The 59,397-nt window shown below is 46.5% G+C and overlaps 3 protein-coding genes and 1 long non-coding RNA gene across 4 annotated transcripts; 3 read left to right on the plus strand and 1 right to left on the minus strand.

Annotated features, from left to right (window-relative positions):
* Window positions 1-19,084: 19,084 nt before the first annotated feature.
* Window positions 19,085-28,947, minus strand: LOC144127996 (uncharacterized). Its single transcript, XM_077661044.1, has 3 exons — window positions 28,939-28,947; window positions 23,630-23,848; window positions 19,085-19,940 (listed from the first exon to the last, which is right to left on the minus strand). Exons 1-3 carry the CDS (start codon window positions 28,945-28,947, stop codon window positions 19,314-19,316), a joined length of 855 nt encoding a protein of 284 aa, XP_077517170.1. The 3' UTR covers window positions 19,085-19,313.
* Window positions 28,948-30,553: 1,606 nt separating this feature from the next.
* On the plus strand, window positions 30,554-31,950 carry LOC144106093 (uncharacterized). Its single transcript, XR_013308917.1, has 3 exons — window positions 30,554-30,839; window positions 31,030-31,117; window positions 31,755-31,950. It is a non-coding gene; the product is annotated as an uncharacterized LOC144106093 (long non-coding RNA).
* A 4,822-nt stretch (window positions 31,951-36,772) lies between these two features.
* Window positions 36,773-37,805, plus strand: LOC144106104 (uncharacterized). Its single transcript, XM_077638891.1, has one exon. It carries the CDS (start codon window positions 36,878-36,880, stop codon window positions 37,529-37,531), a length of 654 nt encoding a protein of 217 aa, XP_077495017.1. The 5' UTR covers window positions 36,773-36,877; the 3' UTR covers window positions 37,532-37,805.
* Window positions 37,806-41,704: 3,899 nt separating this feature from the next.
* On the plus strand, window positions 41,705-50,949 carry LOC144128006 (uncharacterized). Its single transcript, XM_077661055.1, has 4 exons — window positions 41,705-41,713; window positions 46,412-46,630; window positions 47,149-47,433; window positions 50,323-50,949. The coding sequence occupies exons 1-4, from the start codon at window positions 41,705-41,707 to the stop codon at window positions 50,947-50,949; spliced, it is 1,140 nt and encodes a 379-aa protein (XP_077517181.1).
* The last annotated feature ends 8,448 nt before the right edge of the window (window positions 50,950-59,397 follow it).

The raw sequence follows: 59,397 nt of genomic DNA on the forward strand, positions 1-59,397 counted from the left end.
AGTGGCCCCCGTGTAGGCGCTGCAACATTTCTTTTCTAGGGACTTCGGAATGACAACTCTATATCCACGCAACAGTACGCCTTCCACACTTGATAGCTGAGCTTCGAAGGGAGCTAGCTGACCTATAACGCTATGTCCATCTTGTAGGGCTTCAGTGACTCGCCTTAGCTCGTCGTCTTCACTCGTTTCTCTTGCCATCCGCTTGGCTGTTGTGTCGCTGACGAGAGTGGAGAGGCCGGCCGTTGCATGCGTGGCCACATTTTCTAGTTCGCTTTCAGGTGGCACATCGCTATCGCATCGGATTCTTGAGAGAGCATCGGCCAGAGCAAGGTCTCTCCCTAGGACGTACAGCAGAGAAATGTTGAACGGCATGAGGCAAATAAAGAAACGCTGCAGGCGAGGAGGCATGTCTGACAGGTTCTTCTGGGCAATGGCTATCAGTGGTCGATGGTCCGTTTCCACTATTACGTCGACATTAAGACATTAGGTGTTATCTTTAAGCAGAATATGTCATGGGATGTCCACGTGGACAGCATGCTAATTAAGCTAGCACAAGTAATTGGGCTAGTATACCGCAATCGCAATTTACTACCACCAATAATCTTACTGTTACTTTATAATACCTTATTCTCCTCCCGACTCAATTATTGTCACTTAGTTTGGTCTACGACAACTTACGGAAATTTGCAGAAGCTTCACAAGTTCCAGAAAAGGTTTGTAAGAGTAATAGAAAATCTGCCGTTTTATTCACATACGTATCATCTATTTCCCAAATACAACATAATTCCTGTTACCAAACTGTTTGATTATATCCTTTGCAAGGCAATTAAGAATGAAAACGCTAGCAACAGTTCATTTCTACATCGTCTAGCCAGGTTACAACCAAACACTACTACACGCCAGACACGTCACACGGAGCTCTGGAAAGTAAGGACGTTTCGCACAACATACGGCCTACAAACAATACAGAATTAACTACCCCGGTTACTAAATGATTTAAATCATAAACATATCCAACTTGAAAAGGTGACGTTCAAAACACTCCGCCGGTATTTCAACATGTACTAGGACACTTCGCTTGCCATTCCTGTTTACTCTGTCACGTTGTTGTTTACCCTGACTGTACCGCTTGTCTGTATTCACTTTGTTCTGAATTTTATTTGAAGCAAAATGTGCTTAATTTATCTGTTACTTTCGCTAAACTCATTGCCATCGCACATGAATGTTTCATTGCTTTTGTAAGTGCTTTCTAACTTCATTCTACCACATTTTCTGTATAATTTTATGTAGTTCTTGTGAGTGATTGTAATTGCAGGTGTTTTCGTGTTTTGTTCTATTTTGTTTTTGGATGAGACATGCCGTTTCATTGCGCCTATGATGCTGTCAAGTGTATAGGGGGGGCCTCCGGCTTTGTCAAGCTGTCGCTTGTGACAGCTTTTACTACGGGTCTCCCGCGCCATGTATTCATTAGGCGCAAATAAAGACATTATTATTATTATTATTATTATTATTATTATTATTATTATTATTATTATTATTATTATTATTATTATTATTATTATTATTATTATTATTATTATTATTATTATTATTAAAATCGCGAAACCGTTCACATGCGAAGTTGCCTTGAAGTACAAATCCATCCTCTGCCTGAATTGCTTCCACTTTTCCGCCGGCGCTTCGGAGAGCAGTTGGCGATTAGGGGGCGGTAGTACTTCCATTGCGCTGGCTCAGTTGAAGCGGGGAATGGGCGTGATAAGAACTTCTGACACCATGTGTCGTTCAAGATAGCATGCGACGCAGACGACCGCTGAGCTCGAGGTGCAGAGTAACAGTGCGTTTATTGGGCGCTTGCGCTCTTATATCAGCCACCCGGCTGACCGGCTTCCACAGCATGGTTACCAGTCTTGAGGACCCTGGTTACCAGATCCGATACAGTTACCACCACCACTGCCCGATTTGCTGGTGTTTGTGTTGAAACCGAAGGCATGCCCATAAATCACGGGAAGCGAAGTACTAAACCATACCTTGTAATTTGAGAACGGTACATGTCTGGCACTTGCCTACCTCTACAGCAATCACGATAAGCCTGCCAATGTGTGTGCAAATGCTCTTGCGCCTGCAAATCAGGCGCGATTTTAATAGGGGAGCAGCTAACCAGAATCACTAGCGCCTGCGAGAGCCTTCTCTTTCGTGCCATATGTCGTATGTGCAGCCGCTGACAAAGCAATGAATTGAAGGGGATTGCTTCCAGCTCATGCAGAGAGGCTATTGTAGCATCACCGAAATTCGTAGGCGTTGTAGAGAACCTTTCTGATTTTTAGTAAATCTAGAACACTGTTAATGAATAGCGAGCCTCTAAATTAGACCCACAGGCCCACCCTTAGGCTCTATGCATCTGACAAAGGTTGAACCTGGGCATTGTCGTTTCTTTCGCTTTCCCAACTTTCTCATTGTACAGCACAACGAAAAACAAGTTGTATTGCTCTGTTCTGCAGGAAATGGTGCTACGTGGTAGCACGCACTGCCACGTGGTATGAAATGGGCATGCTGTGCTCGTCAGTAAACTCTATAGCGCGTTGCATACATGATGAAACACGGTATTACAGCGACCCAGTAAATGTGAAATGGCATTTAGAGGAGCTGACATGTCAGTGCTTTGACCAAAGCGATGACACAACGTACCTGTGCTCTCTGCTGCCCCAAAATTCGCGAGCGCCGGGAATTGCACGCTCGGGATCGGCACCGAATGGCGTCGCCGACCAAGTCTGTAACTTCGCAGTGTAGGACGGCCTGGACATGAGAGCGGCAGTGAACAGCATGCGTCTTTGTTGAAGTTGTTCTATTTATTCACTGCAATAGCGATAAAAAAAATGTATAACACTGAGCTCGACCATTAGGTAGGAAAACACCGTTCCCCGAAGCAGAAAAAAAAAATTCAAACCACTGGCAGAAATGTGCCGCGAACATAATAATTAAGACTTTGAAGACGGCAAAGTAAATTTCCTTATCGCCAGTGATAACAGAGGCTATTAAACTTTATTAAATAAATCAATGAAACAGCGCACTCTCTGATTTTTTAACCTATAAGGTGTAATCACTTATCCGATTTGTGCCTGAGTGGCCCACATTACCACAGAGCAAAGGACAGTAATACTTGCACGTTTCAACAAACATCCAAAAACAAATGCCCTCTTTGCATTATTTCATTATTGAATTAAGAGTGCATAAGCGTCTAAACACATACAAGTTAGGGTGTTTGCTACGCGCCTTTTGAAGCATAAGAGAATCGTACACCAAAACTGCAAGATTTTGCTCCTGCTCTCAAAGAAGCTTAGCAGACGCCGCATTGGCTCAGTGGTTATGGCGCTCGGATGCTGACCCGAAAGAGGAGGGTTCGATTCCAGCAGCGGCGGTTGAATTTCGATGGAGGTGAAATTCTAGAGGCCCGTGTACTGTGCGACGTCAGTGCACGTTAAAGATCCCAAGGTGGTCGAAATTTCCAGAGCCCTTCACTACGGCGTTCCTCATAGCCTGAGTCGTTTTGGGACGTTCAACCCCCATAAACCAAGTAAAAAAAAAACAGCTTTCAAGAGTGCGTTTTCATGTATGCTGGCTTGCCATGCTCTATATCGTGTCTGAAAAATTGTGCAAGAAAGTACGAACTACTAATAAAGTAACTTCCGAATAACAGCCTGAGGGGAGAGCTGGTGCGTGACGAAATGAACGGCGGCGCAAACAAGGACACTAACTAGAAAGAGACACCACATGCGCACACTACCAACTGTTTATTGCGCGAAAAGGTGGCATATTTAAACATTCAGCTTAAGCATGTGATATCGCATTATCGCTCCGAACCCAGCACGTGGGAAAAAAGCACTGACATCAGGAAAACGAACAACCCCTGCAGATTCTGGGCAGGAGTCCCGATCAGGTGGCAACTGAAATTATTGAGGCTTTTATGATTAAAAAGAAGGGAAGCATTTGTGTTAGCGACTCTTCGATATCCCTCCGTACAAATCAAGTTTCATTTCTGGATAGTTTTTTGTGACATCATGTTCAGTGCGACTCTTCAGCCCTCCTTTTCTAGCGGCCGTCTGTGGAGTTTTTTTTTAGAATCTTTGTTACTGTCTACACCTCAATACGGATTTGATCAAGGCAGATCCACTGAAACAGCTTTTATAACACAAAAAGAAATAATTCTCGAAGCATTTGAAAATAAAGAGATATGCATAGGAATTTTTGTTGGCTTTTCACAGGCTTTTGACCACCTTATTCACCACAAACTACTAAAGAAACTTGAACTCTATGGCATACGTGGCACACCACTCCTCCTCATCGAATCATATCTTCAACATCGTTTTCATTGTGTGCACATAGTAAATGAACTCTCTTCTCTTCAGAAAATTTTTACCGGCGTCCCACAGGGAAGTATATTGGGACCTTTACTTTTTATTCTTTACATTAATGACATTGTTAATATAAGTAATAAGCCTCAATATGTAATTTACGCAGATGACACTAGCATGTTCTTTAAAGGTAATAGTCTCGAATTTCTAGTCCCAACCATTAACAGCGCGTTGGATGCCCTCAAACACTGCAGCGAAGCAAACTCCCTGGTACTAAACGCGAAAAAGACAAAAGCAGTTGTTTTCCAAGCGAGAAATAGGGCGATCATGGCAGAGCATCAGTTTCCCATTGGGAATTCTATTATAGATATTGTAGATACGGCCAAAACACGGAGTATTTTTCAGTAAGAGCATGGTCTGGGACGCTCACGTTAGTATAGTTCTATGTCGCCTCACGAAATGTGTAGGAATGCAAGCAAAATTTCGGTATTTTCTTCCGACGTCTATAAAAATACTAATTTACAACACGCTGTTCCTCCTTCATTTAAATTACTGTTTCTTAGTATGGGGCAATACAACGCAGGCCAACATAAATAAAATATTCATGATCCAAAAGAAAGCAGTCCGGCACATAGCAAACGTCGATTACCGTGCGCACACAGAATTTTTCACGCGCTTTCACATTACACCAGCTCATGACCTATATGAATATCATTTAGCACTGAGATATAAAAGTGTATACGCTACCACCAGTATACGTTCCTAGAACTATCCTGCCTGAAAGCCACTATTCCAACATATGCATTTCGAAATCAGTCATTCTGGTGCGTTCCCTTCTGTCGTACAGAATACGGACGTTCTATGTTACGCTTTGCAGTTCCACATGTATTAAATAAGCTGCTGAGTAGAGGAATATCTGTGGAAAAAAGTAGCCCACGTGACATTCTTTTCGCTTTAGAGCGGTGACTTTCAGTCCCTTTTGATAAATGTGCTGACATACGCAAGCATTTTTTTTTAAATATGTGTACTTGATTCTATCAATCAGTTTGTCATATTATGAAAAGCGTACAAAAGCTTTAGTGTTCTTGTTTTGGGCGTATAAGTTATTTTCTTTGTCTTTTAACAATATATGCTCGCAGCGCCTCTTAACTTTTTTTTTCTACCTCGTCATTGTTAACCAAGCTCTGTTGCTTTCGTTGTATTTTGCCTTGTAGAAGGGGCCCGGACTCCTTCAAGTGAATTTTTATCACTTTTCTGTCAGGGCCTACCTACATCTTCCTGATGTAAATAAAGACGAACTTGAACTTGAACTTATTGAGTTTATCTTTATAGTGTTTGCAGTTTTTCGGTTTCTGACAGCTTTTGCTTCATTTGTTTACTCTGCTTTCGCCAAGATTGTTATTTGTTATTGGTTTTTTAGTGTCTGACCACTTTTGCGTCTCATGTAGGACTCTGCTATAGCTACGATTGTGTGACGCTGTTTTTTCTAAAAGATGGCCCCCTCCTTTAAGTTTTTTAATTCCTTTTATCAGAATCTGTTACTTTTTTTTCTGCAGGGGTTAAATTTTCTTGTTCGTTTTGCTGATGTTGATGTTTTTTTTCCACGTGCTGGGTTTGGAGCGATAACGCGATGTTACATGCTTGAGCTGAATGTTTAAACAAGCCACCTTTCCGCGCGATAAACAGTTGGTAGTGTGAGCATGTGGTGTCTCTTTCTTGTTAGTGTCCTTGTTTGCGCCGCCGGTCATTTCGTACTGATAAAGTGTTTACGCAATTTGTCCTGCATGTCAGTGCCAGCCATATGGCTTACACTGAACGGCACCAGCTAAGACGTCGCTCTTCTTTTATTCGTCGTAAATTAGAGCAACAAATCGGCAGTATTGACTAATGCCATAGCCATACCGTAGCCGGTAGAATCTTCTATCTAGAGCGCAGCCTCGCAAAGAAAAGGTCAACGAAATTAGTCCGCCCCTCTTCCGTGCTCTGCTGCTAATGACTGGGTGCTACTTAGCTGATTTCTTTTTGTTTCTGCACATGTGCAGCAGGCACGTAGAATGGTCAGTGGGAGAGCATGAGAAAGTGTAACTGGGCGTAGGGAGGTAGGGTAGGGAAGTAGACAATAGTTTATCCGGCAGCGAGCGACTGCACACAAGTTCACAACTTGTCATCTTGTCAAAAGCAGCGGTGTCGACTTGCTGAACCAGTTTTGGGCTATCGCTGACGGTTTATTCACGCTAAACTGGCTTGTCTGATATGAAAAGGCATAAGCGTACAGCAGCATAAGGACGTCATTGAAATCCTATCCCCAGAAATGCTATATCACAGTTCTATATCACACTTCACTAATAACGTGTGAAGCAAAATTTTTCTCTTAAAAGATGGCTGCCAACCATAGGGCCGCTACCCCATGCCAAAGAAGTTAGAACTCTCCTGCTAAACTCGTTGTGGGTGTCCCTGTTGTATTGAATTTTCGCGAATTGTGACCCCCCCTTCCAGCCGTACTTCACTTGTGGCACTATTTTTCTTCGTGCTGACTGCACGCCTTAGCTGTGCGAAATCCTAAAGTATAGCTTTACCCGGGCGCCGGTGTTTTGCTTCATCAGATTCCTGAAGTGTGTGCAGGGACGAGTTGCTTCTGCAGGATGTGCGGGAATCCGCTGACGTGGTTGATGACGACTGGAGTCTTTTGTACCACCACCAACTGCGATGTCGACCACACTTTTTTGAGACGCGATGTGGGAATTACGAACACTCTAAAGGTTTTATCTACATCTTGTAATTTACTAAAACCTTGCACCTTAAATGGTGAAGATTTAGTGGTATGCTAAACTTTCTGATGTCTTATGCCTTACATTTGATTTGTTTCTATATAAGGAAATTTTCAAATATAACTGGACGGCAATTAAGAATCCTTGCTATGCCTCTTATATAGGCAAGGAGAAGTCGAAAACCAAATTCCACTGAAGTGAATCACATGTGCAAGTAATCTTAGTTTTAAAGCGAAGCATTCTTGCGTTCATCTTCTTTCCATGGGACCCCCAAACTTCTTAATGTTGACCATTCAAGCTGGACATAGAGCACTCCTGTATGGAGTGCTTGCAAAAATCTCTACTGGAAGACGTTCGTAATACTGAGCTCAAAAAACTGGGTAAAGGGTATCTATTAGAAATGATTAAGGTTTGAGGCTTTCTAGTTTCTTGCAATTTAAAGCGATCTGTAAGTAAGAAGAAAATAATTGAAAGCTCCAGCTGCTTGGGGGAATTTTGCCGCCACACCGTGTTTAGAGAAACCTCTCCAAAACGCTTGTAATGAGATTTTTATAAGAAAACTAATACAGAACGCTATAGGTATATGCCTAAATTGCGAAACTCGGGGCAGCTGTTCAGCATCACCAGTTCAGCATCGCTTTTGCATCCAACGTTCTCGTTGCTATGTGGCCCACCATACACATGCCTGCATCCGGCCGGTTCTTCTTATTACTGTCGAGGATACTCGTATGGCCTACGGAATCCCAGCAACCAAGGCTGCCACACCGCGAGACCACCTTCAGTCCTGATGCGAGGCAGAAAACTGAAGCTGTGAACAACATTGGTACCTCAGCTTAAACAAAGTGATACCCTCTCTAGCGTATAACTTGCCACCAGCACCTTATACCCGCGCGGGGCTGTGCGTGCAGGGACTCGCTCCGTAACTAAGCCGCCGATTCCACACCTAGCGCCAGAAGCGCCATCTCTCGGGCCCGCCATAAATCTGTCTAGCACGGAGAGCACCCACCCGAGGCACCGCGACTGTGTAGCACTCAAATGTGTATCACCTGTAAACTTCTTGCAAGGATATACAGCAGCTCTAAAAATTAACGCATATTTCTTTCGACAGCACAAGCAAGATAGGCTTCTTTTTTTTTTACTGAAAGGAAGCGCCAAAAGCTTATGTTTGTTTTTCTTCCTTCAAATCTTACCTGTGATGACATAGTACAGCTTGTACGAATTAGTAATGCACTTCAAAAAAAAGTTACCGATTTTTTTACGTTGAATTCATTAAGCGGTCTCCGGATAGCGTTCCCCACGCGAAATGTCAGAAGGCTCACACGCACCCCGTCAGGACCAGGCTGAGCAGCAGTGGCACGATGATCGTCAGAGACTCGACAGGGATGGCTTCCTTCGCAGAGTGAACCACCCGGAGGGCTTGGGTGACGCTCTCGAAGCTGCGAAAATCGACTCGCCCGGTGGCTTCGTGGACGTAGTCCAAGGTGGGTGGTAAAGGTGCCGCTACTTGTGCTGCAAAGTAATAGCGCAGTTGCGCTATTCAGAATCTGGCAACAGGTGAGAGTAATTAGGCTTCACTGCTGCTCGCTTTTCTAAACGCCTACAAAGCTCAGTACACTGCTGAAACACTGCTGATGTAGACGGGGAAGTAGAAAAGAAATTGTACCGCGAACCGCGGTGGCTGTGCACTGTGGGGAAACGTTCGCACAACGGGCGTTTTTCTCCTTACCGGTTTTCTGCCTAGATATAATCACCTTGCAGAGGACGTTTCTTCAGAACAGTTTAATTTATGTCGACCCCGTTTATTTTCTTGCGCCGGCTGCGTTCTTATGAAGGAAAAACGCTAAGACGCCCGTGTGCTGTGCGATGTCAGTGCACGTTAAAGATCCCTAGGTTGTCGAAGTTATTCCGGAGCACTCCACTACGGCACCTCTTTCTTCCTTTTTTCTTTCACTCCCTCCTTTATCCCTTTCCTTACGGCGCGGTTCAGGTGTCCAACGATATATGAGACAGATACTACGCCATTTCCTTTCCCCCAAAACCAATTATTATTATTATTACTTTATAGGACCACAGGGCAGATAAATACTTTTTTTTTTCAAAATGCTGAATTATAAGTTAATTGTGCCAAATTTTCTTCTAACTCTAGATATATCAACGAACGCTGCAACATAAAAATTCAAAATCAAAATGTATGCCTCTCGCAATCAAGATTATAAGAACGTTTCGCCCTCTACCACTCTGCTAGGAATGCGATGATTGTTGAGCAAGCCTTCTGCCACATTTTCTAAACTCTGCCGCCATTTAGCAAGATTGTCAAGAAAAGCATATACTACAAAACAATTTTCTGAAGATATAACAGTTGAATATTGGTTGAGTGGTCACAAAATTATTTTTTATATACTTAAAAATTTCATTTGTGCATATCGAGAAATAAAAAAAATTGAAAACACCCATCCTTTCTATACATAGTCTTTTTTTTTTATGCGGCACAAGTGGGTCATAAGCGAGGAAAAACTTGAGGTCTGACGGTCTGCTTTCTCCCTTCCTTACTGAAATAGTGACTTCGTTTTGACTGATGACCTAGGCACGAAAACAAAAAAAAATGTGAAAGTCCGTCTCCATTTGGCGGCAGTTGGGCGCGCGCACTATACACACAAGAAACAACTTAACACTTTGAGATCCCCTAATTTTACCTACCTCGTACATCAAGGTTTACTTCGTAGAAACGGTTCCTGTTTCTGCCGTTATTACACGATTCTGATATAGAACCCCTACTGGCGTTAGAGGTAAACTGTCCAAGAATCTTTCCTATCTATTGCCGCGACGTCTAGAAAGGCCTCATGCAAAGTGTTCGAATGAGTGAATCCTCACGAGGGTCATGATAGGCGGTTAGACGCCGAAGTCCAGGGACGTCTTCGGCTTGCCTATGCCAGATGCCCAGCAGGACGAAAGGCCATGGCTTGTGGTACAAACCAACGAAAATCGCAGCCAGCAGCGTCCCAACGCAAGTAAGCAGCAAAATCATGGCGACCCGTCTTGTGTTTTTCTTCTTCTTCAGCGCTTCTTTTACTTACGTTTTTAGTTTATTTTGCCAATCTAAATGTATTTTTACTAAGCCTCGCACGGCGGCCAAATGCGACTTCTGATATTTTGTTTTATAAGGCCATAATAATATTGGCTACCATCTATGGATACAGTTTACCGCCGTTTAATGCGTTCTATCGGGAGCAAGAGAGAGAGTGAGAAAGAAGAAAGCCAAGGAGCTTAATACTATATGGTCGCGGATATTCAATAATGTGGTAAATGTGTGAATGACTCTAAGTGGGAAGCTAATACAAGTATAATTATGTTACACTCCTTAGCATATCGCATATTGGGAGTGTAGTCTGTTTTGCCTTCCACGTACCAACTAAATACGGAAGTTCTAACATCACGACACAGTGAGAATTCAGGAAGAAAAGACGTGTAGGGCAGTCTGTTGAAAATGTGGCGGTGTGCTCATGAGCGATTCCCTTTGGAGGAAGATCCACTTCATTAACATTGTAAGTGTGCACTATCGACTTATCCAATGAAAGTTGATTGATTTATTTTGCCCTCAGGGCGGAAGACTTCAGAGGGAAGTGGAGAATACAAAAGGTTATTATGAAATCACAAGTACAGAACAAGATCAGAGGACAAGATATCAAATAAAGAATGCAGGTACTGCGCAGAGTGTGTAGTGGGAGCAAAGTGTCATCTTCAGAAGCTTCAGCAATTGTAAAAAAACCAGCGTGTAAAAAGCACACCGCTTACAATATTTACTTGCAAATCATGCAGCGTTGCTCGTTTTGCCTCGCCACCGTTCTAAACACCTCAATAGAGAAAGAAGTCGCATTCTTACGCCTCCGAAGCTTAGCTCTTCATTTTACTCTTGAGATAAACCTGGATGAGTTTTTTCCTCTTTGGATCTGTGCCAAACCCTGGCTAATCCCCCACCATGGGTATGCGCCATTGTATTTGAGACAACAACCACATCGACAAAAACAGCACTTTCAGGAGTACAGGCGAGTCCTACGGAATGGCTGTACGTACTTTGTTCGGCGACTGTGTAAGAATTCGTTCGGACTTGGTTGACATATGACGAACCTCCAGTCGCACTGTCCGTATGGTGACCATTCAGTTCGGGCCGAACAAAACAGAAATAGAAAATGGTAAAACAGCGGGGAAAATGCGGTATTTACAATGAAAACGATGGCTCGGTTTGAAGATTCTCGAATGCCTCAGTGATGCTTCCACCACTCTCTATTCTGCACGGGTTTCCTAGCAAGAACTTCGTCCGAAACAGCAGTAGTCGGTGCGCGCCATTCGCCTCTCCGTTGGCGACGCTCTCGATGCTGGGGCGCCTCCGTCGTCAGTTGTACCTCGGCGGTGGCGTTGAGGCGCTCTCCATTACTTTGCTTCTTTCTGGCTGCTTCAGGTTCGATTATCTTTAGTTATGTAAGCGGTGTAGTTCTCTTTCGGCGAAAAAGCAGTGTGTGTGTATGCGTGCGTGCGTGCGTGCGTGTGTATGTCTGCGTCACCGTCACCGTCGAGGTGTGCAGCTGGTAGCAAGGCTGAGAACTTCGTCAGCATCAAGGCGCAAACGGCGAGGAGGCGCTGGACTATGCCACGTGTGGAGTTCGCTGACCTTTCCGCGAACTCGTTGATCTTGTATTCGCAAGGAAAGCTGCTCCCACGGGGTCGGAAGTCCCCAACAAAGGGGCCCGTCCCATCCCTGCCGCCCCTTTGTGCAGCGGACGTCCTCGTTTACGCCGCGCCGTCACGGGGATGACCCGCCGGGAAAAACGCGAACCAAGTAGAGCTAACGACATGTGGTTGTTAGGGGGTTGACGAGGTTTCGGGGGCGCACGAGATATTAGCCGAGTGACCGGAAGCCCACTATTCCTGTAACGACTGTCTACTTCCCTTAATGACTGTCTTCTCTTTGTTGCTGTCAACAACCTGAGTCATCGCCTCGTCGGCACATGTTTCTAGCGTCTGTGGTGCCGTGGGTGGCGTGGGAACGGAAGTCGGATTTGTGTTGTTTGTGTAGTTATTCGCAACCTCCTTCCCAAATGTTTTAATCAGACCTTTTTCCCCAATCTCTGATCAGTGGGCGGACCTTATTTTCCTTTCCCTAACCACTGATTGGCGAGATGGGTCGTTGGTTATCTTATTGGTTGCTGTCCCCGCTAAGGGCGGAGACAGAGGGTTTAAAACCAAGCGCTCTGGGTTGAGCGGTGGCTGAATTCGTCTGATCCACGATTTAGTCATGTAAATAGTTTTCTCCTTGCTTTGTTTCTTCTCGTTTTTTTTACCTATGTTGTAAATAAATAGTTAACCTTCTTTCCTTGAGTAATGTGAATGTTTGCGAGTAGAACCACCGGGTCATCAAGAAACTCCGATTTCATCTTCAAGTAGTTTCCTCACATCGCCACCGGAAGGGGAAACTCAACTCCACGGCTCTCGCAGATCACTGCACGGGGCATACGGCCGAAGTTCCGGCATTCGATTCCATTATAATCCAGCTCGAATGGCCGTGGGCCGAGGAGGTACATGGTAGTGACGACTGGTAGCCGGTGTGGGAAGGCTCGACGCATGGTCACTATACGTGATGCTTGGTTCCGCGTTGCGACCGCGAGAATGGCTCCAAATGCGCTCAAGAACACTGAACGCATTCACACACGATTTCTTTCAAATGTCAACAAGTCGCCGTCTGTGTGAGCACCTATCAATGAATGAAAAGGAATTCACGCGCCTTATATAACCGCCTTGAGGGTTGGTGTTCTAGCGAAGGGCATGCGCAATAGAATAAAAAAGCAGAAGCACGCTGTCGCATGAATTATTGGGGCAATGACGATAAGCGAAGTATTCGGAAAGTATATCATCACCCCGTAGTTTTCCGCGTTTCTAAAAGGCAAACTTTACGTCTTATCGTCACGGGCGCTGTGACATAAGCAAGCATGAAGGGGAGGATAAGGGGAGAATGATTATGTCTTCGTGCAAATCTCCATAAACTTTGTTTTCTATTTATTATACGTTATTCCGCCCCCTCTTGCTGATGAATGCATACAAACTGACTACGCAGGGCTATGTCAACAAACTAGCCCAATCTCTAAAGGTTCTGATATCAGTATAAACCTAAACGTTTAGAAACAAACCGCCATGATAGCCGCAATCAAGTTTTTTTATTTTCATTAGCGAATCTTGCTTACTTTTCTGACGACAAACCAAAGCATTATCTTTAGTGATGACAAGCGTTTCCGCGGTCTCCTCTACCGAACAATCTTCATGATATACCGATGCCCAGGGAAACAAAATCTGTTCTCGTGTGCTTAGACAAAAGTGTATTGACCATTTTTTGAACTTTCCTCGTCGTAAGAATGATGCCCAGTACGGTTTCTCTTGAAAATCATGAAAGCTTGGTTGGAGGTGGAAGTCCACCTCTAGCGGCATCGTACTTGCATTAGTTTTCGTTGTCTTTCGCTACATGCGCAAATGACACATATGATTTATTTTTCACCAAATGATTCCAGCAGCCTCACATCTGAAATAAAAAAAGAGCATTTCATGTATCGGTGTATTGTTTATGGGGGTTTAAGGTCCCAAAGCGACTCAGGCTACAGAGGACGCTGTAGTGAAGGGCTCCAGAAATTTCTACCACCTGGGGTTCTTTAATGTGCACTGACACCACACAGTACACGGACCTCTGGAATTTCGCCTCCATTGAGATTCGACCGCCGCGGACAGGCACCGCGGTGGCGCCCATTTCATGTATCGGTAATACCGCTGCTCTTTCGTGTATCAAAGAACTGCTAAAGGAAGTAATCGCCAAGTCCTGCCTTGTGTGTGTGTGCTGTCTCCGTCTCCTAGCGCCTGTACGCTTTTTGCCTAAACCATGTCATGCTACAACCAACTAGCTCAAATCAAAGTCTCGCTCTAATCGCCAAACATTATAGTCAAGCCCTGACGTCACCATTCTTGAAGGCACATAGACTGGCCCAGTGGAGTGGTCCGCCCCACAAATTTGCTGTCCTGAAAAGATCAGTTCTCAACCCATGCGCCACATTAAAAATGTATTGCAGAGTGAGTGCGCCGACGTTGCTGGTTGCTTCAGTCTTTCAATAATAATAATAATAATAATAATAATAATAATATTAATTGGTTTTTGGTGGAAAGGAAATGGCGCAGTATCTGTCTCATATATCGTTGGATATATATGATATCCTGAACCGTGCCGTAAGGGAAGGGATAAAGGAGGGAGTGAAAGAAGAGAGGAACAAATAGGTCCGTAGTGGAGGGCTCCGGAATAATTTCGACCACCTGGGGATCTTTAACGTGCACTGACATCGCACAGCACACGGGCGCCTTAGCGTTTTTCCTCCATAAAAACGCAGCCGCCGCGGTCGGGTTCGAACCCGGGAACTCCGGATCAGTAGTCGAGCGCCCTAACCACTGAGCCACCGCGGCGGGGCCGAACTCGTTTTTAGCACAAGTTATAACGATGTATGAATGCCATCTATGGACCGGGTGCCTGCCACTCGAAGACATGCGCGCTCTCATGTCCGCACCGGTGCTGCTTCCAAAGTGCATGGAACAAGCCACAGGCCTCGTTGGCGTGCGGTACCAAATAGCAGCAACGCTTCGAAGAAAAGTAGCTCCGCTAGAAGGCTGAATATTAAAGCAGCTTCCTCAGCTAGAGGGACAGTTCATCTGCGTCGCTTTTCTCTGTCATGCATTCACGAATACATCCAGCATCTTGAGACACGTGCAACGAAGACGCAAATATAGTATGTGTAATAATGGGATGGTTTGCAAATGAGCTCCTGTACGCTTTGGAAGAAGTGGGTGGCCGGAGATGATGAACTGGAACCGCTGCACAGTGTACATGACAGTCCTAACATGTGCACGTTGAGCACTGCTTTCCTCCCGAGGATTGGGGAAGGAGGGCTTGAACTGCAGAAGCAATCGTGCAGAATATGCCTCACTGGAGCACTCAAAGCAGTCTATCAACCGAGACTTCACGCAGTCGCACACATTCCAAGCGGAGGTACTGCAGGTTCAGGACCTGTTGGAAGCGCATCATAAGCTCCCGCCCGGAAGGATATTAGGTGCCGCTACTTTAGCTCGTTGACCAGTCCACACGTCCCTAGGTTACGACCCACAGGAGGGCAAAAGGTGAACGTCCAGAGCATCATGAACTGGACGTCATTCCGGCACTCTAGCAGGTCTGTACCACTGCAGTCATTGCCGAAGGAAACAGTTGATTCAATCTATTTCGTGCGATTCGTTAAGTTCGGCAACTGTGCAAACCAAAATGAGCGTCATGTTGGAAATGCAACTGGCTGTATTGAGACTATCTTTCGAGCCGTTAGTGGATGCCTGGGTCTGCATATTTGGTGCAGTTACTGCTAACAACATCCGGTCTGAAAGCACACTTCAAGGCATCATGATAGTCGTTTACGCGTCCGCTTTTACGCCATAGTAAAGGGTCACGCCTGCCTCACAGAGGTGTTGGAGCAATCTCACCGAGGTTAACGAAGCCGCCAGGACAAAGAAGTAAGTTGACCGAGCAGGTATATGGAAATGACGAAGGGTGGCCGGAAGAAGAATGCTGGTCGCATGGTTACAGTACCTGTTGCCTGGTTTCACAATGTGACCAAGAATTGCTGAAAATACGCCCAAAGACTCTGCACGCTTTCACACTAGCCGTCTTTCAAATGTGAAAAAGCCACCGTCAGTGTGTCCGCCTATCAATTATTGACTACAAAATCTCGCCATATTTATGTTTCTATAGGGTTGGTATTCTGTCAAAGAACATGCGCAGTTATATCATAAAGCAAAAGCAAGCTGTCGCGCAAAATCTTAATGCTCTCGCGTTAAAATTCAGAGAAAATTTAAAAGCGAAAATAATGGCGGCTCCATCAAAGAACAGCGCTAGCTCAATGCAGGCAGACCTTTCACGGCAAGTCTATTATATTTCCGACAACTCCACCCAGTGTCTCAACTTTAAAATACAGACATAAAAATATAGGTGCGGTGGTTCCGAAGAATGCTGTTTCACAGTTTAACATCGAGCAAGAGTTCATTAAATTTTATAACTAAATGACGTTAACAGATCATTAAAGTTTAACAGGACGGAAGTTTCAAATACGAACTTGGACAGATACACCCAAGTTACGCGGACATTTCAATAATATATGTGGCTTGATACCAAACACCAGCGTTTCAAGCTTAGGAAAGAAAGGGTTCCAAGATAATAAACTAGATGACGGCACCAGTACCAAGAAAATCAATTCGTGACAGCCGTAGAGAAAAGAGGGTTCCACCATAATTGATTAGATGGCGCCACGGGTACTGAGAAGTGAACACACAGGAACAGCCGGATGTATGAGGAAACAGGTGTCTGGTATGCTACTAGATGGCGCTACGGGTATCAAAAATGGAATATACTGCTAAATGTCTGCTTCACTTGCTTGAATTTTCAGGGGCAGATTCTTCAGGACGCCTGATGTCCCTGTCGTCAGCCTTTTGAGCATTACTTTGAAGAAAAATAGAACAAAGGAAAACAAGCTAGACATAATAAAGCAATTTCGGATCTCTGCTATGCTCGGAGGAAAAGCGAGAAAAGTAGATAAGAATAGCAGATAGGAAGGACGCAAAAATATTTAAAAATGCGAGGAATACGGCGGGTATTTTACAACCTGCCGTGGATGGGCAAAATCACCATCACAAACCGTCACGTGGTCATCATTGAAGTGCCCGGTGCAAATGTGTTCTTGGATACAACACAACATTCGATTTTCGCAAAGAACCGGGAGTAATTTTTCTGCGTCTCACGTACGCAGAAATTGCGCTGTTATCAGTGGTGTTGCCAGTGCAGAAGCATCACAAGGTGAGCGGTTGACCACAATGACGACAAATTATTAACGGTTTGACAATACTGCACCCAGAGAGAACTGACACGACATATTAAGGCTGCCTTCCGTTGAGGAGGCGTGTTCGATAAATCGTCCCTAAGATACTACAATTAAAATTATAATAATTAGATTTGCTCAACCTATATGTCCGATCTTCGCTTTCCTGACGGCTTTGTCCAACTACCTCTGTTAAAGATTGCACTTGACCAACCTCCTCAATGAGCCAACTTTTTCCTAAGCTTATTTTTCCTGCTGCTAGTTTACACCGCAGTTTCCTTTGACATATAGGTATATCAAAGTTCACATTCCCTGACCATCTGAAAAAAAATATTTTCCCGGCTTCTCGCTCGACGTAAATATACTGGTTAATTTGCACACGCACTGCTCCTTTCAGTTGATTCATGAAAATAATTCAACAGCATTCGAGGACGTCATTTAATTCCTCCATTGTTCAGAACTTCAGATGTTTGCATGGAAAAAGGAAACACGTGCAGTGCGACTAATCTCTCTGACTAAATGGTGCAACAGCAGTACTCCTATATTTTGGGATTGCTATTGCGGTTCAACCTGTTCTAGATCTCCAGCCTTCTCAAAAAATTAAAAAATTCTCGTGATATTTTGCAAGAATGATATCAGAGGTTCTAATTGAGATAATTTTTTACTTCACGTGTATGATGTTTGCAAAGGTCTTAAAGCTATTCACTTTTACTTATGCGACTCTTCATGCTTAGGTTGAGTCTCGATTTGATCTTCTTAACGACTGCCAAATGACCGTTCGTTAAATTTTAGGAACGAGGCCATAGCGGGCGTAGGAATTAGTGCCGGCGTCGATGATTTTGTTGTTTTGATCTTTTTGTACAGACAGCTTGCTCGGCTTCCAAGAGTACTGATGCAAAGGGAGAGCCGGGCACCTTCTTTCGCATTTTTTGCTTGAACTGGATCTAAAGAAGCCTTGCACAGAAGTTTTTTGTTCATGCCATTTGATGGTGTTTTCTGTTAAAATTATTTAGCGCTATGTGGTTAAACGTTATGAAGAACCTGGACCGCCGCGGTGGCTGAGTGGTTATGGCGCTCGGCTGCTGGTCCGAAAGACGCGGGTTCGATCCCGGCCGCGGCGGTCGAATTCCGATGGAGGCGAAATTCTAGAGGCCCGTGTGCTGTGCGACGTAAGTGCAAGTTAAAGAACCCCAGGTGGTCGAAATTTCTGGAGCCCTTCACTACGGCGTCTCCCATAGCCTGAGTCGCTTTGGGACGTTAAAACCCCATAAACTAAACTAAACTATTATGAAGAACCCAAGACCAGACTTCGGATGCATTTTAAAGCAGGCTTCTTGCGGATCATGTTTCAATAGCAAGCATTTCACGGCCTGTCATGATGCCTAGTATGCAGCGAGCAATTTGATGGAGGAATAGTGCAAACAAAGGACGGGACATTTGAAGGCACACACGGCGAGCGCTTTCCAGTGTCTCGTGACTTGTTTGCACTATCCTTCCATCAAAATATACCAATACAAACATGGTCAACTTTTCGCTCTGCTACAGTGCGCACATTGCAAAACATTCAAAAATAAAGCACAACAATATTTATCAAGACTCAGAGGTAAGCACTCGATTTTTCAGCACAGCGAACAAGAATTAGTACTTTAGTTATTTTTCACACAGCATAAAATGATTCACTAGCAAAACCCAACAGCTGCTGCACATAACTTTGGCGTGCCTATGGAAACGGTGACGGTATACACAAACGCTTTGTCACCCTTGGCAGATATGGGCGGCAAAGCCGGATGTGTTTTCTAACTAGACGCTGCGACGTCACCCGGAGTCGTATGTCCAGGCAACACATGTTGTGCAGGTGACGCTGTAGAACCAAGCGCCCCCTCTTAAGTATTCGTTGTCAGTAATTAAGGAAAGTGGCTCCTAATCGAGTTATGTAGAATTTCTGCCGTTTTTACTGTCAGCTTACCCTTGCAGTAATGTATAAACATGGGGTTTTGAATCGAAATGATGAAATTTCCGATTATTCGTTCTGGACATCCGAAAAGATCTGAATTGCGCTAAAGTAAGGTAGCATTGTGAACGTGTAAAAACAAAAGCATCATTTATGGTACTCACTCTTAGAAACGCTACCACATTGGAAGCGAAGAAAAGCCTTCAAATCCAAGGTGTCGAAGAATAATGTGCTTTGTTGTACAAAGAGAGATATATGAGCTGAGCTCATGTCGATCTTGACAACTCCCGAAGGAAGCGCTACAAAACAGTCAATATTGTCGCGTTCGACGGCGACAGGTTTCGTGGCACTCATCCCGGTTGACGAAGGCGTTGGAGCCCAATAAACATCGGTGTCGAAGCAGAAATTCCCACTCCACCCTGTGACACTGGAACGCGGTGCCTTTATCCGTCACCGACGGAGCGGCAAAAAACGGAAGGCGAAGCTGCGAAGGTTCGCACAACTGTGACACCGGCAGCAGGCATCCCCGCTCCCGACGTGTCCGCGAATCGTTGCACTGCGCGCCGCACACGGCCGCAGTGTCAAAGACGGGTGCCGAGGCCAGCGGGCATCTGCCACCCGCAAAGGACCATGGGACACACTTGCGGCCGTCGTGGAACCACCAGTCACCGCGAGCGTCTTCAGCAGTGCAGGCTACGAACCGCGGCTTCTGAACGCAACGGTGCTCAGGAGCCCACCGGCCCTTGACACAGGCCGCCAAGCAGTCCTCGATGGAGGCGAATTGGTTCGGACTGCGGTTGCACACGTGAGCCCTCTGCACTGTCGCAGATAGGCACGATCCTTCGTCCGGGTCATAGAAGAACTGCGCCGCTCCGTTGACATTGCAGAAGGACTTGCGGACGGTTGGGCAGACTGTGCCATCCTTGTCGTTGCTGCTCTGCATGCGGAGAAGTAAGCTTTGATTATCCGCTCCTAGCGTGGCTCTCTACCATGGTAAGTTACTGGGCAGTGGATGGTACTGAGCACATAAGCAGCGCTAGTGCTGACTGGGGCAGATGCACAGTTTCCTTCCCAAATATATAGGCTACGGAGCTCATGGCCCGAGTGGACATCAAATATTTTTGCGAGGTTCATGTGTTACTTTTGTCATGTGCTTCCCAAAAGTGAAGAAGCACGCATACGGATGGATGAACCTTGAGCCGATCCGTGTGTTTCTTGACTTAGTCTTGTTGACCATCCGGCGGATTATGATTAAGAACATGCCGAACGAACTCGCTCCAAAGGATATATTTTCACGGATATGTTCCGTGTTAAGAATATGATGTGTGTAAACAGGCGAGAACTGTTAATTTTGGCAAGCTTTCCAGGAGTGACGGAGCGGAAAAGCTGTTGAAAGTAATATTACGGTCGGCAGCGGTTACGATCGCATTAGTAATCCGGTTGCTTTGCTGAAAACTCTACGAGTGAACACTAGCGTAAGTGAACATTCTTCAGAGATGAAAGTAGAACTATGTTTTTCTACAATAACTGGCAATTTTTTTCAGATTACCTCTTCCTATCTCTCCGCACTACCGTCAGGATATGAGAGGAATATTGCTGCTGCAGCCTAATGTTCCAGCGCAAAAAACCTTATTTCTCCCTTCTTCGTCGCTGCATACGCTCCGCCATTAATACTGCGTTAAGTCTAAAAACACTTTTAATAGGCTGGGGTCATATCGCGTGAACACTGTGAGCCCGAAATGGGGAAGGACTTTTCCAAACTTGTTTCAACAGCCGATGGTTCATTGATATAGAGGATAAAGAACAGGCATAGATAGGTACTTGCGGAGCGAAAGACATATTCTCTCCAAAGCCGGTGGTGTGCGGAAATGCCGAAAAACTTTACTAGCCGAACTGAAACACTGGTCTGCCTCGAGACTGAAGTCAATATATTTTAGGCTTAGATTGCAAAAATGCGTTATGATTTTTATTTCAGCCTAGCGTGGACTTCAGATACGTTACAGTCTTTGATACGCATGTTATTGCTTTGAAACTTGCTCTAGGTCGAGTTAAAATCAGTGGTTTGAATCAGGCTTGTTAGGCAAAATATACCGCCCTCTGTGGAAGACAAACGGGTACACATGGCACTGTCACGGCCTTACGGCGCGCAAGTCTAGAAGCCACGGAGGAAGACTTGACTTGCTCCGTGCTAGAAGTTGAGCTCGAGAAAATTGCTAAAAATGAAACAATATTATACCACAGAACAATGCTAATCGTGTCCTATGCAGTAAAAGACGTTTTTTAGGACCTTTGTATTACACTTTGGCACATATATGTCAAAACTCTGCTGAGACCAGAAGAAACTAGCCCCATGTCACTATGCAGACAGTACTGCCGAAAAAGATAAAATGAAGAATTCAGTTTGAGGCTCTCCTAGACACTGCGTTACATGTCCATTAAAAACTGAAAAAAATCTACCGAAATCTAACGAACAGCGGACCTAACGTGGACAGAAGAATTAAGAGAATAGAAGGAATAAACTACCTTCTGCAGTGTGACAAAAAAAGTTACTGGTAAACGTTCCTGGCAGCCCAAAATGAGGCTTAAGCTACTTTTGTGAAATATTTTCTATCTTCAGGAGGAGTTTTCAGACTACCTTAGGCAAAAAATAAAATTGGCGGGATTCGTTTCAGTTTGTGTATCAACGGGCAAAAACACGTTTTAACTCAACTGCAATGTCACGTGCGATGAAAACTCGCAATTTTCCCAACTCCGTCGCTTATTCCACTCCCCAAAAAGGTCTCTCACTACATTACGGTGCAATTAAACCTTTCTAGTTGTTTGTAACACACCTCGCCGTCCATGTTGATGGAGTTTGTATACATGCATGCTACCTCTGATTTTTGTGATACGTTTTGTGCTTATGTTTAAAGTTGACGAAGGAAATTATTTCTTTTTGAACAAGCATTATGGTTCGAGCGGTTCTTTTTAGTACGCGTCGTTTATAATTAGTCTTACATGTTTAATGCAACCTTCAAGCCATAGTTGTTTTTTTGTGGTTGTAAAGCTAATTTCTAAATGCTTTACTAGGCGCCAGTCAGTTGCTAAGATACAAAAAATCAATTAACTCTTCCAGGAGGGGACGAGAAACAGCATTTAATAAAACATCGAGATGGGTCGTTGGGATTTTTTTCACCATCTAACTAGACATATTCATTATATTTGTGGCCACGGGTGTTTAGAAAATACTTGGTTGGGTGTAGTAGAACTAAAGCTAATAATGGCTTGCATTACACACAATATTAAAATGTACGGAAAATGAAATCTGCGCGACCCACAACCGTCTGGACGTTTCCTAATCATTCTCCGCAGAGGGTAGCTGTACGTGACGGAACTTAGGTCTCATAATTCTTGAGGGCGGGCAATCGATTTACGTGTTCAAAACAGGAAATGAAAGCCATGATAAACATAGTTGTGCGTTAGTTTTTGAAGGTGGTAATCTACCTTGACCTTCGATGCTTCATGATGAACTAATCACGCGCGCAATCTGTACATATTTATTATTGCGTAAATAGTTTTTGTGTATACTACCTCTCCACCCTATTTTCTCTGCCTGTCCCCTCACCTCTCTCATTTCATTTGTCCATTCTGCCAGCTATCCTTTATATCCGCTGTCCAAGCTTAGGTGCTTCAGTATCGGTGGCAGATGGCGGGGTTAGCGAAAACCTTTTCCTTTATTTTTATTATTATTTTAATCAACCCCTACTACTACTTGACCATCGGGTGTATCCTACCAGTCAGCACCACTCGCGTGCGCTTATCTTCGTTTAGTTGCAATACGCACGGGGGAATCACTGACGTTAGTAGTAGGGACGGGTGGATCCTTCATGCCTTGCTTGTCTCAAGCCGTTTCGTTCGCGCCTGGTGACCGATCAGGCGCTGTGGTTTGCTCGGGCACCCGTGTCGGCGTCGGCTTCTCAGTGGTCATGTTCCCAAGACTGGTCTTGCTGGTAGTGCGGGTCGTATGGCCTCCGCTGCTCTCAGTTGTTGGTGAACGCGTTTCCGTTGGCGGTTGGGTGGTGGTATGCGTCTCGGGTGAACTGGGTGCATCTTTCATCTTCAAGAAGCCCTAGAAATAAATAACTTTAATATTAGCCATACGTTTTTAGGAAAAGTCTATTGATACCTAATGTAGTCGCAGTTGCTCCTGCTATGAGTAGAATGCTGTATTCAAGGCTTCATGACTGCAGTGCTCGTAAGGCCGACAACCAACACCGATCAAATCATCTCGCCTATACTACAAGTGTAAAAAGATTAATCTTCCTCTTAAATAGAAATATATCTAGAGAGCGCCATAAATCAGAGGAGTTAAAAAAAATAGTGCTCTCGATCAGCCCAAGTTACCTACAAACCCAGTGGGTGAGCATTCGCCAGTAGGTGAGTATTCGCCTAAAAACCCAAAGAGAACAAAGTTAAGTCTAGCGTGACCTATACGGCGTGCAGCAAGCTCACTCCCTAACAAGGGTGACTAAAATCATTTAAGTTCTGTTTGCCGCAAGCCATCATGCAGCACACTATCTCCACGACCACGGCGTTCCGAATAAATGAATACCTGTCCAAGACTTTTGAATAGTGCAGCCGAGTCGCCTGGTGAGGCGCAGGTGCATCCGTAGGTGGCGGGCCCAGCGTCAGGTCGAAGATGCGCGGGTCAGGCTTGCGCAACTTGTTGACTTGGTTCCCACCAACCGAGAGTGTGTCTTCTGTCATATCTGCTGTGCGCGCGTACATGTGAATGCCGACCACGATCACCGCCAAGGTGAGCAGCATCGCCAGACTGGTGAGCATGCGCACAATAACACGGGGAACCTGCGCATTGCAAAAAAGGGCACAATGTCATTAAGAAAGGGGGGAGAGCTACTTAGTCCATTGTGTTCAGGCCTCCGGTTTCAGTGCGGGAGCATGAATAGTGGCCATTCCGGGCATTAAGATATAGTGTGTTCGTACGTTTGTCTGAAGCCTGCTTTGTGGCAGGCTGCACAACCGATTGTAAGGAACCATCCCAGGTGTATATATCTATATATATATATATATATATATATATATATATATATATATATATATATATATATATATATACATATATATATATATAGACACCAAGTGTCCTAGCTGAATGTAACCAACCACGGAATGTTCCAGCGGCGTGAAATCCAGTGTGGTTTGTTTACAGTCGCGTGACATAGCAGTACATTTTTCGTTATTCATAGATAATAATTATGTCTAATTAGCTAACTTTTCAACTTTTGACTTAATATCAGCTGACGCAAACGTTCGTGCAAAGTTACCGTTTACGTAAAGTAGTTTTTTACCTGCCTTAAACCATAACTCGCACAATAGACAACACCACGCGACAACGATGGAACTTGAACCTCGCAAGATATGTGTTAGAGAACGAAATCCTTTTTTCTTCTGAAGAGAGCCCCCCGATGAGCCTTTGTGTGCACATTGGGGCGGAGATGTGAGCCAACAGCTGTTTACGCGATGGCTTCCTTTTAAAGCCAGTAAATGAAGCTACGTCAATCGTACCTTGGTGGAAACAACGCTGCTAGCTGTTTTTCGAGATGATCTGCAACTTTTCCATTGACACTTCTTTCCTCAATAACTATAAAATCGGCTATCTAGACCCATCTAATTGACTTTAAAGATCGAAAAAAGGATACTTCTAACTAGGCCATGCGACACTGAACAACCCTCAGTTGGTTTCACTGGTGGTTTCACTGGGCTAGAACACTCGTCTTTTATTTAAAGCTTGGTGTCATTTAGCTGCGACACCTGGCGTATATACTACGGACTTAATGGGATTAGCCAATGGAACTAATCAGTGAGGCCATGTGACGCCAAAATATTGTGACGTCATCCATACGTCTGATGACGTCATGCCTACAGCCAATCAGAGTACAGCAACAAAAAGTACACATCGTCTAGTGATAGCATCGGAGATCGAAGAGTGGCGATCGGATGTTAACGGAGAGGGAAAGTAGGTGTTGAAAGGCTGAGCCACCGACATAGCGGCAAACGCTAATGCTTCCGCATTTCAACAATGCAGTCTCTGCAGTCTTTGGCGCTCGGCTGCTGACCCGAAAGGCGTGGGTTTCGATCCCGACCGCAGCGGTCGAATTTCGATGGAAGCGAAATTCTAGAGGCCCGTTTACTGTGCGATGTCAGTGCACGTTAAAGAACCCCAAGTGGTCGAAATTTCCGGAGCCCTTCACTACGGCGTCTCATAGCCCGAGTCGCTCTGGGAGGTTAGACCAATATAAACCTAAACCAAACCATCTCGCCATTTCTTCATACAGAGACAGGCTGGCGCCAACTATGAACTGCAACTCAGTAAGTATCAACTATAATCAGTTAGTAGCTGACGCCAGTCTTGTCTCTTCACGTTCTCATTTGTGCAAGAGCTAACAGCACGACCAGTCTAAAGCCGCTGCAGAAGAAATCAGGAAAATTGAGTGTATAGATGGTTTATGGTGGTTTAACGTCCCAAAGCATCCAATGCTATGAGGAACGCCGTAGTGAAGGGCTCTGGAAATTTCGACCCCCTGGGGTTCTTTAACGTGCACTGGGATGTATTACGCACAACTGTCTCTATGGCTTTGTAGGCACTTCGCTCACTCTACGGAAGTTGAAACCCATTAGATTCTTTCAATTAACACGAAGGGACGCGAAAATGGTTCATATCCTTTTAGTACGTTTTGTTTTAAGCGCAGGATAAAAAAAAAACACGATAAACGTCGCCCAATCTCTACACTGCGCATGCATGCCGAAAATTGCGCCTCTGAAGCAGTCTTGGTATCACTTCATCGAGCCGCGCCTGGGGCAGAAGGAAAACAAACAAACAAAAAAGTCTGGCCGCAAGAAAAGCGACGACGCGCCGTCTGCCCATGGAAGTGGCGCCACAGTTCTATCGCTGATAAGTGAGTCAGCGCCGACCGCCATTGAAAAGGCCTGCAGTCGACAGTAGTGGGCATGCGCAAGTGGCTGATTCGCGGTTAAAAATGCCACCGACGAAGACCGCCGGTCATTCTTCGTGTTTGCTAGGAGCGAGAGCTTATTTTCGCCGTAAAAGCGGAAGTGGTGCTGGACCTGCCTCTGTGCGCGTTTCCAATGGGTTGCTGTGATTTTGACCGTCTACCGGAGACGCATGGATGCCGTTGCACTCACGGACTACCGACGACTGCCGAGGAATACGCCTCTCCGAGCCAGGCCGTCGGCATCGAAGGTGAGTGCGAGGCAAGGCCTCGCGGCGAGGGCGACATGTTTCCGTGAAACCTTTTAGTCAAAATTTAAGCTTCACTCGCACTGTTCCCGCGAGCATTGAATAATAACCAGCAAACAACACGCAGCATGTAGAGGAGAGGTTTCATGGGCTGTCGCCATCGGGTTTCTGGTTCGTGACGCAAGCGAGGCGAGCTAGGATTCGCGGCGCGCATTCAGCTCTAGGTTTAGCTCACACTAGTCAGGTCAGCTTTAGGTATTGAGCCAGCGACGAAACTTCGTATGCAGGGTGTTTCACCTAAGACTTTGCGCAGTTTTTGAAAGTGGGCAGTTTGAGTTAGACGAGCGCCTTTTCCGGCATACCTTTGCCGGCGGCGTGGTGCGTCGGAGTACAGCTAAGGCGTGGTAACTAGCACGCTGGTTAAGTAATACTGAATAGTTTAATAACCGCCTTTTTCTTTTGGGTTCCTTGATAGTTGAGGGACGTGTAGCCTACCGCAAGTTTTATCCATTTCAGTTTTTGGAATTTTGGGGGCGTGGTTGCCCTCGGCCGTGTGGCCGAGGGCATTGGCTACATCACACTAATATTGGCTACATCACACAAAAGTACGTGCGCGAGAGGCCTACGGGCTTAGCAACCTTTGCACGTAACTCGTGGGAATAGCCAAAATTTGTTAGGCCACAGCGCCGAGGGTGGCTGCGTTTTCGAAATTCTGGAGTGTTCTGGATGTTGCTTACGGTGGCCTGCACGTCTCTAAGATATTGGGGGATTTAACAGTGATAGTTAGAAGGTTGACTATTCAGTGCTGCTTAACCGGCACTCTAGTTATCCCGCTTTGGCTGTATTATGATGCACTACGCCGCTGGTGCACTACGCACTATGCCGAAAGGGTCGCCCTTCTACCTCAAAAAGCCTATTTTTGGGAATTGCGTGCGGTCTTGGGTGAACACACCCGGTATGGAGAGCTTTGCTCGCTGCCTCAACGGGGTTTATATATGCGAGCTCGCTATCGTTTGTGTCACGAAACAAAAGCTCGTTCCGAACGCCGTTGCGACCAAGCCACTATGTCGTGCAGCCGAACTCCCGGGCGCGCATATTCTTTTGAGACATGTGGCTTGTGGCCGTACACGGTGCTCGGAAATTCTCGCCAGCCTCGTCGAGCAACTCCGAAGAACGGACGCTGCCTACGGTCTGCGGCACATCGTGTTTCCGCTGCAGCCAAGGTCTGTTCGGTTTTCTTAATTGTTTCAGCCCCGCGGCGCAACGGCTTCAGTCGCGCTCACTTAGCCCACCACGGTGAGTACATGGAAGTGCGATATGCTTGCGTGTATGTCATTCCTTGTTCTTTTTTTCTTTGCAGATGTGCTCATTCCAGCATTCCCGCACTTAATCCAACGGCACTGGTGCATTCGGCCCGCAATGTCATCTGGACTGATATGGTAGTTACGGGTCGTGCAAGGTTCCTTTCGTGCACCCTCTGCCTCCTGTCACAAACGTTGTACTGTCGGCTGCTTTGACTGCACTGCATCGCAGCGTCCTTTCCCGCGTTTTCGGTAAGCAGGACCACGAATTATCGAAACGAAACTGGCATGGCTGCAGATGAAAGCAGTGCCCCCCAAGGCTGCTTAATACCATGGCGCCGCTGAAGACGGTCCAGGATGTAGTTCAGTTGAAGCTCTCGTGGAATAAGCCACGTTCGTTCCCGACAGTGCAGCTAGTGTACAGTGTGACCCTTTGATGACTTCGGAATGCTGACGACATCCATGGCTACATGAAGAGGGCTTGATCGCTCTGGTTGGTGCATGGTGATGGAAATGGTTGCACAGTGCTAGCAGGCGGAATGGAAGAGAACACAGAATATGTCTGTTATTCTCTTGCGTCTCGTCTGTTCGCTCTGCTCGGTCGTTTCCATCTATGGTTGCATTTCGCAAAGGTTACCTTTTTGTTCTTTGCAGACATGCCGGCTTAGGGTCTCCCACAAGGACACCACGGAGCCGCCTCAGCAACTGCGAGCTCAGAACTCTGGTCTCGGTCCGGCATCCATGTACCGCGCAAGATACTCCCTTCTTGGCTCGCGTTTCTGCTGCCTCCCGCCACAAACGCTGTACTGTTGGTGCATGGTGATGGAAATGGTTGCACAGTGCTAGTAGGCGGAATGGAAGAGAACACAGAATATGTCTGTTATTCTCTTGCGTCTCGTCTGTTCGCTCTGCTCGGTCGTTTCCATCTATGGTTGCATTTCGCAAAGGTTACCTTTTTGTTCTTTGCAGACATGCCGGCTTAGGGTCTCCCACAAGGACACCACGGAGCCGCCTCAGCAACTGCGAGCTCAGAACTCTGGTCTCGGTCCGGCATCCATGTACCGCGCAAGATACTCCCTTCTTGGCTCGCGTTTCTGCTGCCTCCCGCCACAAACGCTGTACTGTCGGCTGCTTTGACTGCACTGCATCGCAGCGTCGTTTTCTGCGTTTTCGGTAAGCGAGACCGCGACTTATCGAAACGTGAAAACTGGCATGGCTGCAGATGAAAGCAGAACCCCCTAAGGCTGCTCAATACCATGGCGCCGCTGAAGGTCTAAGATGTAGTTCAGTCGAAGCTCGCGTGGAATAAGCCACGTTCGTTCCCGGCAGTGCAGCCAGTGTACAGTGTGACCCTCGGACGACTTTGAAACACTCACGGCATCCATGGTTGCAAGAAGAGGCTTGATCGGTCTGGTTGGTGCATGTTGATGGAAACGTCCGAACAGCGCTCACAGACCGGATGGAAGAGAACACAGAGCGTGTTCTCTTCCATCCCGTCTGTTCACGTTGTTCAGGCGTTTCCTTCTATGGCTTCATTTGGCGAAGGTTTGTTTTATCTTCCCAGATATCGTGGCTCAGAGTCTTCCTTGGATGAGGAGAGCACGGAGCCGACTCTGGAAGTCCGAGCTCGGATCTGTGGCCCCGGTCCGGCGCCTATGCACGACGCAAGGCAGTCCCTTCCTGCCCCGCCCGTCTTTTTAGCTCTCTTGATACCAGGAGTAGGGTGGTAAATGCAAATGAATCGAAGCCGGCGTGGCATGCCACACTTTTGCTCCCGACAGTACGGAAAGTGTGCAGCGTGTCCGTAGGAAGCCTGTGTAGCATACGCCCGACATCCATGTTTTCCACTTGTCGTTGCAGATACGCCAACTTAAGTTCTCTGAGCCGCGTCGGAAAGTACGAGCTCTGATGTCTGGCCCTGTTCGGTATCCATGCAACACGCAGGATGTTCAATTCCTGCCTCACGTATGCCTCCTTTCCACAGAAGAGCTGTATCTACTCAAGTCTGCTATGAATCTACTACAGTTAGTGCTTGGTCTGTTCGCCGCTCGTTCAATATAAATTGTTATTTTCGGGCTTGTCTCCGTCCTACTTATTCGTATTGCTACCAGTCACCCATGTTAGGCTTATTTCATCAAATTCAGCAGCATATGGTGTCCTTGTGTATGGCCACACACTACAGGGTTTATCTCCACTTCACCACATTCGCACAAGTCGTGCATGTATTGCACCTACACTGGAGTCAGTCGGATATCACACAGCAAGCATTCCTTTTGTGTTGGTAATACTCTTGATATCCGCAAGTACATTCCTTCAAGCAAACGTCTCGGCAACATCATTACGAGCTATAGGCGTTTCCATTCACTTCATAAGTTTCGCCTTTCATTGTTGATTGCACCAATCTGGTCGAATGTCCAGTTGTTTGGCGTTACTTTACAAACCACACAACAATTTGATCAAAATCGCTCATTCCCAATTACTACAAACTGTATTATTCGTGCCTGTGCAGTTCAAAAGCACACCTTCTCATCGGTGCAGTCATTCCCGATCACCTGTATATGCTAATTAACACCTTTTGCATACTTTCAAGGGGGCCCCTTCACCAGGCAAGGTGGACGTCAGTCCGGCTCTTTTGCGGTGTGCAAGGCTGCTTTCTTCTTTACAATACTTTCGATTCTTTTTGTGTACTTCGGTTTTTTTCCCTGCCTTCGTTTGCTTTGTTTTTGACTTGCCTCTTTGTATCTGAGGCTTTCCGTTTTTCTATTTGGGTATATAGAGATGCTCTGTGTGCGTCACTGTGTCTTGAGTCAGTACGGACGTTTGGTTGAAATAAAGGGAAAACATGAAAACTTGTGGAACGTGCTCAGAAGAGAAAGGCGAAGCATGGGTTCTAAAAAAAAAAGAAATCTGGCATGCCTCAACGATGTGGCCCATGAATGACCTCCTTGAAGACATGTGCAGAATAGCACTCTAATCACCGGTTGTGCATCACGGCGGCACATGGGCTTCACCTCCTTCCCGGGGCCTACCAGCCGGGTGTGGACACCGACGGTCTCTACGCTGCTGCTTCCAGTCAATCCAACGCGAGTGCCTAGTCGGCGCCTCTTGGACATCGACGCGATGGCCTGCTGACCCGGATCGTCATCGCCGCTGCGACGACTCCTGTGTGCCAGCTCCGAGCTACTGCCGACGTGGTGCAAAGAGCTGCCGCCTTCACCTGTCCCTGTTCGCGGCCATCGACTGCGGGAGGCGGCGTATCAATGCCCTGAGAGTCCAAGTAAGCAAACTGCTCGCAAACCTTGGTTGTCTGTTAGGCCAAGTCAGTTAGCTATTGATAGGACTCTCCCTCTGTTTTGTTTGCATTGTATGTATGAGCGGTATTTACGAGTTCTGCGTCGTATAAAATGTGTCGTTTGCAACCGCCTTGCTTTACTGTTCTACATGTATTATTCATTTTTCTTTTCCAGATAGCTGCCGTGTCTTCGTCACCTCGAGGCTCTCCCCTCTTTGAACCCAGCACTTCAGTATCGGAGCCTCAACTCTCCCGTTGTTTGAGTACGCTTTCTCAATAAGCATTTCTTACTTTCGTTTTGACCTCCTTATAGTTACGTTTTATTGCAAAGCTCATTGCAAATTCTTTTACTTGCATTGGTTTCTTTTCATTTACTCAGCGATAGCTGTTTGCGTGTTGTCCTGTGATGCACGCACTCCCTTGCACCCATGTGCTCTACAGACAACTTGCATAGCCGCCATACTGAACCTGAGGCGCAAAATCCTCTTATGCACCATAAAACCCCGGTCCAACTAAACACCCTTAATCCCGACACCCGCACCCGTTGACCACTTACTGTACCCGGCTACTCCTACATACTTCACGCCGGATTACTACACCCGCTTATGTCCCTAGACATATGTTATGGATGGATGAGCGATCGTGCGTGACTCGTGCCTACCGTACCCCACATCCCTACCCTTTGCCACAGGGTAAGCGTCCGGTCACTCGTTGCCGGCCGCACACGCAAAATATCCACGATATTCGTCTTACACCTAAAGGGCAAATGTCAGAGAATTTAATTATTTGGTGCAGAACAAATTTGTTAGGCCAATAGTAATATTCGTTGGATGCTGTCGGCATGCGCGCGCAACTTGCTTGTTTGTGCCGTTTTGTTTACGTTGCCTTTTGTTTCTGCAGGTAGGCCGGCTCTTACTTTCCCGTTCAACACAAGCCAACTGGACGTGCTATTTTGTGAATCGGGACTGGCACAAAATACTTAATTTTGCTGGGTGGCTGAGCAGTTCGGTGCATGCAACTCTGCTGGCCAAATATTTGGAATTTCGCTACGTTCTTCGCTGCATAATAATGAAGATAATTTTTACTTGAACATAAAATGAAGTGCCAATAAGGCGATGCGCGATGCGGAAGAGGAAAAGAAAAACGCGCGCGAAATGCGCCTACCAGCTGTTCTAGTTTGGTTAATCACTATGATTGAGATAAATGGTTGATATATTTATTTTAATGCCTATCACAGCGCACGCGCATCCCAAAAACAATGTATGTGCAGCACCATCGCTCACATGCAAATACTCACTCGTGTGCAAGAAACATTTCGACTACTTTTATTCTTAGAAATTTTTTACATGTCACACGTCGGAACAATGAGGCGATTATTGATCTTGTCTCACACGCGTCTGCATAACGCAACTATTGATGTCAGTCTCCAAATTAATTTTTTGTATTACCTGACTGGCGGAGGGCTTTACTGACAAAAAAAAAAAGATGAAAAGGAGTTTCGTTAGCTCGTCTTAACATTTCCAACAAAAGCATTCCTAACAGGAATGAGTGTATGAACGCAGTTTTTCGCGAACTGGAAGATTTGACTACAATAATTTTTCATCTACAGGCTTGTATTTTTTTCTATTTACATTTTTGGTATCGTCAACTGATCGATGTGAGTGAATGAAAACCTTTCAAAGAATTTGCTCCACATTGAACGGATGGACCATTACTTTCAATATTTCCATTATAGTACCTTACAATTTACCAATATTATTTTTCCCCCAATAATGTAAAACACGTCTAGGAAATATCTAGCATTCCACTGACAGCTCTTGGCCATTTGTGTTAGAGAAATATTCTGGCTAATATTCCTGTTTCGTTTTTTATGGCAGCCCTCGACCGAACAATAAGTTTCTCCACTCTTTGAAAGTCGCGGAATTCCAGCCATGACTCACAACGAGCGGCAACCCCTCTTTTGTGCATTTGCGAGCAGGACGGCACGTGCTCACAATGAGAGAAAGAGCGCCAGCGGTGCGAAAAGTACGCGTACCAGTCGAGACGTTGCTCACTCAATGCGCTCCTCTGGCGACGTGCCCGGACAGAAGTTCGGAAGTGACCGCCAGGGGGAGAGGCGCTACGCGTGCTTCGCCCGCTTTCTGTATCACCGAAATCACGTGACGACCATGATGCTCTGCAGCGCGAGCGAACATCGGCGTTGTTAAGTGGAAGCCCACGGGGCCGATGCCCCCCCCCCCCCGCACCTGTTACCAGGAGCGATCATGCCCGGGGAAGGGGGGGAATCGAGGAATGTACGTCGAGGCGTGACGCCCGCTTAGGGTGAGAGCTGCGCATTCCACTGGGCTCGCGACAGCCCACGGGGAGTCGAGGAATGTACGTCGAGGCGTGACGCCCACTTAGGGTGAGAGCTGCGCATTCCACTGGGCTCGCGACAGCCCACGGGGCCAATGCCCCCCCCCCCCTCCCCCCCCCCTCCCGCACCTGTTACCAGGAGCGATCATGCCCGGGGCGGGCCCTGGGCTCCGCCCACTAGTACATACGATGCATTTGCTTTGCTATTGGTCCAAATTGGGCGAGAGCTAGATTACTCAAGCTCCGCCCAATTATCGAAGGGCTTAAAACCTGCGGGAAACGACGACTTGGGACGAGCGCGCCGAGTCTCAAGCTCGGCCGTTTTTAACAGCCTTTTTTAAACAGCCTTTTTTTAAACTGCCTTTTACTCACCTGCCTTTTTATGTCAGTGCCGTCTTTAATAAATAAGTTTTGCTTTGAGAAGTTGGAACTGCTGCCCCAACCGGCAACGTGTCGCCGGACGAAGACCTGAAGTACTCTTCGTACTGCTAAAAGACGTCCCCATCCGAAGGAGAGCAGGGAAGTTTAACTGGGGTGGTGCTATGTCCTTTAGGAGATAGTCCGTGTACACATACACGCGAAGAAAAAGCACCGTTTATAGCCAGTGACACGGCTCATAACTATATTGTTTAGATTTCTTCAGCCTTGCCAGAAACTGAACGTAGAGAGAGGAGTACCTAGTCCGCTTACGCCAAAGCAGCACCACAGTGCACACAGTTGCAGGAAATAAAAATTGAGACACCCGCGATATCTCGAACCGAAAGTAAAGCTGTGCAGTTTCAGGCCGCTGTTTTCCCAAGCGCATGAGTCAACACATGTGTGCGTCACATTGGCATGGCCTTGCGATCTGGCCTCACTTTGTTCGCGTAGTCAAAAATCGGCTCGCTCACCCAGTTATTCATGCTCAATAATTTTGCCATAAGATTGGGTCCAGACTTGTTGCGGCTCATACAATTCTGTGTTTTCTATCTCAACTGACATGCACGTTCTCTGTCGGCATTGATTAACACGCGCTTTCTCCCTTCCCCGCTCTGCTCTATTTCTATCTCTTAACAGTACTTTTTTTATTTAATTGCTCCGCTGTCCTGCCCTTGATTCAAGTTCAATCCTTCTAATGAGATAGCGATAGAGTAGTCACCGAGTAACACCGCATATGTCAGGTGCCACGAAATTCTTTTATTGGTCCGGAGTGGTCAAGTGAAATTGTGACGTCATCACAACCTGTTAATTGTGGCAGGTGGCAGTTTTATGAATGATTGGTCGAGAGAAGTCACGTGGCCTTTTGATGTCATCAGAACACGCCCACCGGGTGGAGAGCAACAGAGATAAAGAATCGGAATCGGAATGAGAAAAAGGTGCAATAAGTGCAAACCTCGGCGCTACACGTCCGAATATGGTGATGGAGCGACAATTTCAAAAGAAACTGCCGCAGAGAAACAGAGAAATTGATACAGAAACCACGACGATTGTGAAATCATTGCAATCGCATTCCACTCGGTAACATTAGTGTCCCCATAGACTTCGTTACCTTGCATGTTTCTGCCTCATAGGATGGTATCGTTGAGATGCAGATTTTTTTTTTCTTGAGGGGTACTGGTGAGCTGCATTTGATAGTAAGCTAAACAACGAGAAGCTTTCCTGAGCCCAACAGCATGCACAATCGAACGCCAGCCGAGTTCTCGGATGATGAACTTCTCCTTATTCCTTTGAACAGCAGGAACAGTGTTAGCGAGCTTGTACGCCTTGGACAATTAACAGCTGGACGCCCCCTCCAGCTGTAGTGAACATTGTGCTGTGCGCATGTTTTTATTGCTGCATCATCAACTAATCACGCGCGCAACCTGTACATATTTATTATTGTGTAAATAGTTTTTGATTGTATTACCTCTCCCTCCTATCCTCTGTATCTGTACTCTCACCTCTTTCATTTCATTTCTCCATTCTGCCAGCTATCCTTTATTTCCGCTGCGCCAGCTCAGGTGCTTCAATACCGATGGCAGATGCCGGGACTAGCAAATACCTTTTCCTTCCTTTTTCTTATTTGAATAATCCACTTTCTACTACTACTACTTGTACGCCCACCACAGCTGAAGGTTGCAGGGAAGTTGGCGGTGCTATGAATTGTTTGCGGCCTCAGGGTTCGCGATAAAGGAATGTCCATTGTGTTTTTTTTTCTGCCCTCCCTCCGACAGCAGAGAAGGGGGCGAGTCACGGGATAAGGGGAGCCAGACAGCGGAGAATTCCGAGAATACGGGAAAGGTCAACCACCCTCCAGGAACATAGACGTCAGGATGCATCCCATTGTGCACCTTCTTGCCGCGAGGCGGGCGCATGTGGTTGGTGAGAGCCATCATAGTCCGCTTAGCATCGCATGGCTTTTTTCACATGACTGTGGCGACGCTGCTCAAAGTGTAGGGTGTCTCTGGCGCTAGTTGACAGCTTCAGGCGCAGTCAACAAGACATTTTCCCGCTAGCTGCAAACATGAATAATGACACGTCGTTGCCACGAGTCAACCTCAGCCCGCATGAACAGGGGAGGGAGACGCGAGAGACGACCTTTGTACGCGAGTTTTTGTCCGTCCGTCTACTGATGACAGTTTGTGAGAAAGTGCGCCTTGAGGATAGGCCTTTCTTCGAGACTGGGTTTGCGAGAGGTTGAAACAACCCGCACCCGTAAGAAAGCGACACTTGGCAGCAGCGGCAGCAACCAGCGCACACGTCTCCTGAATTACTGCTCCACGTATTTGCAGGCTACCCGACGCCTGTCATCTGTATGCGACAAGGTGACGAGCCCGTCCACTGAGCACGGTGCCCGACATCTGTACGGGGCAAGCTGCCGAGCCAGAGGTGCACGACGAATAACATCGATCTCGGACAGCGTTCGAGAATCCTGCATAACGCCGAGCCTCACGGTGAAAAGCACGAACAATCGTCAGCGGTATCACCGACACCGTCCGGCGAATTTTCAGCAAGGGGCGTTTCCTTGGCATTGGCAGCAGCGGCAGCAACCAGCGCACACGTCTCCTGAATTACTGCCCCACGTATTTGCAGACTACCCGACGCCTGTCATCTGTACGCGACAAGGTGACGAGCCCGTCCACTGAGCACGGTGCCCGACATCTGTACGGGGCAAGCTGCCGAGCCAGAGGTGCACGACGAATAACATCGATCTCGGACAGCGTTCGAGAATCCTGCATAACGCCGAGCCTCACGGTGAAAAGCACGAACAATCGTCAGCGGTATCACCGACACCGTCCGGCGAATTTTCAGCAAGGGGCGTTTCCTTGTCATTGGCAGCAGCGGCAGCAACCAGCGCACACGTCTCCTGAATTACTGCTCCACGTATTTGCAGGTTGGTCGTTTTTTCGATAGTTCTTGTTCCTGCCGCTGCTGCCAAGGCTACCGTTGAGTGTCACGCAATTATCATGTTACGCTGTTGCGCATGTCGACAACGTGTTGATGACAGCTGTCAATCACTGTGCTGCTCAGAGTGTGAATTTACGTACCACGTCGGATCATGTTCAGGCGTCTCGGAAGAAACGTTCATTTCGAAATGAGCAAAGGCTTGGAAGGCCTGGAGGTGCGAAACATGTAAGGGCAGCCGTAAAGCTGAGGATACACTGCACGGGCAGCAGTCCGATAGAGAACTAATCACTAGGCTGTTTTCAATGGAAAGTAAAATTGACTCCCTTCTGGCCATGTCCAGCAAGCTTGAGTCGCTTGAGTCATCCGTCAGCCTGCTCTCAGATAAATTCGATGAGTTTCAAACACGTCTTCTAGCCCAAGAAAAGTCGACAAAGGATGTCACGAAGCGTGTAGAGCGGCTTGAGAAAGCTGAATGGGCCTGTGAAATTGCACAGCTCAATAAGGACGTTGACAGTCTAGAATGGCGCAGTCGTCGACTGAACATCGAAATCCATGGTCTACCAGAGACGGAAAACGAGGACTTACTAAAGAAAGTGAATGAAATAGGCACAAAACTGGAACTTGATGAGGTGTGCTCGAGTGACATAACAGCCCTGCACAGGCTTCCCGCGAAGCCGGGCAAAACACGGTGCGTAATTGTTCGCTTCGCAAAGCAGGAGGTTCGTGATGCCTGGCTAGCAAAAAGGCAGGCGCTACGTGATGACAACACCGGAAAGTACATGTGTGAAAATATGACTCGGTACACTCGCACTCTTCTGACAGTTGCAAAAGAATGGGCTAAGGAATCCGGCTACGCGTTCGTTTGGCACGTGAATGGAAAGGTGCTTGTACGGAAACAAGCCGGTGCACGAGCAGTTGTCATCCGCGATAAGGATGACCTCGCCAATCTGAGGTGATAGCGCAGGCAATTGTATTTTCAAGCAAACGCGATGCCATTCATGTCCAATTTTGCTCACCATAGTGAGCAACTCAAGGATAAGCAGAAGTTTTATTTATTTCATTTAAACGCCCAAAGTTTGCGAAATAAATTTCATGAGGTTACTTTGCTTTTATCAGATTTAAACCACGAGTTTGACTTTATTTGCTTTAGTGAGACGTGGTTAACATCTGACGACTGTTTTCTCTTGCCGGGATTTGATTGTGTGTCAGCGTGCCGTTCATCAAAGCGCGGAGGAGGTGTTGCTCTGTATGTGCGTTGCCAACTACCTTATCAAATTCTAGCAAACTATAACATTGTGAATGAAAATTTTGAGTACGTCATTATTCACTGTTATATAATATACTACTTGCTCTTGTGTACCGACCGCCATCTGGGTGTTTAAAGCAATTCATGCAGTTTGCAGAAGAAATATTTGAACGTAGCCTCGAGCTCAACCTCGAATGTGTCTTTGTTGGGGATTTCAATATAAATGCTTCTCCAAATAATATTATTTTTTGCATTTCCAAGAGCTCTTTGAGTCGTATGGTTTTTCAAATGTGATTAATGATCCTACTCGCGTCACGTCAAATTCTGAAACAATACTTGACCTGTGCATTACAAGCTTCTGCCCCGATGAAGTTAAATCAGGTACAATTATATGCGATCTTACTGATCATTTACCCATTTACTGTCTGATACCTTCGAAGCAAAAACGCTCTTTTCTGGAGAAAGAAATATTGATTAGAGATTACTCGGAAAGAAACATGTCAAAGTTTAAAGAACTCATTATGCAACAGGACTGGGATAGCGTTACAAAGGAAAAGGATTCTAATAACGCTTATAAGGCATTCTTGATGTTTTTTATTTCTGCGTAAAATGAATCCTTCGGTTTTAAAACTCTTAAGAGACACAAGAGAGCAAGAAAGCCCTGGATCTCGCACGACCTGTATAACAGAATAAAAAACCGCAACATCCTTTTTAAAAAGTTTTTAGACACACGAAGTGAAGGCGATCTCCGCGCATTTAAGAAAGCGAGAAATAAATTGAATGCTGATATTAAGAAAGCAAAGAGATCATACTATGTGAACAAGTTTTCCAATATTGCAGGAAATCCTCGTCTGGTATGGCAAGCGGTCAGAGACATCACGTGTAAATCGAACTCCCCAAAGCGGGTTTCTTATCACAGCGAATCTATGAGTGAAGAAGAGGTTGCAAACCTGTTCAACGAACATTTTATTAACGTGGGTGCTTCCGCAAATGACTGCGCTGCGATACCATGCGAGGAATTCGTCAAAGCACATTGTGAAAATACTGTATTTTTGTCCCCAACTGATGAATATGAAATACTGGACGTCATTTTGGGTTTAAAGAACCATTGCGCCTCTGGAGCTGACGATATTAAACCCGGTCCACTAGAAGCCGTGGCAGAAATAGGTAATAGTCCACTCACTCATATTCTGAACCTTATTCTTTCCACCGCAGTGTTCCCAGACGCAATGAAGTTAGCTCGTGTGGCTGTTATACACAAGGGCGGTTCCACTAACGATATGAACAATTACAGACCAATCTCGGTGCTCCCTATCTTTGCGAAGGTAGCGGAAAATATTATACATAAAAGACTAGTAAGCTTTCTGAGTGTAAATAACATAATAGCAAGTGAACAATTCGGCTTTAGAAAAAATAAGTCCTCCGAAATGGCCCTTCTTGAAGTGAAAGAACATATACTCGAAAACATTGAAAGGAAAATATTTACCCTCGGAATATTTCTGGATTTTAGAAAGTATGGCGGCTATGCAAGTTGTGTGTAGAGCACATGGGTGCAAGGGAGTGCGTGCATCACAGGACAACACGCAAACAGCTATCGCTGAGTAAATGAAAAGAAACCAATGCAAGTAAAAGAATTTGCAATGAGCTTTGCAATAAAACGTAACTATAAGGAGGTCAAAACGAAAGTAAGAAATGCTTATTGAGAAAGCGTACTCAAACAACGGGAGAGTTGAGGCTCCGATACTGAAGTGCTGGGTTCAAAGAGGCGAGAGCCTCGAGGTGACGAAGACACGGCAGCTATCTGGAAAAGAAAAATGAATAATACATGTAGAACAGTAAAGCAAGGCGGTTGCAAACGACACATTTTATACGACGCAGAACTCGTAAATACCGCTCATACATACAATGCAAACAAAACAGAGGGAGAGTCCTATCAATAGCTAACTGACTTGGCCTAACAGACAACCAAGGTTTGCGAGCAGTTTGCTTACTTGGACTCTCAGGGCATCGATGCGCCGCCTCCCGCAGTCGATGGCCGCGAACAGGGACAGGTGAAGACGGCAGCTCTTTGCACCACGTCGGCAGTAGCTCGGAGCTGGCACACAGGAGTCGTCGCAGCGGCGATGACGATCCGGGTCAGCAGGCCATCGCGTCGATGTCCAAGAGGCGCCGACTAGGCACTCGCGTTGGATTGACTGGAAGCAGCAGCGTAGAGACCGTCGGTGTCCACACCCGGCTGGTAGGCCCCGGGAAGGAGGTGAAGCCCATGTGCCGCCGTGATGCACAACCGGTGATTAGAATGTTATTCTGCACATGTCTTCAAGGAGGTCATTCATGGGCCACATCGTTGAGGCATGCCAGATTTCTTTTTTTTTTAGAACCCATGCTTCGCCTTTCTCTTCTGAGCACGTTCCACAAGTTTTCATGTTTTCCCTTTATTTCAACCAAACGTCCGTACTGACTCAAGACACAGTGACGCACACAGAGCATCTCTATATACCCAAATAGAAAAACGGAAAGCCTCAGATACAAAGAGGCAAGTCAAAAACAAAGCAAACGAAGGCAGGGAAAAAAACCGAAGTACACAAAAAGAATCGAAAGTATTGTAAAGAAGAAAGCAGCCTTGCACACCGCAAAAGAGCCGGACTGACGTCCACCTTGCCTGGTGAAGGGGCCCCCTTGAAAGTATGCAAAAGGTGTTAATTAGCATATACAGGTGATCGGGAATGACTGCACCGATGAGAAGGTGTGCTTTTGAACTGCACAGGCACGAATAATACAGTTTGTAGTAATTGGGAATGAGCGATTTTGATCAAATTGTTGTGTGGTTTGTAAAGTAACGCCAAACAACTGGACATTCGACCAGATTGGTGCAATCAACAATGAAAGGCGAAACTTATGAAGTGAATGGAAACGCCTATAGCTCGTAATGATGTTGCCGAGACGTTTGCTTGAAGGAATGTACTTGCGGATATCAAGAGTATTACCAACACAAAAGGAATGCTTGCTGTGTGATATCCGACTGACTCCAGTGTAGGTGCAATACATGCACGACTTGTGCGAATGTGGTGAAGTGGAGATAAACCCTGTAGTGTGTGGCCATACAAAAGGACACCATATGCTGCTGAATTTGATGAAATAAGCCTAACATGGGTGACTGGTAGCAATACGAATAAGTAGGACTGAGACAAGCCCGAAAATAACAATTTATATTGAACGAGCGGCGAACAGACCAAGCACTAACTGTAGTAGATTCATAGCAGACTTGAGTAGATACAGCTCTTCTGTGGAAAGGAGGCATACGTGAGGCAGGAATTGAACATCCTGCGTGTTGCATGGATACCGAACAGGGCCAGACATCAGAGCTCGTACTTTCCGACGCGGCTCAGAGAACTTAAGTTGGCGTATCTGCAACGACAAGTGGAAAACATGGATGTCGGGCGTATGCTACACAGGCTTCCTACGGACACGCTGCACACTTTCCGTACTGTCGGGAGCAAAAGTGTGGCATGCCACGCCGGCTTCGATTCATTTGCACTTACCACCCTACTCCTGGTATCAAGAGAGCTAAAAAGACGGGCGGGGCAGGAAGGGACTGCCTTGCGTCGTGCATAGGCGCCGGACTGGGGCCACAGATCCGAGCTCGGACTTCCAGAGTCGGCTCCGTGCTCTCCTCATCCAAGGAAGACTCTGAGCCACGATATCTGGAAAGATAAAAGAAACCTTCGCCAAATGAAGCCATAGAAGGAAACGCCTGAACAACGTGAACAGACGGGATGGAAGAGAACACGCTCTGTGTTCTCTTCCATCCGGTCTGTGAGCGCTGTTCGGACGTTTCCATCAACATGCACCAACCAGACCGATCAAGCCTCTTCTTGCAACCATGGATGCCGTGAGTGTTTCAAAGTCGTCCGAGGGTCACACTGTACACTGGCTGCACTGCCGGGAACGAACGTGGCTTATTCCACGCGAGCTTCGACTGAACTACATCTTAGACCTTCAGCGGCGCCATGGTATTGAGCAGCCTTAGGGGGTACTGCTTTCATCTGCAGCCATGCCAGTTTTCACGTTTCGATAAGTCGCGGTCTCGCTTACCGAAAACGCAGAAAACGACGCTGCGATGCAGTGCAGTCAAAGCAGCCGACAGTACAGCGTTTGTGGCGGGAGGCAGCAGAAACGCGAGCCAAGAAGGGAGTATCTTGCGCGGTACATGGATGCCGGACCGAGACCAGAGTTCTGAGCTCGCAGTTGCTGAGGCGGCTCCGTGGTGTCCTTGTGTGAGACCCTAAGCCGGCATGTCTGCAAAGAACAAAAAGGTAACCTTTGCGAAATGCAACCATAGATGGAAACGACCGAGCAGAGCGAACAGACGAGACGCAAGAGAATAACAGACATATTCTGTGTTCTCTTCCATTCCGTCTGCTAGCACTGTGCAACCATTTCCATCACCATGCACCAACCAGAGCGATCAAGCCCTCTTCATGTAGCCATGGATGTCGTCAGCATTCCGAAGTCATCAAAGGGTCACACTGTACACTAGCTGCACTGTCGGGAACGAACGTGGCTTATTCCACGAGAGCTTCAACTGAACTACATCCTGGACCGTCTTCAGCGGTGCCATGGTATTAAGCAGCCTTGGGGGGCACTGCTTTCATCTGCAGCCATGCCAGTTTCGTTTCGACAATTCGTGGTCCTGCTTACCGAAAACGCGGGAAAGGACGCTGCGATGCAGTGCAGTCAAAGCAGCCGACAGTACAACGTTTGTGACAGGAGGCAGAGGGTGCACGAAAGGAACCTTGCACAACCCGCAACTGCCATATCAGTCCAGATGACATTGCGGGCCGAATGCACCAGTGCCGTTGGATTAAGTGCGGGAATGGTGGAATGAGCACATCTGCAAAGAAAAAACGAACAAGGAATGACATACACGCAAGCATATCGCACTTCCATGTACTCACCGTGGTGGGCTAAGTGAGCGCGACTGAAGCCGTTGCGCCGCGGGGCTGAAACAATTAAGAAAACCGAACAGACCTTGGCTGCAGCGGAAACACGATGTGCCGCAGACCGTAGGCAGCGTCCGTTCTTCGGAGTGTCTCGACGAGGCTGGCGAGAATTTCCGAGCACCGTGTACGGCCACAAGCCACATGTCTCAAAAGAATATGCGCGCCCGGGAGTTCGGCTGCACGACATAGTGGCTTGGTCGCAACGGCGTTCGGAACGAGCTTTTGTTTCGTGACACAAACGATAGCGAGCTCGCATATATAAACCCCGTTGAGGCAGCGAGCAAAGCTCTCCATACCGGGTGTGTTCACCCAAGACCGCACGCAATTCCCAAAAATAGGCTTTTTGAGGTAGAAGGGCGACCCTTTCGGCATAGTGCGTAGTGCACCAGCGGCGTAGTGAATCATAATACAGCCAAAGCGGGATAACTAGAGTGCCGGTTAAGCAGCACTGAATAGTCAACCTTCTAACTATCACTGTTAAATCCCCCAATATCTTAGAGACGTGCAGCCCACCGTAAGAAACATCCAGAACACTCCAGAATTTCGAAAACGCAGCCACCCTCGGCGCTGTGGCCTAACAAATTTTGGCTATTCCCACGAGTTACGTGCAAAGGTTGCTAAGCCCGTAGGCCTCTCGCGCACGTACTTTTGTGTGATGTAGCCAATATTAGTTGGGCCACAGGGCCGAGGGCAACCACGCCCCCAAAATTCCAAAAACTGAAATGGATAAAACTTGCGGTAGGCTACACGTCCCTCAACTATCAAGGAACCCAAAAGAAAAAGGCGGTTATTAAACTATTCAGTATTACTTAACCAGCGTGCTAGTTACCACGCCTTAGCTGTACTCCGACGCACCACGCCGCCGGCAAAGGTATGCCGGAAAAGGCGCTCTTCTAACTCAAACTGCCCACTTTCAAAAACTGCGCAAAGTCTTAGGTGAAACACCCTGCATACGAAGTTTCGTCGCTGGCTCAATACCTAAAGCTGACCTGACTAGTGTGAGCTAAACCTAGAGCTGAATGCGCGCCGCGAATCCTAGCTCGCCTCGCTTGCGTCACGAACCAGAAACCCGATGGCGACGGCCCATTAAACCTCTCCTCTACATGCTGCGTGTTGTTTGCTGGTTATTATTCAATGCTCGCGGGAACAGTGCGAATGAAGCTTAAATTTTGACTAAAAGGTTTCACGGAAACATGTCGCCCTCGCCGCGAGGCCTTGCCTCGCACTCACCTTCGATGCCGACGGCCTGGCTCGGAGAGGCGTATTCCTCGGCAGTCGTCGGTAGTCCGTGAGTGCAACGGCATCCATGCGTCTCCGGTAGACGGTCAAAATCACAGCAACCCATTGGAAACGCGCACAGAGGCAGGTCCAGCACCACTTCCGCTTTTACGGCGAAAATAAGCTCTCGCTCCTAGCAAACACGAAGAATGACCGGCGGTCTTCGTCGGTGGCATTTTTAACCGCGAATCAGCCACTTGCGCATGCCCACTACTGTCGACTGCAGGCCTTTTCAATGGCGGTCGGCGCTGACTCACTTATCAGCGATAGAACTGTGGCGCCACTTCCATGGGCAGACGGCGCGTCGTCGCTTTTCTTGCGGCCAGACTTTTTTGTTTGTTTGTTTTCCTTCTGCCCCAGGCGCGGCTCGATGAAGTGATACCAAGACTGCTTCAGAGGCGCAAGTTTCGGCATGCATGCGCACTGTAGAGATTGGGCGACGGTTATCGTGTTTTTTTTATCCTGCGCTTAAAACAAAACGTACTAAAAGGATATGAACCATTTTCGCGTCCCTTCGTGTTAATTGAAAGAATCTAATGGGTTTCAACTTCCGTAGAATGAGCGAAGTGCCTACAAAGCCATAGAGACAGTTTTGCGTAATACATCCCAGTGCACGTTAAAGAACCCCAGGGGGTCGAAATTTCCAGAGCCCTTCACTACGGCGTTCCTCATAGCATTGGATGCTTTGGGACGTTAAAATACCATAAACCATCTATACACTCAATTTTCCTGATTTCTTCTGCAGCGGCTTTAGACTGGTCGTGCTGTTAGCTCTTGCACAAATGAGAACTTGAAGAGACAAGACTGGCGTCAGCTACTAACTGATTATAGTTGATAGTTACTGAGTTGCAGTTCTTAGTTGGCGCCAGCCTGTCTCTGTGTGAAGAAATGGCGAGATGGTTTGGTTTAGGTTTATATTGGTCTAACCTCCCAGAGCGACTCGGGCTATGAGACGCCGTAGTGAAGGGCTCCGGAAATTTCGACCACTTGGGGTTCTTTAACGGGCACTGACATCGCACAGTAAACGGGCCTCTAGAATTTCGCTTCCATCGAAATTCGACCGCTGCGGTCGGGATCGAAACCCACGCCTTTCGGGTCAGCAGCCGAGCGCCAAAGACTGCAGAGACTGCATTGTAGATATGCGGAAGCATTAGCGTTTGCCGCTATGTCGGTGGCTCAGCCTTTCAACACCTACTTTCCCTCTCCATTAACATCCGATCGCCACTCTTCGATCTCCGATGCTATCACTAGACGATGTGTACTTTTTGTTGCTGTACTCTGATTGGCTGTAGGCATGACGTCATCAGACGTATGGATGACGTCACAATATTTTGGCGTCACATGGCCTCACTGATTAGTTCCATTGGCTAATCCCATTAAGTCCGTAGTATATACGCCAGGTGTCGCAGCTAAATGACACCAAGCTTTAAATAAAAGACGAGTGTTCTAGCCCAGTGAAACCACCAGTGAAACCAACTGAGGGTTGTTCAGTGTCGCATGGCCTAGTCAGAAGTATCCTTTTTTCGATCTTTAAAGTCAATTAGATGGGTCTAGATAGCCGATTTTATAGTTATTGAGGAAAGAAGTGTCAATGGAAAAGTTGCAGATCATCTCGAAAAACAGCTAGCAGCGTTGTTTCCACCAAGGTACGATTGACGTAGCTTCATTTACTGGCTTTAAAAGGAAGCCATCGCGTAAACAGCTGTTGGCTCACATCTCCGCCCCAATGTGCACACAAAGGCTCATCGGGGGGCTCTCTTCGGAAGAAAAAAGGATTTCGTTCTCTAACACATATCTTGCGAGGTTCAAGTTCCACCGTTGTCGCGTGGTGTTGTCTATTGTGCGAGTTATGGTTTAAGGCAGGTAGAAAACTACTTTACGTAAACGGTAACTTTGCACGAACGTTTGCGTCAGCTGATTTTAAGTCAAAAGTTGAAAAGTTAGCTAATTAGACATAATTATTATCTATGAATAACGAAAAATGTACTGCTATGTCACGCGACTGTAAACAAACCACACTGGATTTCACGCCGCTGGAACATTCCGGGGTTGGTTACATTCAGCTAGGACACTTGGTGTCTATATATATATATATATATATATATACACACCTGGGATGGTTCCTTACAATCGGTTGTGCAGCCTGCCACAAAGCAGGCTTCAGACAAACGTACGAAGACACTATGTCTTAATGCCCGGAATGGCCACTATTCATGCTCCCGCACTGAAACCGGAGGCCTGAACACAATGGACTAAGTAGCTCTCCCCCCCTTTCTTAATGACATTGTGCCCTTTTTTGCAATGCGCAGGTTCCCCGTGTTATTGTGCGCATGCTCACCAGTCTGGCGATGCTGCTCACCTTGGCGGTGACCGTGGTCGGCATTCACATGTACGCGCGCACAACAGATATGACAGAAGACACACTCTCGGTTGGTGGGAACCAAGTCAACAAGTTGCGCAAGCCTGACCCGCGCATCTTCGACCTGACGCTGGGCCCGCCACCTACGGATGCACCTGCGCCTCACCAGGTGACTCGGCTGCACTATTCAAAAGTCTTGGACAGGTATTCATTTATTCGGAACGCCGTGGTCGTGGAGATAGTGTGCTGCATGATGGCTTGCGGCAAACAGAACTTAAATGATTTTAGTCACCCTTGTTAGGGAGTGAGCTTGCAGCATGACGTATAGGTCACGCTAGACTTAACTTTGTTCTCTTTGGGTGTTTAGGCGAATACTCACCTACTGGCGAATGCTCACCCACTGGGTTTGTAGGTAACTTGGGCTGATCGAGAGCACTATTTTTTTTAACTCCTCTGATTTATGGCGCTCTCTAGATATATTTCTATTTAAGAGGAAGATTAATCTTTTTACACTTGTAGTATAGGCGAGATGATTTGATCGGTGTTGGTTGTCGGCCTTACGAGCACTGCAGTCATGAAGCCTTGAATACAGCAATCTACTCATAGCAGGAGCAACTGCGACTACATTAGGTATCAATAGACTTTTCCTAAAAACGTATGGCTAATATTAAAGTTATTTATTTCTAGGGCTCCTTGAAGATGAAAGATGCACCCAGTTCACCCGAGACGCATACCACCACCCAACCGCCAACGGAAACGCGTTCACCAACAACTGAGAGCAGCGGAGGCCATACGACCCGCACTACCAGCAAGACCAGTCTTGGGAACATGACCACTGAGAAGCCGACGCCGACACGGGTGCCCGAGCAAACCACAGCGCCTGATCGGTCACCAGGCGCGAACGAAACGGCTTCAGACAAGCAAGGCATGAAGGATCCACCCGTCCCTACTACTAACGTCAGTGATTCCCCCGTGCGTATTGCAACTAAACGAAGATAAGCGCACGCGAGTGGTGCTGACTGGTATGATACACCCGATGGTCAAGTAGTAGTAGGGGTTGATTAAAACAATAATAAAAATAAAGGAAAAGGTTTTCGCTAACCCCGCCATCTGCCACCGATACTGAAGCACCTAAGCTTGGACAGCGGAAATAAAGGATAGCTGGCAGAATGGACAAATGAAATGAGAGAGGTGAGGGGACAGGCAGAGAAAATAGGGTGGAGAGGTAGTATACACAAAAACTATTTACGCAATAATAAATATGTACAGGTTGCGCGCGTGATTAGTTCATGATGAAGCATCGAAGGTCAAGGTAGATTACCACCTTCAAAAACTAACGCACAACTATGTTTATCATAGCTTTCATTTCCTGTTTTGAACACGTAAATCGATTGCCCGCCCTCAAGAATTATGAGTCCTTAGTTCCGTCACGTGCAGCTACCCTCTGCAGAGAATGATTAGGAAACGTCCAGACGGTTGTGGGTCGCGCAGATTTCATTTTCCGTACATTTTAATATTGTGTGTAATGCAAGCCATTATTAGCTTTAGTTCTACTACACCAAACCAAGTATTTTCTAAACACCCGTGGCCACAAATATAATGAATATGTCTAGTTAGATGGTGAAAAAAATCCCAACGACCCATCTCGATGTTTTATTAAATGCTGTTTCTCGTCCCCTCCTGGAAGAGTTAATTGATTTTTTGTATCTTAGCAACTGACTGGCGCCTAGTAAAGCATTTAGAAATTAGCTTTACAACCACAAAAAAACAACTATGGCTTGAAGGTTGCATTAAACATGTAAGACTAATTATAAACGACGCGTACTAAAAAGAACCGCTCGAACCATAATGCTTGTTCAAAAAGAAATAATTTCCTTCGTCAACTTTAAACATAAGCACAAAACGTATCACAAAAATCAGAGGTAGCATGCATGTATACAAACTCCATCAACATGGACGGCGAGGTGTGTTACAAACAACTAGAAAGGTTTAATTGCACCGTAATGTAGTGAGAGACCTTTTTGGGGAGTGGAATAAGCGACGGAGTTGGGAAAATTGCGAGTTTTCATCGCACGTGACATTGCAGTTGAGTTAAAACGTGTTTTTGCCCGTTGATACACAAACTGAAACGAATCCCGTCAATTTTATTTTTTGCCCAAGGTAGTCTGAAAACTCCTCCTGAAGATAGAAAATATTTCACAAAAGTAGCTTAAGCCTCAATTTGGGCTGCCAGGAACGTTTACCAGTAACTTTTTTTGTCACACTGCAGAAGGTAGTTTATTCCTTCTATTCTCTTAATTCTTCTGTCCACGTTAGGTCCGCTGTTCGTTAGATTTCGGTAGATTTTTTTCAGTTTTTAATGGACATGTAACACAGTGTCTAGGAGAGCCTCAAACTGAATTCTTCATTTTATCTTTTTCGGCAGTACTGTCTGCATAGTGACATGGGGCTAGTTTCTTCTGGTCTCAGCAGAGTTTTGACATATATGTGCCGAAGTGTAATACAAAGGTCCTAAAAAACGTCTTTTACTGCATAGGACACGATTAGCATTGTTCTGCGGTATAATATTGTTTCATTTTTAGCAATTTTCTCGAGCTCAACTTCTAGCACGGAGCAAGTCAAGTCTTCCTCCGTGGCTTCTAGACTTGCGCGCCGTAAGGCCGTGACAGTGCCATGTGTACCCGTTTGTCTTCCACAGAGGGCGGTATATTTTGCCTAACAAGCCTGATTCAAACCACTGATTTTAACTCGACCTAGAGCAAGTTTCAAAGCAATAACATGCGTATCAAAGACTGTAACGTATCTGAAGTCCACGCTAGGCTGAAATAAAAATCATAACGCATTTTTGCAATCTAAGCCTAAAATATATTGACTTCAGTCTCGAGGCAGACCAGTGTTTCAGTTCGGCTAGTAAAGTTTTTCGGCATTTCCGCACACCACCGGCTTTGGAGAGAATATGTCTTTCGCTCCGCAAGTACCTATCTATGCCTGTTCTTTATCCTCTATATCAATGAACCATCGGCTGTTGAAACAAGTTTGGAAATGTCCTTCCCCATTTCGGGCTCACAGTGTTCACGCGATATGACCCCAGCCTATTAAAAGTGTTTTTAGACTTAACGCAGTATTAATGGCGGAGCGTATGCAGCGACGAAGAAGGGAGAAATAAGGTTTTTTGCGCTGGAACATTAGGCTGCAGCAGCAATATTCCTCTCATATCCTGACGGTAGTGCGGAGAGATAGGAAGAGGTAATCTGAAAAAAATTGCCAGTTATTGTAGAAAAACATAGTTCTACTTTCATCTCTGAAGAATGTTCACTTACGCTAGTGTTCACTCGTAGAGTTTTCAGCAAAGCAACCGGATTACTAATGCGATCGTAACCGCTGCCGACCGTAATATTACTTTCAACAGCTTTTCCGCTCCGTCACTCCTGGAAAGCTTGCCAAAATTAACAGTTCTCGCCTGTTTACACACATCATATTCTTAACACGGAACATATCCGTGAACATATATCCTTTGGAGCGAGTTCGTTCGGCATGTTCTTAATCATAATCCGCCGGATGGTCAACAATAAGACTAAGTCAAGAAACACACGGATCGGCTCAAGGTTCATCCATCCGTATGCGTGCTTCTTCACTTTTGGGAAGCACATGACAAAAGTAACACATGAACCTCGCAAAAATATTTGATGTCCACTCGGGCCATGAGCTCCGTAGCCTATATATTTGGGAAGGAAACTGTGCATCTGCCCCAGTCAGCACTAGCGCTGCTTATGTGCTCAGTACCATCCACTGCCCCGTAACTTACCATGGTAGAGAGCCACGCTAGGAGCGGATAATCAAAGCTTACTTCTCCGCATGCAGAGCAGCAACGACAAGGATGGCACAGTCTGCCCAACCGTCCACAAGTCCTTCTGCAATGTCAACGGAGCGGCGCAGTTCTTCTATGACCCGGACGAAGGATCGTGCCTATCTGCGACAGTGCAGATGGCTCACGTGTGCAACCGCAGTCCGAACCAATTCGCCTCCATCGAGGACTGCTTGGCGGCCTGTGTCAAGGGCCGGTGGGCTCCTGAGCACCGTTGCGTTCAGAAGCCGCGGTTCGTAGCCTGCACTGCTGAAGACGCTCGCGGTGACTGGTGGTTCCACGACGGCCGCAAGTGTGTCCCATGGTCCTTTGCGGGTGGCAGATGCCCGCTGGCCTCGGCACCCGTCTTTGACACTGCGGCCGTGTGCGGCGCGCAGTGCAACGATTCGCGGACACGTCGGGAGCGGGGATGCCTGCTGCCGGTGTCACAGTTGTGCGAACCTTCGCAGCTTCGCCTTCCGATTTTTGCCGCTCCGTCGGTGACGGATAAAGGCACCGCGTTCCAGTGTCACAGGGTGGAGTGGGAATTTCTGCTTCGACACCGATGTTTATTGGGCTCCAACGCCTTCGTCAACCGGGATGAGTGCCACGAAACCTGTCGCCGTCGAACGCGACAATATTGACTGTTTTGTAGCGCTTCCTTCGGGAGTTGTCAAGATCGACATGAGCTCAGCTCATATATCTCTCTTTGTACAACAAAGCACATTATTCTTCGACACCTTGGATTTGAAGGCTTTTCTTCGCTTCCAATGTGGTAGCGTTTCTAAGAGTGAGTACCATAAATGATGCTTTTGTTTTTACACGTTCACAATGCTACCTTACTTTAGCGCAATTCAGATCTTTTCGGATGTCCAGAACGAATAATCGCAAATTTCATCATTTCGATTCAAAACCCCATGTTTATACATTACTGCAAGGGTAAGCTGACAGTAAAAACGGCAGAAATTCTACATAACTCGATTAGGAGCCACTTTCCTTAATTACTGACAACGAATACTTAAGAGGGGGCGCTTGGTTCTACAGCGTCACCTGCACAACATGTGTTGCCTGGACATACGACTCCGGGTGACGTCGCAGCGCCTAGTTAGAAAACACATCCGGCTTTGCCGCCCATATCTGCCAAGGGTGACAAAGCGTTTGTGTATACCGTCACCGTTTCCATAGGCACGCCAAAGTTAGGTGCAGCAGCTGTTGGGTTTTGCTAGTGAATCATTTTATGCTGTGTGAAAAATAACTAAAGTACTAATTCTTGTTCGCTGTGCTGAAAAATTGAGTGCTTACCTCTGAGTCTTGATAAATATTGTTGTGCTTTATTTTTGAATGTTTTGCAATGTGCGCACTGTAGCAGAGCGAAAAGTTGACCATGTTTGTATTGGTATATTTTGATGGAAGGATAGTGCAAACAAGTCACGAGACACTAGAAAGCGCTCGCCGTGTGTGCCTTCAAATGTCCCGTCCTTTGTTTGCACTATTCCTCCATCAAATTGCTCGCTGCATACTAGGCATCATGACAGGCCGTGAAATGCTTGCTATTGAAACATGATCCGCAAGAAGCCTGCTTTAAAATGCATCCGAAGTCTGGTCTTGGGTTCTTCATAATAGTTTAGTTTAGTTTATGGGGGTTTAACGTCCCAAAGCGACTCAGGCTATGGGAGACGCCGTAGTGAAGGGCTCCAGAAATTTCGACCACCTGGGGTTCTTTAACGTGCACTGACGTCGCACAGCACACGGGCCTCTAGAATTTCGCCTCCATCGGAATTCGACCGCCGCGGCCGGGATCGAACCCGCGTCTTTCGGACCAGCAGCCGAGCGCCATAACCACTCAGCCACCGCGGCGGTCCAGGTTCTTCATAACGTTTAACCACATAGCGCTAAATAATTTTAACAGAAAACACCATCAAATGGCATGAACAAAAAACTTCTGTGCAAGGCTTCTTTAGATCCAGTTCAAGCAAAAAATGCGAAAGAAGGTGCCCGGCTCTCCCTTTGCATCAGTACTCTTGGAAGCCGAGCAAGCTGTCTGTACAAAAAGATCAAAACAACAAAATCATCGACGCCGGCACTAATTCCTACGCCCGCTATGGCCTCGTTCCTAAAATTTAACGAACGGTCATTTGGCAGTCGTTAAGAAGATCAAATCGAGACTCAACCTAAGCATGAAGAGTCGCATAAGTAAAAGTGAATAGCTTTAAGACCTTTGCAAACATCATACACGTGAAGTAAAAAATTATCTCAATTAGAACCTCTGATATCATTCTTGCAAAATATCACAATAATTTTTTAATTTTTTGAGAAGGCTGGAGATCTAGAACAGGTTGAACCGCAATAGCAGTCCCAAAATATAGGAGTACTGCTGTTGCACCATTTAGTCAGAGAGATTAGTCGCACTGCACGTGTTTCCTTTTTCCATGCAAACATCTGATGTTCTGAACAATGGAGGAATTAAATGACGTCCTCGAATGCTGTTGAATTATTTTCATGAATCAACTGAAAGGAGCAGTGCGTGTGCAAATTAACCAGTATATTTACGTCGAGCGAGAAGCCGGGAAAATATTTTTTTTCAGATGGTCAGGGAATGTGAACTTTGATATACCTATATGTCAAAGGAAACTGCGGTGTAAACTAGCAGCAGGAAAAATAAGCTTAGGAAAAAGTTGGCTCATTGAGGAGGTTGGTCAAGTGCAATCTTTAACAGAGGTAGTTGGACAAAGCCGTCAGGAAAGCGAAGATCGGACATATAGGTTGAGCAAATCTAATTATTATAATTTTAATTGTAGTATCTTAGGGACGATTTATCGAACACGCCTCCTCAACGGAAGGCAGCCTTAATATGTCGTGTCAGTTCTCTCTGGGTGCAGTATTGTCAAACCGTTAATAATTTGTCGTCATTGTGGTCAACCGCTCACCTTGTGATGCTTCTGCACTGGCAACACCACTGATAACAGCGCAATTTCTGCGTACGTGAGACGCAGAAAAATTACTCCCGGTTCTTTGCGAAAATCGAATGTTGTGTTGTATCCAAGAACACATTTGCACCGGGCACTTCAATGATGACCACGTGACGGTTTGTGATGGTGATTTTGCCCATCCACGGCAGGTTGTAAAATACCCGCCGTATTCCTCGCATTTTTTAAATATTTTTGCGTCCTTCCTATCTGCTATTCTTATCTACTTTTCTCGCTTTTCCTCCGAGCATAGCAGAGATCCGAAATTGCTTTATTATGTCTAGCTTGTTTTCCTTTGTTCTATTTTTCTTCAAAGTAATGCTCAAAAGGCTGGCGACAGGGACATCAGGCGTCCTGAAGAATCTGCCCCTGAGAATTCAAGCAAGTGAAGCAGACATTTAGCAGTATATTCCATTTTTGATACCCTTAGCGCCATCTAGTAGCATACCAGACACCTGTTTCCTCATACATCCGGCTGTTCCTGTGTGTTCACTTCTCAGTACCCGTGGCGCCATCTAATCAATTATGGTGGAACCCTCTTTTCTCTACGGCTGTCACGAATTGATTTTCTTGGTACTGGTGCCGTCATCTAGTTTATTATCTTGGAACCCTTTCTTTCCTAAGCTTGAAACGCTGATGTTTGGTATCAAGCCACATATATTATTGAAATGTCCGCGTAACTTGGGTGTATCTGTCCAAGTTCGTATTTGAAACTTCCGTCCTGTTGGAACGCGAGAGCATTAGGATTTTGCGCGACAGCTTGCTTTTGCTTTATGATATAACTGCGCATGTTCTTTGACAGAATACCAACCCTATAGAAACATAAATATGGCGAGATTTTGTAGTCAATAATTGATAGGCGGACACACTGACGGTGGCTTTTTCACATTTGAAAGACGGCTAGTGTGAAAGCGTGCAGAGTCTTTGGGCGTATTTTCAGCAATTCTTGGTCACATTGTGAAACCAGGCAACGGGTACTGTAACCATGCGACCAGCATTCTTCTTCCGGCCACCCTTCGTCATTTCCATATACCTGCTCGGTCAACTTACTTCTTTGTCCTGGCGGCTTCGTTAACCTCGGTGAGATTGCTCCAACACCTCTGTGAGGCAGGCGTGACCCTTTACTATGGCGTAAAAGCGGACGCGTAAACGACTATCATGATGCCTTGAAGTGTGCTTTCAGACCGGATGTTGTTAGCAGTAACTGCACCAAATATGCAGACCCAGGCATCCACTAACGGCTCGAAAGATAGTCTCAATACAGCCAGTTGCATTTCCAACATGACGCTCATTTTGGTTTGCACAGTTGCCGAACTTAACGAATCGCACGAAATAGATTGAATCAACTGTTTCCTTCGGCAATGACTGCAGTGGTACAGACCTGCTAGAGTGCCGGAATGACGTCCAGTTCATGATGCTCTGGACGTACACCTTTTGCCCTCCTGTGGGTCGTAACCTAGGGACGTGTGGACTGGTCAACGAGCTAAAGTAGCGGCACCTAATATCCTTCCGGGCGGGAGCTTATGATGCGCTTCCAACAGGTCCTGAACCTGCAGTACCTCCGCTTGGAATGTGTGCGACTGCGTGAAGTCTCGGTTGATAGACTGCTTTGAGTGCTCCAGTGAGGCATATTCTGCACGATTGCTTCTGCAGTTCAAGCCCTCCTTCCCCAATCCTCGGGAGGAAAGCAGTGCTCAACGTGCACATGTTAGGACTGTCATGTACACTGTGCAGCGGTTCCAGTTCATCATCTCCGGCCACCCACTTCTTCCAAAGCGTACAGGAGCTCATTTGCAAACCATCCCATTATTACACATACTATATTTGCGTCTTCGTTGCACGTGTCTCAAGATGCTGGATGTATTCGTGAATGCATGACAGAGAAAAGCGACGCAGATGAACTGTCCCTCTAGCTGAGGAAGCTGCTTTAATATTCAGCCTTCTAGCGGAGCTACTTTTCTTCGAAGCGTTGCTGCTATTTGGTACCGCACGCCAACGAGGCCTGTGGCTTGTTCCATGCACTTTGGAAGCAGCACCGGTGCGGACATGAGAGCGCGCATGTCTTCGAGTGGCAGGCACCCGGTCCATAGATGGCATTCATACATCGTTATAACTTGTGCTAAAAACGAGTTCGGCCCCGCCGCGGTGGCTCAGTGGTTAGGGCGCTCGACTACTGATCCGGAGTTCCCGGGTTCGAACCCGACCGCGGCGGCTGCGTTTTTATGGAGGAAAAACGCTAAGGCGCCCGTGTGCTGTGCGATTTCAGTGCACGTTAAAGATCCCCAGGTGGTCGAAATTATTCCGGAGCCCTCCACTACGGACCTATTTGTTCCTCTCTTCTTTCACTCCCTCCTTTATCCCTTCCCTTACGGCGCGGTTCAGGATATCATATATATCCAACGATATATGAGACAGATACTGCGCCATTTCCTTTCCACCAAAAACCAATTATTATTATTATTATTATTATTGAAAGACTGAAGCAACCAGCAACGTCGGCGCATTCACTCTGCAATACATCTTTAATGTGGCGCATGGTTTGAGAACTGATCTTTTCAGGACAGTAAATTTGTGGGGCGGACCACTCCACTGGGCCAGTCTATGTGCCTTCAAGAATGGTGACGTCAGGGCTTGACTATAATGTTTGGCGATTAGAGCGAGACTTTGATTTGAGCTAGTTGGTTGTAGCATGACATGGTTTAGGCAAAAAGCGTACAGGCGCTAGGAGACGGAGACAGCACACACACACAAGGCAGGACTTGGCGATTACTTCCTTTAGCAGTTCTTTGATACACGAAAGAGCAGCGGTATTACCGATACATGAAATGGGCGCCACCGCGGTGCCTGTCCGCGGCGGTCGAATCTCAATGGAGGCGAAATTCCAGAGGTCCGTGTACTGTGTGGTGTCAGTGCACATTAAAGAACCCCAGGTGGTAGAAATTTCTGGAGCCCTTCACTACAGCGTCCTCTGTAGCCTGAGTCGCTTTGGGACCTTAAACCCCCATAAACAATACACCGATACATGAAATGCTCGTTTTTTATTTCAGATGTGAGGCTGCTGGAATCATTTGGTGAAAAATAAATCATATGTGTCATTTGCGCATGTAGCGAAAGACAACGAAAACTAATGCAAGTACGATGCCGCTAGAGGTGGACTTCCACCTCCAACCAAGCTTTCATGATTTTCAAGAGAAACCGTACTGGGCATCATTCTTACGACGAGGAAAGTTCAAAAAATGGTCAATACACTTTTGTCTAAGCACACGAGAACAGATTTTGTTTCCCTGGGCATCGGTATATCATGAAGATTGTTCGGTAGAGGAGACCGCGGAAACGCTTGTCATCACTACAGATACTGCTTTGGTTTGTCGTCAGAAAAGTAAGCAAGATTCGCTAATGAAAATAAAAAAACTTGATTGCGGCTATCATGGCGGTTTGTTTCTAAACGTTTAGGTTTAGACTGATATCAGAACCTTTAGAGATTGGGCTAGTTTGTTGACATAGCCCTGCGTAGTCAGTTTGTATGCATTCATCAGCAAGAGGGGGCGGAATAACGTATAATAAATAGAAAACAAAGTTTATGGAGATTTGCACGAAGACATAATCATTCTCCCCTTATCCTCCCCTTCACGCTTGCTTATGTCACAGCGCCCGTGACGATAAGACGTAAAGTTTGCCTTTTAGAAACGCGGAAAACTACGGGGTGATGATATACTTTCCGAATACTTCGCTTATCGTCATTGCCCCAATAATTCATGCGACAGCGTGCTTCTGCTTTTTTATTCTATTGCGCATGCCCTTCGCTAGAACACCAACCCTCAAGGCGGTTATATAAGGCGCGTGAATTTCTTTTCATTCATTGATAGGTGCTCACACAGACGGCGACTTGTTGACATTTGAAAGAAATCGTGTGTGAATGCGTTCAGTGTTCTTGAGCGCATTTGGAGCCATTCTCGCGGTCGCAACGCGGAACCAAGCATCACGTATAGTGACCATGCGTCGAGCCTTCCGACACCGGCTACCAGTCGTCACTATCATGTACCTCCTCGGCCCACGGCCATTCGAGCTGGATTATAATGGAATCGAATGCCGGAACTTCGGCCGTATGCCCCGTGCAGTGATCTGCGAGAGCCGTGGAGTTGAGTTTCCCCTTCCGGTGGCGATGTGAGGAAACTACTTGAAGATGAAATCGGAGTTTCTTGATGACCCGGTGGTTCTACTTGCAAACATTCACATTACTCAAGGAAAGGAGAAGGTTAACTATTTATTTACAACATAGGTAAAAAAAACGAGAAGAAACAAAGCAAGGAGAAAACTATTTACATGACTAAATCGTGGATCAGACGAATTCAGCCCCCGCTCAACCCAGAGCGCTTGGTTTTAAACCCTCTGTCTCCGCCCTTAGCGGGGACAGCAACCAATAAGATAGCCAACGACCCATCTCGCCAATCAGTGGTTAGGGAAAGGAAAATAAGGTCCGCCCACTGATCAGAGATTGGGGAAAAAGGTCTGATTAAAACATTTGGGAAGGAGGTTGCGAATAACTACACAAACAACACAAATGCGACTTCCGTTCCCACGCCACCCACGGCACCACAGACGCTAGAAACATGTGCCGACGAGTCGATGACTCAGGTTGTTGACAGCAACAAAGAGAAGACAGTCGTTAAGGGAAGTAGACAGTCGTTACAGGAATAGTGGGCTTCCGGTCACTCGGCTAATATCTCGTGCGCCCCCGAAACCTCGTCAACCCCCTAACAACCACATGTCGTTAGCTGTACTTGGTTCGCGTTTTTCCCGGCGGGTCATCCCCGTGACGGCGCGGCGTAAACGAGGACGTCCGCTGCACAAAGGGGCGGCAGGGATGGGACGGGCCCCTTTGTTGGGGACTTCCGACCCCGTGGGAGCAGCTTTCCTTGCGAATACAAGATCAACGAGTTCGCGGAAAGGTCAGCGAACTCCACACGTGGCATAGTCCAGCGCCTCCTCGCCGTTTGCGCCTTGATGCTGACGAAGTTCTCAGCCTTGCTACCAGCTGCACACCTCGACGGTGACGGTGACGCAGACATACACACGCACGCACGCACGCATACACACACACTGCTTTTTCGCCGAAAGAGGACTACACCGCTTACATAACTAAAGATAATCGAACCTGAAGCAGCCAGAAAGAAGCAAAGTAATGGAGAGCGCCTCAACGCCACCGCCGAGGTACAACTGACGACGGAGGCGCCCCAGCATCGAGAGCGTCGCCAACGGAGAGACGAATGGCGCGCACCGACTACTGCTGTTTCGGACGAAGTTCTTGCTAGGAAACCCGTGCAGAATATAGAGTGGTGGAAGCATCACTGAGGCATTCGAGAATCTTCAAACCGAGCCATCGTTTTCATTGTAAATACCGCATTTTCCCCGCTGTTTTACCATTTTCTATTTCTGTTTTGTTCGGCCCGAACTGAATGGTCACCATACGGACAGTGCGACTGGAGGTTCGTCATATGTCAACCAAGTCCGAACGAATTCTTACACAGTCGCCGAACAAAGTACGTACAGCCATTCCGTAGGACTCGCCTGTACTCCTGAAAGTGCTGTTTTTGTCGTTGTGGTTGTTGTCTCAAATACGATGGCGCATACCCATGGTGGGGGATTAGCCAGGGTTTGGCACAGATCCAAAGAGGAAAAAACTCATCCAGGTTTATCTCAAGAGTAAAATGAAGAGCTAAGCTTCGGAGGCGTAAGAATGCGACTTCTTTCTCTATTGAGGTGTTTAGAACGATGGCGAGGCAAAACGAGCAACGCTGCATGATTTGCAAGTAAATATTGTAAGCGGTGTGCTTTTTACACGCTGGTTTTTTTACAATTGCTGAAGCTTCTGAAGATGACACTTTGCTCCAACTACACACTCTGCGCAGTACCTGCATTCTTTATTTGATATCTTGTCCTCTGATCTTGTTCTGTACTTGGGATTTCATAATAACCTTTTGTATTCTCCACTTCCCTCTGAAGTCTTCCGCCCTGAGGGCAAAATAAATCAATCAACTTGCATTGGATAAGTCGATAGTGCACACTTACAATGTTAATGAAGTGGATCTTCCTCCAAAGGGAATCGCTCATGAGCACACCGCCACA

Source organism: Amblyomma americanum, chromosome 1 (genome assembly GCF_052857255.1).
Source record: "Amblyomma americanum isolate KBUSLIRL-KWMA chromosome 1, ASM5285725v1, whole genome shotgun sequence".
NCBI classification, from domain to species: domain Eukaryota; kingdom Metazoa; phylum Arthropoda; class Arachnida; order Ixodida; family Ixodidae; genus Amblyomma; species Amblyomma americanum.

Coding starts and splice junctions, on each gene's coding strand:
- LOC144127996 (XM_077661044.1), bottom strand. Junction 19,941..23,629: donor ATGCACCTGCGCCTCACCAG/GCGACTCGGCTG, acceptor CTCCGCATGCAG/AGCAGCAACGACAAGGATGG.
- LOC144106104 (XM_077638891.1), top strand. CDS start 36,878: ATGGAAAGTAAAATTGACTCCCTTCTGGCCATGTCCAGCAAGCTTGAG.
- LOC144128006 (XM_077661055.1), top strand. Junction 46,631..47,148: donor ATGCACCTGCGCCTCACCAG/GTGACTCGGCTG, acceptor ATTTATTTCTAG/GGCTCCTTGAAGATGAAAGA. Junction 47,434..50,322: donor CTAACGTCAGTGATTCCCCC/GTGCGTATTGCA, acceptor CTCCGCATGCAG/AGCAGCAACGACAAGGATGG.